The sequence below is a fragment of the Gossypium hirsutum genome, chromosome D03 (genome assembly GCF_007990345.1).
Source record: "Gossypium hirsutum isolate 1008001.06 chromosome D03, Gossypium_hirsutum_v2.1, whole genome shotgun sequence".
Taxonomy (NCBI): Eukaryota; Viridiplantae; Streptophyta; class Magnoliopsida; order Malvales; family Malvaceae; genus Gossypium; species Gossypium hirsutum.
The window spans coordinates 54,001,031-54,072,604 of record NC_053439.1 but is presented as its reverse complement, the minus strand read 5'-3'; the positions used below and the strand labels follow the sequence as shown (position 1 = coordinate 54,072,604).

Sequence of the window (71,574 nt, the reverse complement as noted above, 5' to 3'; positions counted from 1 at the left end):
AGCAGTGGACGTGGAGGCGTGTAAAGGCATCGCGCGCGTGTGAGGAGTGGCTCGAAGGTGTGGTGGTGCACGCACGAAAGGGGAGCGTGCTGGCTGCGGCGCTGGTGCTAGGGCTGAATGCCTAGGGTTTCTGCTTGTGGTTAAGGCTAGTGGGCTTAGGGTTAGGTGATTGGGCTGATTGGGTTGGGGATATTTTTGGTTATTTTGTGTTTGGGCCATTGGGCCCGTTGTTTGTAATGGACATTTAAAAAGAATGGACTGCTATCATATATTTTTATATTGTTTTTAATTTGGTTTTATTTTTTTTTGGCTTAGGCCGGGCAAAATTCGTGTATTACAGTAGTTTTTTTATGTAAATACTTTTTAATCTATTTTAGTGCGTTAGAAAACTTTTATTCTAGTTCTTTTTAGTGTATTATATTTTTTAAAATTTTTATTTTTAAATAAAAACTAATTTAAAAAATTAAATATAGACAGCCTGGATTTACCTTTCTTAAATTAGTTTGGGGTTGGATAAAAAAGTAAACTAATTTTACAGGTTGAGTGGAACTTAGACTTAAAAAGTTAATCTAAATACTTTATTTAGCTTGATTCATGAGGTCTGTTTACTTTACGTGGACTTTTGTATCAAGTTTTGTAAACCATAGGCCTGGGTCTCTGTGCTTGTATTGTCATACTAGAGTTATAATACTATTAGATATTAACCTATGCATGACATTGATTCCTTTACATATATTTATATTTGATGCTTTCTTTAATGGTCTAACATTGGTCTAAGGATAGAGTTGTTTTAACGAAATTGTTACGTCATATACATGAATATATATAAAATAATTCCGGGTGACCGCCGAGGTAGATTGTATATTTAGACGAAGAATTTAATCTCAAATTTTAGAAATAATATTATTAAAGAGGATAATCGAACTGATTCTTTTTTTTAGTATGGATGCATTCTTTTATTAACTACATGCAGTCAAGTTCAAAACTCCGCAAGGGCTATCATTCTCCTTCAATATTTGCCACTGTTCAAACTTGAAGCTCAAGGACCTGAGGAGGAGGAGGAGGAGCTTGTGCTGGGATTTCATGGTTATGCTGCGCAATGGCTTGAATTGTTATAGCAAACAATCGAAGAAAGCGTATAAATTGATGGAACAATTTACCGTGCCAAGGAACTGTGACTACGATGAATAAATAGGTAACCAAGAAGAGTGAAGAGGAAAGAAAGATGGAGGCAAGGAGAGAAATTAATGAAAAAGGCAATGGAAAACCCTCGAGCTCTCAAGCTGATAGGATGGGGAGTGAGAGGGATTTCAACAGAGAAGTAGAGGAAGATTCCCATTAACATAATGGCAACAAACAAGGCAAAGAAGACAAGTATAGAGGTGGAAACTGGCGGGGAATCAGAAAGTAAATCAAATGCAGAGTCGTTTTGGGATGCTACCGATAGAAACCGGATTACATACATTCACCAATGGAGGGACTGCATACCTCAAATCAATCAGGATCTGCATTTGTTTTTTTCTTTTTCTTTGTGGCTTTTAAGTAATTCTGGGAATTGAGCAGGGGGCTAGGGGCACTTTATACAAACAGTGAAAGTCAAAAGGAGGAAGAACTGGTTAGGACCTTGGGCAGCAGAAACTGCGATTACGCTGAGTCTAGCTAAAGTTAAAGAAATAGAAAATAATACTCATAAACCGAACAACGCTGCATTGTTCCAATCGTGCATATTGTTTCAATCGTGCATGTATCCGATTCTTGTTTTATATATTGAAAAGTTTGTATTAATTAAATTAGGAATTTATGCAACAAAATATAAATTCAAGAGGTATAAATTATTCTCCATACGTAAATGAAAAAATTTTGGGACTAATTATATAATTTAACCTAAATTTTTTGTTTGAAATGGTGATTTAACGTGCCACGTCATCTTACCATTACATCGTTAACGAAAATTAACGGCTCAATGACTAAAATGTTAAAATATGTAATGTAAGTAACTAAAACGTAGCATTTCAAACATAAATGACTAAAATATAACCTGAGAGAAACAAAAGTAACTATTTTAATAGTTTACCCTATATATAATAGTAACCTTTATAATATAATTTCTTATCATTCTTAAATAGTTTTCTATAATAATTCATTATATTAGCGACTTGCATTCGAAGTTATTTACACGATAGAGTATTAAGAAATTTAAACTTTCGATAATCTTATCCTTATAAAGTTATCCTGATAAAAAAACAACTTACTAGAGTATTTATATTTTCACCAAACTTCAGATAGAGGAGCTTTGAAAACTCTAAATACTAAGCAAGATGGGTCAAACTGACCCCAAATCATAAGAGTGACTTAGTCCATTAGTGCACGCCTTGGTCCCAAGTTTTTGTGCTCGGCCTATGACATTTTTCCCCAACTGTTCTAGAAACATTTCCATTGCTTTTTTGAAATAACATCGATCCATCTCATCTCAGAACTGCCACAATGCCTCGGCTAATTCCCAACTAATCTTTCTATTGGGTAGTTCTCTCAGCTTATAATTTTTCTTTGAATAATTTGATTTGTCTCGCCACGCTATACATCTCAATATCTCATTACGACTTGTCCCGATTGAAATCCCTTGATTCTCACAAAAAGACTTGAGCAAACTTGGACTTTAAGTATTGTTTACAACTCTAGTTTGCAGACCACCTTACCTATTACTTAGTTGTGTGTAACCTACAACAAACAAATGTGATAAGTCACACTGTAACACTAGAATAGTACTTGAGATGTACCTTCCGTTTAACAAATCTACTCTATTCGATTGTCCATTTGCATATAACGCTTCTTTGCCCACCAAGGTTAATGCACAATTCAAAAAGTTCATTGCTAGGCATTGGCAGAAACCTTTGGACTTGGAAATGATTAATTTAATTAGTCAAATCTATTTTAACAACAGAACATACAAAGTCAAACACGACCATAACAATTTCAATACGTGTAGCTGAGTTTGGGAGTCAATGAGGGAGAATCGTGGGACATGTCTAACTTTGTATTAATTTGTCGGTCATCATTTTGATAGGATAATATATTAAAAACGTAAATTGTATTGAAGTACTTTAATATTTTTATTTGTTCCAGTTTTATGTTATAACTAAAAATAAAAATGTTTTTAGAGATTAAATTGTCAACAGAAGTTCAGTTTCATTTTCTTTCTTAAATTTAGAAGAGTTTTAATTACACAATTATTTTATAACTTAAATTTTTTTTTATTTTTTTTTAGATTTATATTTAATACACAAATGATATATTCATGATACTACACTAAATGAAAACAATTCATCAATCTAGTGTTTCCAAAATCGGATTTGTGATTGAATAAAAAAAAAACCTAATTCAATCCATCCGTACATGTTCGTTGTTACTATTCTTCTCCGATGGAGTTCAGACATTATTAAAAACCATACAATAAAGACAAATATAAGTATGTAATTGAACAAGCATATACTAGTTTAAGGGGTTTTTTTTTTCTTTAATATATTTGCTATTTAGTCCTTTCTTAGAATTACAAGCAGTATTAGCTAGTATTCTAGCAATCCACCCCAAATAAACACAACATCTAATTCTGAAACTGATACTGCATTACCACAGATCAATATGACTAAAAATGGAGAAAACCTTAAATAAAAAAAAAGGTTAAATGAGAATGGCCTATACAATCAACTATTTTTTAAGCTGCTACCCTTTACAAACATTATAAGCTTTAAGCCTTGTACCAAAAACTAGGCAATATCTTCATATGATGACAGCTCAATTTCAACAAATCATGCCACCAAAAAAAAAAAAAGTGTGTTTCAAATTCAACCAAATGCATGTACCACCACATACAAATCAAGTGGCAACTTCATCTACTTCAGAATTGAAAACAAAGCTTGGGAATGTTGTTGTTATGTCCCTGCATAGTTGATGTTACACCATGGGTGAGTAAGGTTCTTTTTTTTTTTTTTCAAGTAAAGGTGATTACGAGATTGGTAACGCATACCTGAGGTATGGGAGGGTCATGATTTTCAACAAGGATGGATTACGAGAGACGAAGTTTTGCCATTCTGATATGTCTATCTTCCCATCCTGATTAATGTCGGCTTCCAAGAATGTCTGTTCACAATTCCCACAAAAGAGTTAAGAAACAATGCCTCAAATCAACAGTCACATGAAACCAGGTAATTTACAATCCTGGTGGCATTAACTGTCATAAACTCTTAATTTCATCAAACTACATCACTGAACTGAAGTCACTTACGAGCACGTCGTTAAGTAATTCTAATGGAAAAGTTTACTCCCCATTACACATGACACTATGAAATCCCAAAATCGATTCTATTTAGAAAATAAGTCACGCATGCATGCCTTACGTAGTGAGCACAAGTAAACTAATTAGCTAATAGTAAAAGTTCAACAATATAATTTGATGAAATGGAATATTTATGGTTTACATGAAAGTGGTGTTAAGTTCAGTAACACAAAATGTAAATAATCCCATGAAACCATCTAACTGATGGTGTTCATATAAAGATATTGTCGATCGTGTAATAATTCCGGGCAATCGATAGGTTAGCCAACTACTAATTCAATAAGATTTGCCGGCACGATCAATTTTCTTCTCAATAGTTTCATAAACACTTATTTTACACAACAAGCTCTCACCTTATCAAGTATTGCCTCGATGGTTTCATCTGCTAACTTCATTTCAGATTCACATAAAAGAGCAATCAGCATTTGCTTGACCTGTGCCAAAATCACACAAACTATGTTTGTACGAAAAATATAACTGAATGAGAAAGTAAATCCATGTAATAGCATGATATTTAAATAATAAACATATAGATCCCAACATACCTCATGACGCTCGATAAAACCGGTTCCATCCATGTCATAAAGTTTAAATGCAACTGCAATTTAAAACCATTAAGTTTAAAAAGAGAAGGAAGATTAAACAACTTGTGTAATTCGAGATAATTATATCAACTGTTTACATACAATCTATTTTATCCTCTTGTGAGGCATTTGGATGGAAGACATTGAGTGCTCGAACAAAGTCACCAAAATCAATGATTCCCTTCTTCTTGGCGTCAAATAAATCGAAAATCTACATTGTATTAGAAGGTTGGATGAATATAAAAGGAACATTCCCATCAAAGAAATTTTAGACAAAACAAGTGAAACTTCAACCTTTAAGTGATATTGAATTTCTTACATAACAATAAAAAGAAGAAACTACTTTACCCGATTTGCAAAAATGTTTTCCTTCTTCCTATTCTTAAACAGCGCTAATTGAAATTCTTCCTGTATATACAACAATAGATGAGCGTTAAATTGGACACACAAATGTTCAATTTTGACAGAGAAGGAACAATGAGAAAAAAACAAACATATCCCCTCGTAGTTAGAAAGTGGGAGGGACGAGGACAAATAACGGAAATATAAACGAGATGCAACTCCAATTCCTTTCAAAATGAAGAGATCTTTAAATAGCAAAATCAATGAGAAAATGCAAAACAACTCAAAATCACACAGGCTGCCATGATCCACACCACCTTGCAAGGCATTACCGATTAGGCCTCATAGTTTAATCCACAAAAGGCATTTCATAAGTTAAAGTTATAGGTATTGTGAGCACTTATATCTCAAAACCAACTCTAGTACACGATAAATATGAGATTCACGGTCCCTCTCTAGGACTATGAATCCTCCCCCACTCTAACAAGGACCCAACATCCTCAATGGCACATTTCTAAGAGCCAACTTTAATACCAAATAACAGGTTCGACAATAGGCTACAAAGTTTGTTTGCTTCGGCTCATTGGACCTAATGGTTTTATCCAAGACCAATTCAAGTACACAGCTCATATGAAAGTTGATAGGCACATGGCATAAGATGTAATGATCCTTATAACCACATTAAAGAAAAAGTAAAAGATCCATGGTATTACAAAGGAATCATAGAACTGTACCTTGCTAATCAAACCATCATCAACCACAGAACTGCTGATGCTCTTGAATAGCTCAAAAAGTGCTTCAACCTCACTAACACTAACTGCATATACACAAGAACAAACCAACCAAGTAATCAATTTTGCAGCATAAAAACAACACAAGGTAAGCAAATTTCCCTTCATAATTGGAAGCAAAAGCAATGAAACATCATTGTTTCAACCCCCATAAGAACAATCAAACAATTGGGTGCATACAATGAATAAAAAAAAAGTTCAAAAAGTCAACAAACTTACAAGCAGTTTGTGAAGCAAGAGTAACAGGATCTTCATACCCAGGATGTTGCCTTGTTACTTTAGAATGAAAGCAACCCATTTACTGGGAGACCTTTTTCTTTTTTTTTCTTTTTTAAGGAAAGAAAGAAAACTTAAACAAAAAAAAAAAAGAAGTTCCTAGACTTAAAGCGCCTAGGCTTCACTATGTTCTTCCGCCTGAAAAAACCATTTTAAACCTGCAAATTTCATTCACAACATTTATTAGAAATCAAAATAATTAGCTTTCAAAAAAAAAATACAGATCTCAGTCAAAAAATTCATCGCAAAGAATTAAAAAAGAAAAAAAAGAAATATACAATTGAATCATAAATCTTATTCTTACATTGAAATCCAATTCGATAACTAATAAATTAATTTTCTTTTTAACCTAAGAACCAATCCAATCGATCAAAAGAGAAAACCTTACCCACTTTTTTTAAATAAATTTAAATAAATTTCTGCAAAGTGTCCACCACACACATACATCATTTAAAACAATTCACCTTTTATTATTATTAAATCTCTGCAAAGTGTCCACCACACACATACATCATTTCAATCTTTGTAAATCTTCTTTAAAAAATTAACGAAAGCAAATCAAAAAAAATTATTTTTTTTAAAAAAGCAAGAATTGAGAAACTTACCGACCGGAAATTTGGCCGGAAAATTAAAATCCGTCGCTTAAAATGAACGACAGAAAAAAAAGGGGGAAAAAAAATAGGCGGAGCTTTACAATCTCTAACACTTAACAAGAGAAATGAACTAATGTGAAAAGGAATGTGGGAGGGGGGATTATATAGGAAAAGAAACAAATTATTGACGGCTTAATCCGACGGTTGAGATTTGATCACAAGTGCAAAAAAGCCTATTTTTATGCTTCTTTGTTTCTTTTTTGTTCTTTGTTCTTTTATATAATCAATGAATTTCAGTTTTTCTTTTTGGTTGGTCGAAAATAAAAGGATTAATTTGCTAGACATCCTTAAGTTATTACTTAAATTTTATATTAGTTTAAATATTTAAAATTGTTTTAATTTAGTCCAAAAAATCAATCAGGTTCTTTTGTTAACGTAGACGGTGGATAAATGCCAAATCAAATATCGAATTATAAATAAATGTATACTTGCTACATTGTAATGGTTTTTTTTTAATATGTTAGATTTATGTTGTTTATTTGATAACGTTGAGAAGAGGTTGACTCCTTTTGGATAAATCTTCGAAGTATCATTTGCTTGAAATCGAAAAACCCTTAAATGATTAACATTGTCCTCGAATTTGAGATGAAAGTTTGTCTCCTAACCGTGTTGAGAGTGTGAGTTGAAGTTGGGGTTTATAGAGTGGGAGCACGTTGTTGGATCAAGCCATGCGTGATGCATGACCACTTACCATGGGGATTTGCACATCGTGAACTTGACTAGCTTTGAACCTTTGCCTAGGGATCTCCCAAGTGCACAACACACACATCCCTCAGTAAGTGATTGTGTGTCCGCACAGTCCAATCTAGCAAGGCAATCATGTTCTGTAAGCCCTACCTCCAGCTCAAAATTGGCCTATTTAAGGGTCTGTCGGCTTCGGATGGAAGACTTCTCCAAAAGGAGTTGACCTCCCATCTGCAAATAGGCGTATACATGTTTATAATTTGATTCACATGTTTTAAATAAAAGGATTAGTTCACGATTTGGCCCCTAAATTTATTCATTTTGGTATCTAAATTTTTTTTGTCCCAATTTGGTACTTAAATCCTAATTTGGTACCTAAAGTATGCCTAAATCATGAAAATAAATTGAGACAAAAAAAGTTCAAGTACCAAAGTGAGAAAATGGATATAATTCAGGGACTAAACCATGAATTAAGCCTAAATAAAATTAGTATGAGCTAATGAAACAACCTTACAATATTGATAATTTGAGGACTAAATTAAAATATTTTAAACTTTATAGTCTAATTCAAAATCTGAATGATAATTTAGGGACGTTAGGTGAAATTAACCCAAAGTAAAAATGCAAACCGGTGAAGTGGGAAACTAACGAAAGGATCGTAGAATAGCTTTAGGTGTGTTTGGGACTTTGTGTAGTTGGTGAAGCCAACAAATCGGATTGAGACGCGTTTAAATGCACGTGCATTTGAACGCGCGTGGTTGAATTCATTCTTTGGAATATTCCTTATTCCCTTCGACTAAAACTAAGAAAGTAATCAATTACTTAATTTTCAGTTTATTACACATTTCTGTTAATTAGGTTTTAATTTTTTTCCAAGTATGTGTCAATTTCTTCAAAAACTTAATAATTATAATTAAAAAGGTTAATTTACTAGTTGGTACTTAAATTTAGCCTTAATGTTTAATTTAGTACTTCAGTTTGACTTCAATATTCAAATTGATACTTAAATCAAATGACATCTTGTGGCCTAATGAATATTTAACACGTGCTCAAGTACACAAAATAGGTGCTTAGTTGGAACAAAAAACTCAAGTACCAAATTAAACATTGAAACCAAACATAAGTACTTAATTCAGATAAAAAACAGTGTATTAATGCTAATTAAAATAAAGTTAAATTATACCAAACATACTCAAACTATGACTTGGATCTTATGTTGGTCTCGGAATTTTAAAAAAAAATTAATCAAGTCCTTAAAGTATTATCGTCAAATTAATCAGATATTTCTGTCAGCCTAGCAATTAGCTTAGGTATTAAATGTCAACCCCAATATGATGCGGATCAAATCATGAATAATTGTGTACCTATTACATGGATAATTTTAATTAAACATGCTAAAAAATAGTCAATTTTGATTGCCTCATATTATGTTTTAGCCATTTACGTTATCGTTTTGTTACGAAGTGGTCACTCTGCCTTTAAGCTTTGTTACCTCCCTAACGGCAGTCCTACGTGGCAATCAAAATGGGTTTTAAATTTTGACTTGGATGTCTAACTGGGACAAAAAAATTAATTAAATAAATTTAATTAATTGAAAATTTTAAATTAATTACACCTTGAACTGGAGAAAAAAAAGTCATTCGTCTCCTTTTTCTTTTAGTTTTCTTTTCCATTTTGACTGAAAGAATTGTTCTTATCCCAGTTGGACATCCAAGTTGGCATTTAAAACCCATTTGGACTGCCACAAAGGATTGTTGTTAGGGGGTAACAGAACTTAACGACATAATGACTACTTCGTAACAAAATAATATTTCAAACATAAGTGGCTAAAATGTAATTTAAGGTAAACAAAAGTGACTATTTTTGTAGTTTACTCTTTTTTTTTCAATACGTTAGATACAAAATCTCCATTTAATTAATATGTTTTAAATATGTTAATGCCAAATTCAAATCGACATTTAGTACTTCTAATTGATACAATACTAATATTTTAATTGAACTATAATATTTTGAAGTTTAAGGACCAATTTAAATTTAGACAATGGTTTGAGAGTGTTTGTGAATTAACCCTGTAAAAATTGTTAAAGCTAATAACCCAATAAAAAATGGTTAGTTAACTTATTGAGGATAAACCCAACTTTTGCTTTTATTTATTTGTTCAACTTTTATGAAATGTAATAAAGAAGGAATGAAAGTGGCATAGGAAAAATAAAAGTTTTATTCCAAATTTAAACTTTTCTATGAAAAAGAAACCGACAATAATAGTAAAAACATATTATTTTGACATTTAATGTTTGTTCACTTTATTGATTAGTACAAGCATTTATGACCACTTATCAATTTTGTCCCCTCATGTTTATAATTATTGCACCAAAGTTCGGCAATTAGTTTGATTGGTTAAGATAAAAGAGATTTTCATCCCAACCACTAATTACGTGATAATTTATAACTAAGGTTACTAAACTGTCAATAAGTTTATGTTTTGGTCACTCAATTTCGAAAAGTTACAAAATAGTCATTGAACTATTCGAAAGTTTCCACGTAAGTCATTGGTTGTTAAAACTGCTGTTGTATGGCCTTCTTTGTTCACACTCTTGCACCAATCGAAAGCTCTCATTCCCCTTCTCTTCTACTGTTCAGTTTTTTTCATGAAACAACTTTAACGTCACGAAACTACGAATCAAAATCTAAACAACTTTCTTCTCCAATCTCCAACGTCGTTAGATCAACTTGGATCTAAGGTATGTTATTCTACTCGTTAATGGTTACTAACCCATCGTACCAATCATCGAATTGTCACTTGGAGCTAGTTAGTTGGACTTTTTTAAAAAGAAAAAGAAAAACTTAACCACCTAGTGACTTAAATGAAAACTTTCGAATGGTTTGATGACCATTTTGTAACTTTTTAAAATTGAGTAACCAAAACATAAACTTACTAATGGTTTAGTGACATTGGGTGTAGTATACCTTTATTATTAATAGTTTGATTGAGTTAGTATCATTTATCGTCCCAATTTAATTGTAAATTTATCTTTTACAAAGCAACAATTATTATTTTGAGGATATTTATATTTTGATGAATATAAAAAAAAGTCATACACAAAATGAGATTAAATTTTTTTTGAAATGATGTATTTTTAAAATACTTATATTTTAAAATTTTCTAAATTTTTGAATTTTCTCGTCTAAACGGTAAAAGTACCATGAAGGCCCCTGTACAAGGAGTAGGGTTGCATTTTGCCCCTTCTACTAAAAAAATAGACAAATTGGTCCATTTACATTAAATCAAAGAGCAAACTAGTTCTTCTGTCTCTATTGTTAAAAGCTGATCCCAAAATGCCAACATGAGGTATACACGACATGTCATGTGTAATTGTCTGATTATCTTGTCATCTATGCCAGTTTTTAACAATAAAAATGAAGGAAATTTTTAACAGAAATGATTTGTTTGCTCTTTGATCTAATGTATAAGAACTAATTTACATTTTAAAAAAAAATAAAAACAACAAATATACAACTTAACTTTTAATATAGATACCAAATACCTCCATAGTCGATATACTACTTTTGCCTATCTAAACTCATACTTTTTAGTGAATTGATGAATGGCGATAGAAACTAGGACCAATAATTTTGTATTACTTCAAAACAAGATTCTAATTCTAATATTTATATAATATTATTGTTTTTTTCCAAAATGATTTTATTGTAAAGTTAGAAGAGCATATTATTTATTGCGTAGATATCAAACTTGGAGATATATGCCAATTATATGACTCTTTTAATCTAAAATTTAGAAATTTGATAGACTAGTTATACTTAAGAAATAATAGTATTACAAACAGGGACGAAGTCAGAACAATCTTTTAAGGGGATCGAATAAAATTTTAATTTTTTATAATTTATATTTTTATAATTTTTAAAAAATTAAATTAATTTTTTATAATTTTAAAGAGGCTAAATTATAATTTTTCATTTATTAATTTAAAATTTTAAAAAAAATTAAAAACTTAAATAAAAATTTTACATTTTAAAAGCGGGACCCACACCAACACCCCTAGATTCCCCACTGCATTTACAAATAAAATTTGTATTAGAACAATGACAATGACAATGTCACTTTCATTGTTTCAACACTAATTGTAACATCACTAATGACAGTGCGATTGTCAGTTTATGAATACGGATGCATATAATATTTTTAGATTAGTTCAAAAAAATTACTTGTATAATAAATATAATTATATTGATAAATTTAATAGTTGGATTATTAAAATACCAGTCATACAAAAATATATGAGATGGTGTAAAACTATTTAAATTTCACATCAGTATTCAGTATTGGACGGGATTAGTCGGTTGGACTGATTTGATTGAAATCGGCAAAAATATTGGTCTAAAGAAAGCCATTAAACCACTTGACTTTGGAACTGGATAGTTGAAATGAGTTTTTTTTTTTATATATTTTTAAGTCTTTAGTTAATTGAATTGGACGGATCAAAAATTGACAAATCAATGGCCTAATCAGTTTGACCACCAGTCTGATTCTGAAAATATTGGTTTAAATATTTCATTACGATATATACTAATAGTTGGATAATGAATTTTTGGTTTGATAAAAATATTTAAAAAAATAAAAAATCGATTCAACCACCCGATTCCTAGGTCAAGCGGTTTAATGATTTTTCTCATATCGATAACTTTGCCAATTTCAAAATTTTATGATTTTTTTATAAATTTTAAGTTTATATCAATTTTAATATTTTTATAATTTTTTACAACTTTTATTTTTAAAAGAATTTTAATGCATTTTAAAATTTTAACTATTTTAAATAAGTTTATTAATTTTACAATTTTTAATAATTTTACAATTTTATAATATTTTTATAATTTTAATAAATTTATATCGATTTCAATATTTAATGTTTTTTGTTGTTCTATAATTTTTTTAATCACTGTTATGAGAAAAATATTAGAATATTAAACTAAAAGTTGTCACGTGTTACCATCTAATTGGTCTATCAATTTATTTTAATGGTCAACCTACTCAATGATAGGTACTATTAACCAAGGGGCTTAATTGATTTTTTAGTTAACAACGGAATACGAATTTAATACATGAGCTTAATTGATTATTTTGTATTTCCTTAATAAATTTTTTGACATATAAGCTTATTTGTTAAAAGGTAATTGCTTGTTCAAACTCAAAATCCCATGCTAAATTTTGGATGAGCCTAACAAAAATATTAGGTCTAAAAAATAAATTTAGGCAAAAAAAATGCTCATTTAAAATATGAGACCTAAAAAATAAATTTAGGCAAAAAAAAATACTCATTTAAAATATGAAACGTGTATGGGCTTCAATATTTAAAGACAGAGCTTGAATCATATCAGCGCATATTTTAGTCATATAATATATTATTTTATTTATATATATCATGTAATTTGTATTACATAAAAATTAATTTATAATAATATACTAAAATTTTAAAATTAAAAAATATTAATAATATGTATATTTAAAATTTTAATAAAAAATTTAAAATACCATAAACTTTTGTAAAATACAAATTTAAAAATAATATTGTTGGTCTTATGATGAGTTCGAGCTAACTTGGTTCAAGCTTGAGCAAGCATGAAGTATTCTAAAACCATATATAAACCCGTTCGAAACCTAACTCGGGTTGACTGATGAATGCCTCTAATATAATTAAAATTAAGGGAAAAACCCTGCATAAAGAATAAAATATAATAGGTTAAAATATGCCATAGGTTTTTATACTCTTCACAAATTTAGAATTTGGTTCATGTACTTTATTTCTAGGAATTTAGTCCCTCTATTTTTTAAATTTCAAAACTTAGGTCCAACTATTAATATTGTTAAAAATATTGTTATATTTAGGTTCATTACAACATTATTTTTTTAGTTACATGGCTACCAAGTGATTATTTTTTAATTTCAAAATATCACACCATAAAATATAACAAAAAAAAGTTAACAGTATTAACAATTGAACTTGAATTTTGTAATATGAAAAATAATGGGACTAAATTTAAAAAAAAATAAAAGTAAATGGATTAACTTCCAAATTTGTGAAAAGTACACCATATTTTAACCAATATAATACATGCTAATATCTAAAAAAACAATCAAGAAATTTCACAAATTCCACCTTCAAAGTAGAAATCTAAAAAAGAGAAATTAAGAAAATTAAAAAGTTGTCAAACGAACCTTAATATTTTAAACAAATTCTAATTTGGTATGCATGTTTTCATTAACTAAAAAATGTTATCCATTGACTTCATCATGAAAAAGAAATACTGAAATAATTAAGATGTTGAATTACCAAAAGACATCCCACGCTGATGTTGACACATTGATGGTTAATTTACAGACAAAGCATTCATTATATTTTGTTATATAACACATTTATCCTTTTACTTTTATTACCCTTCCATGTCATGTTATCTAATAAAGATGTGGTTCTTCTCGTATATATTTTATAGCAATTTTGAAAATAAATAAATTGGTTTTTTAAGAAAATTAGAGTTTTTATTAGTTAAGAAAGTGATTATGATGTTAAAGTTTTTATCAATTGGACATGATTTTGATTGGTATAATAATAAATTTAGCTTAAACTTTACACATTCTGTCAATTTAGTCTTAATTTAACAAATTTACCTTGCAATGTTTGTGTAAATATGTAAAAGTTGAGGCTGAATTTATTTAACTTTTTAGAATTAAGGTCAAAATAAAAAAAAATGTCAATATCGAAAGTTGAATTTGTTATTCTTTCAATCAAAATTATATACACTTGACAGAAGAAATTAACGCTGTAATTAATTGTCTTTAATTACTTACTTTTAAAATTAACAAAAAATTAATTTACTCTAATTTTTTTTTGAAAAAAAAATTAAATTTCTCAATCCTCTTTCAACCATATTTTTTTATAGGTTCTTTTTTCTTTTCTTTAAACTTACTTTTATAGTTATTAAAGTCAACTTGATGTACAGATTTGAGATTTGCCATACTTTTGAGTTTGAAAAAGTTATGGGTAGCTTGATTCAAAATATTGTTGTTGGCAATGGGTTGATTTGTTAAATTTACCTTTTTTTTTCAAAATAAATAAATTAAAGATCCATATTTTTCTAACTTGCAGCCTCACATAATGCTTATTATTTGATTGATAAATATAGATTAAAATATGTGAAAAATATTTGTATTATTTGTAAATTTGAAATTTAATTTTTATATTTTTATTTTTAGGAATTTAATTTCACTATTTTTTAAGTGTTAAAATTTAGGTCCAACTATTAATATTATTAAAATTATTTTATTAAATTCAGGTTCATTATAATGCTATTTTTTTATTACTACAATGTGAGTATTTTTTATTTCAAAATGTCATTCCAACAAATTTAATAAAAAATTTAACAATGTTAACAATTGGATTTTAATTTTGAAATATCAAAAATAGAGTGACTAAATTATTAGAAATGAAAGTATAGGGACTAAATTCTAAATTTGTGAAGAGTATAGAGACCTTTAACATATTTTAACCATTAACATATTATAGTTAAACCCAATTTCTTTAAGAGAATCAAATATAGCATATAGGAGAGGAATCATTAACACCAATGTAAAACTATTTAGTACATGTACTTTTCGAATTAATCAATTTTAGTCTCTGTATTTTTTAAAATTTGAAAATTTAATCCTGACTCAAATAGTAGAAGTTAAATCTATTAGGTTAAATTCAATTAGTAGTCATATATTACACATACAGTTGCAAATTTAGTCCATATTTTCCAATTGAATTATTTTAAGTCCTTATACTATTCGAAGTTTGAAATTTCAATCTTGACACAAATGATAGTCGTTAATCCATTAATTGGGTTTTTAGTGAGTAATATATGAAAATAACAAGTTGACATGGTATTACATATATGATAATATGTTTATCGCATTGATTTTAGAACTAATAGAACTTAACTTAATGAATTTAACAATTATGGCTTGTTGAGGACTGAAATTTTAAAATTTGAAAAGTATAAAGACTAAAAACGATCAAATTAAAGTAATTTTCAAAAAATAGAGAGACTAGTAGCACAATTTAACCAAATAAAATTAATTATAGGTGAAAGGAAATAAAGTTAAATAAACATATAGGTAATTAAAAAAACCATAAATGTTTTTGTTAGAAATTGTGTGACTCGAATCCCGACATTTGTTGAAGAAATAAATACAATGATAAAATAAAGGGATCTGTGGGGCAAAAGGCTGAGAGCCGTATTGCACAAGTTGAGTCCATATAGAACTATATTTCTTTTATTTGACTTTGATTAGAACAAGGTTTCTCAACCCTTAAATAGATGTAGTCGAAATTTCTATTGTATCATTTGTTTTTCAACATTAGTGAATTTCTCCTCTTCTACCCGTGATTTTTTTCCCGAAACGATTTTCACATAAAATCTATTTATTTTTATTTTTATTTTCTTATTATTTTGTGATCGTTTTACCGTCATTATTAACGTTTATTAATATACATTTTATTTTAATGTTTTCACCAACTGATTTGGTGTTTGAGTGATTCATAATATCAAGTTAGATAACAGTCTAATCACAGGTTTAGGTATTGAAAATTTTGTAGGAGATAGAGAAGTGATGAATGCAAGTCAAAAGATATATATACAATTTGGAGAAGGAAAGAAAACTACTTGGGCAAATCAATGGCAAAGGGGCAGCCATGTTTTGAGAATTAATTGGGTTAATTGCATGCAGCTCTTGAATAACTCACATCACTGATTGAGATATGGACCCAAAGTTTGAATAGAGATTCAAAGGTTAATTGGGTTTCTAATGGTCCCCTTTAACCATATTTCACAATTACAAAATATCTAACCAAAAGTTATATAAAGATTCCATATAATATTCATCAACATTTTAGGGTTTGTGTTTATGGCTCTTCTTACTAATAATAATATTTTTAAGTTTTAAATTTACGTTTTTTTTCATAAAAGTGTAATATATTTTACTATTTTATTCAACACTTATTGATTAAAGATTTCTCTCTTTAAATTTACTAACATTCCTATCTTAAAAAAATTATTTTGTAAGGCTGAAAACATTCATGTAACAAATTTATAAAAAAATATGAAAGGATAGAAATACCTTCGTAGTAATGCTTATTATTTAATAAAAGTAATAGATTTTTTATAATTTCACAATTGAGTTGAAACCCAGTTTTCATCGGTTTAAGTAATATCATATGTATTTTTTTTAGATCTTACATAAAATATAAAATAACAAAAATACCTTTATAGTAATACTTGTTATTTAATAAAAAAAAGAAATTTTCAGTAATTTCACTCTAGATATTTTTTAAATAAAAAATAAATTTTGAATATGAAATTATTGTTATATATTTAATTATTAATGATTTAAATTATAATTTAATTATATTTATTATAATTCTAAAACATATTTTTTATTACATGCATTTATCACACGCATATATGCTTATTGCCCGACTTGTAATTAGAAAAAAAGGAAAATAATTGTTATCATTATATAAAAAAATATTCATCCATATTTGCTCATATTTTTGGTCATGGTTGTCAATTTATGAAGTCAAAAGTAGTTAGCTAAGAATGAGTTCATATGAATATAAAAGTTCAAAAAAGAAAATGATTTTTTAGGTAAATATTCTGTTCTTTATGAATTTGGATTTGCATGCATCAACTTCACTTTCATGGAAGGCATTTTTCTTTTCATTTCAATGTGTGGTCCAATATATCTTCCTCCATTAACTTAACCTTTTCTTATTGGTCCTCCATTGTCATTTTCTTCCCCAATTCTCTTCAACTTTTAGGTACATGATTTCTAGATGCAGTTTAGACATGGGGTTTCAAAGTGAATGTCCACATGCATGATCAAAAAGTAGTTTGGAAATGAAAAATACATGTCTTGTAATAATCTATCTTTTCCTTATAGACATAGTCAAGGGATATTTCTTCATTGTGTCTCAAAACAAATGTACAATTTCTGCATAAACACTACATTAATGGCATTGTTCTCTACATTTCTTATATGCTTTAGTACTGTTATTAACCTTGTATTTGCAGAAGCTAAGGTCTACATGGTTTTAATGGAGGATAAGCCTACTTTCTCTCTCACAACCAAACAAAAATACATGTATGTATGCATGCATGTATGTATATGAAAGTTCATGATTCAATTCTAGCATTGCACTAGGAGAAGTAAAAATATATGGGTGCAAAGGATTGGTTTTGTGTTGAGTTTCAGGTTTTGATTGGGAAGGAAGCAATGGGTCTGTCTGTATGTATGCATGTATGTATGTGACAGCTCATGATTCAATGCTATGGTTCTGTGATGAACTAGAAGTAAAAAAATATGGGTGCAAAGGATTGGTTTTGTGTTGAATGTCAGGTTTTGATTGGGAAGGAAGCAATGGATATGTATGTATGTATTAACCTCCCTATCTTTCACTGTGTAGGAGTGACAAAGATTATACTGTTCACAAAGAGCAAATCAGTAGCAGCCACACTATTTTCTTGGAATCTCATTTACAAAAAGGATCCTATACAAAACTTTATAGCTATACACATTTGCTTAATGGCTTTGCAATCCATGTTACTTCAAAAGAGGTACACAATTATATAAGATCTTTTGATTGTCTTGAAATGTATACGAGGTGCTTGAACTTTTTTGCAGGTTCTTAGTATCCTTCGAAACATGAGCGGGGTACGGTCGGTCCATGAGGACGTCAAAATCGAGAAACTTACTACGCATACACCCGATTTTCTCGGATTACCAGCACATATATGGCCAAGATTAGGTGGTGTAGAGGGAGCTGGTGAAGGGGTTGTGATAGGTTTCATTGATACTGGGATAAATCCTAACCATCCTAGTTTTATGACAAGTTCTTCTTCAGGGTTTTTAAATAGTACAAAGTTTAAAGGGAAATGCGACACTGGTGAGCTATTCCCTTCAACAGCATGTAATGGAAAGATAATAGGTGCTCAATATTTCGCGCATGGAGCAATAGCTAACGGTGAGTTTAACGCTACTCGTGATGTGTCGTCTCCTTACGATGCAGATGGACATGGAAGGCAGGTTATGCCCATACAATGATAAATTTATATCTGTAACTGTTATTTTAATTCTAGCTGACAAACACAATATATACATGTTCTAGCCATACAGCATCTATAGCTGCAGGGAACCATGATATTCGAGTGATCGTCGATGGTTTCGATTATGGTGCTGCGAGTGGAATGGCTCCAGGAGCTAGGATTGCTGTGTATAAAGCTCTTTATACTTTCGGAGGGTATATGTCAGATGTTGTGGCCGCAGTTGATCAGGTTCGAGAATATTGCTTTATAAGATGATTTCCATACAATCTCTATAAGGTGATTAACATCTTTTCTTATTAGTTTAGGCAGTTGAAGATGGTGTTGATATACTTAGTCTCTCGGCCGGTCCATCGAGTGTTCCTTCCGGGGATTCTGCTTTCCTCGATGTGCTCGAACTGCAGCTCTTGTTTGCTACCAAAGCTGGTGTTTTAGTTGTTCAAGCTGCTGGAAATGGTGGACCTTCTTCTAGTTCAGTCATTTCATTTAGTCCTTGGATCACTAGTGTTGCTGCATCTATTACCGATCGTAAATATAACACTACCATCGTGCTCGGAAATGGACAAAGCTTCACCGGAACTGGCCTTTCACGTAATTTATAGTTGAAATTCCGTATTTCTAATTCTTCTCAACGGTTCTGAATCTTCTGATGTTAACATACAAGTTGATCTTCAACTTTGCAGCTCCCACAGATGGTGAAATAGATTACAATATAGCTGCAGCAGCTGATGTATGTGTGAGGAATGCTACAATCATCACAGTTGATAGTTGTCAAAATCCTGAACCGTTCATCCGACCCTTGGTCTATAGAAGGCTTATTATTTGCACGTATACATTCGAATATGAGTACGAAGCTGCGAGCATTGCAACCGTTGCAGACACTATGATGGAAATAGGGGCAGCTGGTTTTATAATCACATTGGATCCTAATATTGGTCCTGAGGTAGTGAAAGGAACTATGCTGACCCTGCAGATCCCTGCCATTGTCCTTAACGACATGCAAGCTTCATCGGTACGTTACTTTCTCTACCGTAGACCTTCTTCGGGTTTAACTGTTAATACGTATTTATGTTCCTGTTCACATCCTACTAGGCTTTATGGGAGTATTACAATGCCAATACTATTAGGGACAAAAGAGGACAAGCAGTGGCATTTGCTGCAAAAGCAAGGATATTAGATGGAAGGCAAGCACTTTATACGGGGCAGGCTCCGGTTGTGGCATCATACTCTTCTCGGGGTCCTGATGTGAAAAACGCGCTTATGCAAACTGTTGATGTACTTAAACCAAATGTCATGGCCCCTGGAACCTCTATTTGGGCTGCATGGAGTCCTGATAGTGAAGGAGATAAATACGTCAAAGGTATGAACTATGAACGGCTCTCGATTTATACGTTGGGGGTGATTCCATCGAACTTAACCCGAAGATTAGTCTATTTTTTGATGCAGGGCAAAGTTTTGCACTTATATCCGGTACAAGCATGGCTACCCCACACATTGCTGGCATTGCTGCTTTGATCAAGCAAAGACATCCTAAATGGGGTCCTGATGCTATCACATCCGCAATGATGACAACTGCCGATAGAACTGGTCATTCAGGTGCCCCTATTCTAGCTGAATCATCAAACGAACTTATTCAAGCTACTCCATTCGATTTTGGGGCAGGTTCCATCAATGTCTCTCAAGCCATGAAACCAGGACTCATATTCAATGTCACTTTCAAACACTATGTTCAATTCCTTTGTGCTGTTCCAGGTATCGATGTCAAGTCCGTGAAAAAAGCAGTAGGAGTTGCTTGTCCTACTAAAAATAAGTTCAAGTGCTCGGATTTGAATCTAGCAAGTGTAACGATCTCGAATTTAGTTGGAAAAAGAAAGGTGATCCGATATGTAAAAAATGTGAGTCATAAGGAAAAATATACCGTACATATAAAGGAGCCATTAGGCGTAAATGTTACCGTAGTTCCGGAGTCGTTTAGGATCAAAAGAAGAGGTTCGAGGCGCCTAAGGCTCGTATTTGAAGCAATTGAGGCAACAAATGCTTACACATTTGGGGAAATGGTGTTAAAGGGTAAGAAACACATTGTAAGAGTTCCTTTAGCTGTTTATGTAGGTTCTGCTTCAAGTTCTTGACATTTATCTATCTTCTTAAACAAGCAAATGGAGAAATGTATTACTTGCTCTTCAAGAAACCGACCTCTTTATCTGTAAGAGCTTGTTCATTAAATAATCATCACTTTCTTGTTCAACTAAGGGAAATCGCCATTCCTACAAGCTACAAATGAATGTATGTATATATATTTGACAGCATCAAAAATATTATTGCAAAAGTAACACGACTGTTACTGTTACGTTAAGAATCATGAGTCCACTAGGAAATGGAGAGCTGGCAGCATCCATGGGCTGGGCTTAGGGGTTACTGTTGCATCCAGGCCCAAACCTGACCCAGCCTGGTAAGTGATTGCTTCAATTAGCATAGCCACCACAAGAACCATGGCACGAATATTACTAGGATTATTATAAGAACCAATTCCCAAATATTTGTCACGTTGAGCAATCAAAGTTAACTTCCTGGTCAAGTAATATATTCGAATGTAAGTATGTAAGTACGTAAATTTTAGTTCTTTGAAGATATTTCATCGTTGTTTTCCAATGGTATATTCGAATATTACTTAGATATCTTTCTAACAGTCCCACTGTAATTATGTATAGTTTGACGAACCAATTAGCCATAGTTAATTATTGAGCCAGCCCGTTCTTGATATTTTTAGGGCCCTAGGCAAAATGATAAAATGAGATTTAAAGTTCCTTAAAAATTGATAAAAAATTAATTAGCCTCAATGTTTACCTATTAAATTAATAAAAAAACTCATGTCAGGTTAATAACAAATTTAGTCCTCTAATGTTTACATATTCTATTACTTTTATTCTAAATATAAAAAAATTCAACAAATTTAGCTTTCAATGTTTACAAAATTTGTCATTTTAGTTCAAATTTTAAAAAATTCAATAAATTTAACCTCAATATTTATAAAATGATAAATTTTAATTTTTTTTAAAAAAAATTATAAATATTAAGGGCTAAATTTGTCAAGTTAATCTAGTTTGTTCATTTCTTGTGGACTCTTAACCTATTTTTTTAATCCTCAGTAAACATCCTTTTCAGTTTCACTCAAGGGTTTTAAAAATAATATTCCTTGGAAAAATTTTAGTCAAATATAAGGATAATACTAACAAATTAAGACTGTTATGTCAATGTGTGCTCACTTCTTTTGCACATAAATATATATATACTTGTTGCGCGGAAGCGTGTGAAAGAGTAAAAATATTGTACTGAAAAATCACACTAAGTTCAATTCCCAGGAAAGAGAGGTGGATCACGAGGATCACTTAAGTACCAAGTCTTTCCTAGCCAGAATATCCCTCTATCGTAATTTAATAGCACAATAAATCACTACAATCACATTCACAAAATATGAACAATAAATAGTAAAGAACACCAGAATTTTAACGAGGTTCGGCAAATCTTGCCTACTTCCTCGGGCACTACCAAATATATTTCACTCCAAAATACAAGTGAAACTTTTACAAATAGGGAGAGAGAACAATGCCTTAAGTAGAGAATGGCAAATGTGGGATGAAGAAAGTAAGAAATGGTTAGGCCTATTTATAGTTGAGGTTTAAGGATCAACTTGCAATGTCCCTATACACTTAGGGACCAAAATTGCAATTATCCCATGCCAACTTTTAACCCAACTTGCCAACCAATCTTACTTTCTACTTTCGGTGCCCACCCTTTTTGACTTTTCAAACAATGTGGGTGGGTTCCAATAATCTCCACCTTGAAGATTTGATTAGGATAATCTTATCTTCACACAATTTTTTCTGCCTTTGACAACAATACTTGATAGTGCCTTCTTCAACTGTTAAACTTGCAGGATATTAATCAAGTTCAAACAATGTTCGAACTTGGTTGTTGTTACCACCTTGGTCATCATATCTGCGGGATTATCTGCAGTCTTGATCTTCTGAAGACAAATTTTACCCTCTTCAATAATTTCCCGCACAAAATGGAATCGTACGCCGATATGTTTTGTACGTGCATGATAGACTTGATTCTTTGCTAAATGAATAGCACTTTGACTATCACAATACACGTTAATATGCTCCTGAACCAACCCCAAGGTTTTAGCCATACCTTGTAACCAAATAGCCTCCTTTACAGCCTCTGTTACAGCCATGTACTCGGCTTCTGTGGTTGACAATGCAACTGTAGACTGTAGTGTAGACTTCTAACTTATTGGTCCTCCAGCAAGTGTAAACACATAACCGGTGGTTGATCTTCGCTTGTCCAAATCACCGGCATAGTCAGAATCAACGTACCCAATAACACCTTTACCAAGTGTATTATCCTGCTTGAACAGTAATCCAACATCCACGGTCTTCTGAATATACCGTAGAATCCATTTCACAGCTTGCCAATGTCCTTTTCCAGGATTATGCATATACCTGCTCACTATACTAACTGCCTGTGAAATGTCGGGTCTTGTACACACCATTGCATACATCAAGCTACCTACTGCATTAGAATACGGAACTTGCAACATGTATTCTCGTTCCGTATTCGTCGAAGGAGATAGTTGTGCAGAAAGCTTGAAATGAGAAGCCAACGGGGTACTTACAGGTTTTGTCTGCTCGTTCATGCCAAACTGCTGTAGTACCTTTTTCAAATACTGCTTCTGAGATAAGCTAACTCTATCATGAGCTCTATCTCTCCATATTTCCATGCCGAGAATCTTTTTAGCTTCTCCTAGATCTTTCATCTCAAACTCGAGATTGAGTTGAGTCTTCAATCTTTCAATCTCAACTTTGCTTTTAGATGCTATTAGCATATCATCAACATATAAGAGCAAGTATATGAAAGTTCCTTCTTGTAGCTTCTGAAAATACACGCAATGATCAAATTTACTTCTTGTGTACCTTTGCCCTTTCATGAACTGATCAAATCGCTTGTACCACTGCCTCGGAGATTGCTTCAATCCATAAAGCGACTTTGTCAGTTTGCAAACCCAATTTTCTTTTCCAGCAACCTTGAATCCATCTGGCTGAGTCATATAGATTTCCTCTTCCAAATCACCGTGTAAAAACGCGGTCTTCACATTAAGCTGAACTAGTTCAAGATCATATTGCGCAACCAAGGCTAGCAAAATCCGAATAGACGAATGCTTCACAACTGGAGAAAACACTTCATTGTAGTCTATTCCTTCTTTCTGAGCGTAACCCTTTGCTACTAATCTAGCCTTGTATCGAATTTCATTTTTATCAGGAAATCCTTCCTTCTTTGCATATACCCATTTGCATCCAATTGCCTTCTTTCCCTTGGGTAGTGTCACCAACTCCCAGGTCTTATTTTTATGAAGTGACTGCATTTCTTCATTCATTGCTTGCTTCCACTTTACACCATCAAGGTTACTTATTACTTCTGTGTAAGTAGAAGGAACATCATCATCTGTAATTGGAAGTGCATAGGCCACTATATCATCAAAGCGAGCAGGCTTACGAATCTCTCTTCTTGGCCTTCTATATGCAATTGAATCTTGTTGCTGTAGAGATTCTTGGGTAGGAACCTCTTCATCATTTGTCCCTTCAATATTAGCTGGATCATCGTTAACCTTTTCAAGCTCCACCTGCTGCAAAGTACTACCGGTTTTGTCATCCTTTTGTGAATCCTTGTACTTCAACATGGTTGATTAATCAAAAGTCACATCTCTACTGAAAACAATCTTCCTTGTATCAGGACACCAGAGACGATATCCTTTTACTCCATCAGTTATACCCAAGAATAATGCTTTCTTTGCTCTTGGGTCTAACTTAGATTCTTTTACATGATAATATGCAGTGGAACCAAATACATGCAAAGAATCATAATCAGTAGCAGATTTACCAGTCCACATCTCCATAGGAGTTTTTCCATTTATTGCAGCTGATGGCAAACGGTTAATTAGATGGCACGCATATGTAACTGCCTCAGCCCAAAATTCTTTGCCCAATCCAGCATTGGACAACATACATCGAACTTTCTCCAGTATAGTTCGATTCATTCGTTCTGCCACCCCATTTTGCTGTGGTGTATCCCGAACAGTGAAGTGTCGCACAATGCCCTCATCTTGGCATACTTGTAGAAATAGATCATTTTTGTACTCAGTACCATTATCTGATCGAAGTCGTTTGACCTTTCGACCAGTCTGAGTCTCCACCATCTTCTTCCATTTCAGAAATGCATCCAAAACTTCACTTTTTCTTTTCATTAGATACACCCATACTTTTCTTGAATAATCATCAACAAAAGTAACAAAATAGTGCATACCTCCCAAAGAAGCTACTTTGGTAGGTCCCCACACATCACTGTGAACGTAGTCTAGAATTCCTTTCGTATTGTGAATTGCTGGACCAAATTTTACCCTCTTCTGCTTGCCCAGAACACAATGTTCACAGAATTCCATTTTGCAAGAATTTGCACCTTTCAATAAGCCTTGCTTCACCAATGTCTGCAAAGCTTTTTCACCAGCATGTCCCAATTGCATATGCCATAATCTGGTAGCCTCTGAATCTACATCTTTTGTAGAAACTGTTGATGTTAATCCAATAACTGTACTTCCATTTAAAAAATACAAGTTATTTCTTCTTGTGCCTTTCATCACCGTCAGTTGCCCAGCTACTACTTTTAGTAATCCATCTCTCAAAGTGATTGTGAACCCTTTAGATTCTAGGGCACCTAATGAGATGAGATTTTTCTTCAGGCTAGGTACGTAGCGAACATCTGTCAAGACTTGGATTGAGCCGTCGTGATTCTTCAATTGGACTGTACCCACTCCCATTGTCTTACAAGCACTATCATTGCCCATAAGAACAATTCCACCTTCTAGCTCTTTAAGACTAGAAAACCAGTCCTTATTAGGACACATATGGTAAGTACATCCTGAATCCAAAATCCACTCATCCGTTTGACATGCCATTGCCATGCCAACCAAGCTAAAGTCTGACTCCTCATCATGCTCCGCTACACATGCATTAGAAATAGCCTTGCCCTTTTGTAGCTTAGGACAATTCTTTTTCCAATGCCCTTTTTCACGGCAAAAGGCACAATCATCTTTGGCGGGTCTCCCTTTGGACTTTCCCCTTCTACCAGATTTGCTGCTGTGTGAACGACCTCTTACTGTTAAGACTTCTGTGGTTGTATCTCTGTGATCTCTTTTATCTTTCTTTCGAGTCCCAGATCTATACAATGCACTACAGACTGCATCAAATGTGATCGTGTTCTTCCCATGAAGCAATGTGGTGGTAAGATGATCATATTCATCAGGAAGGGAATTCAACAACAATAATGCCTTGTCTTCATCTTCAAATTTCTCATCCAAATTTAGCAAGTCTGCTAAAATTTTATTGAATGAGTTCACATGGTCATTCATCGACATACCAGGTGCATACGTGAATCGATAAAGTTTCTTTTTCATATAAAGCCTATTTTCAAGACTTTTCGTTAGAAACTTTTCTTCCAGTGTATCCCATAACTTCTTCGCTGATGTCTCCCTCATGACAGAGTACTTTTGCTCTTTGGCCAAACATAGGCGGATTGTACCACACGCCTGTCTATTGATCTTGGCCCACTCCTTGTCATCCATCTTGTCAGGTTTTTCTTCAAGGGCTATATCTAGCTCTTGCTGACATAAGACATCCAGGATCTCACATTGCCACATACCAAAATTATTGGTACCGTCAAATTTCTCTACTTCAAATTTTGCATTTGTCACAGTAGTCCTTGCTGATGACGATGCTGCTGCCATTTTTCTCCTCAATCCCAACTACTGTATACGTGAACAGTACCGTATACGTGAATAGTACCGTATACATGAATAGTACTATATACGTGAATAGTATCGTAAACGGTCGTATTCCCCAAGTACGAATCTGGCTCTGGTACCAATTGTTGCGCGGAAGCGTGTGAAAGAGTAAAAATATTGTACTGAAAAATCACACTAAGTTCAATTCCTAGGAAAGAGAGGTGGATCACGAGGATCACTTAAGTACCAAGTCTTTCCTAGCCAGAATATCCCTCTATCGTAATTTAATAGCACAATAAATCACTACAATCACATTCACAAAATATGAACAATAAATAGTAAAGAACACCAGAATTTTAACGAGGTTCGGCAAATCTTGCCTACTTCCTCGGGCACTACCAAATATATTTCACTCCAAAATACAAGTGAAACTTTTACAAATAGGGAGAGAGAACAATGCCTTAAGTAGAGAATGGCAAATGTGGGATGAAGAAAGTAAGAAATGGTTAGGCCTATTTATAGTTGAGGTTTAAGGATCAACTTGCAATGTCCCTATACACTTAGGGACCAAAATTGCAATTATCCCATGCCAACTTTTAACCCAACTTGCCAACCAATCTTACTTTCTACTTTCGGTGCCCACCTTTTTTGACTTTTCAAACAATGTGGGTGGGTTCCAATAATACTTTTGTTCAAATTCTGTTGACATTGCATGCATTAGCCTACAAGCAACCTCCTCTTTATAAGACAACACTGCAAATAATCTCAGCAAATTCATTGTTGTCAAAGTTCACCCCCCCAAAAAACACAGCATTATGGATGATCAGTTGCGAACTGTGGCACAAAATGGAGACATTGATGCATTGTATAGAAGGTTTGCCGAGGATCCATATGTCCTGGATCGTGTTGATCAGCTACCGATTACCGATACACCCTTGCATCAGGCTGCCAGGTCAGGTAAACCCCATTTTGAAATGGAAGTTGCAAATTTGAAACCATCACTTTCTTCGAAGCTAAACCTTATGGGACTTAGTCCTCTCCATCTTGCTCTGCAGCATAACTGCAGTCATATGGTTAGAGGACTAATCACGATCAATAGTAATCTGATTCGTGTCAAAGCAAAGGGGATGATGACACCGTTACACTATTTAGCTGAGATCGATGATGCTGAACTTTTAGCTGAGTTTTTATTTGCTTGTCCATCATCTATTGAAGACACCACAGTTAAGTTTGAGACCGCAGTGCACATAGCCGTGAAAAATGGTTCAATTAGTGCTCTCAAAGTCCTTCTGGGATGGTTAAATCGAGTTAACAAAGAAGATATTCTAACCTGGAAAGATGAAGACGGTAACACAGCCTTGCATATTGCTGTATCTACTATTCAGCCTCAGGCAAGCTTTAAATATGCTCATTCACATTATTTGCTACACAATTATAGTTAATTAACTTAAACTTTGTCTATGATGATGTAGGTTGTGAAGTTGTTGGTTAAGCATGTCAATGTGAATGTCAAGAACTCCAATGGTATGACAGCTATGGACACATTTCACCTTCAAGGAACAATGCAGAGCTTAGAGATCGGTAAGATTCTAAGTCGTGCTAGAGCAAAAAGGGCATCCAATCTTACCTCAAACATAACTCTCAGAGATTACTTGAGCAGGAAGTTAACTCTGATTGATATACGAGACAAATATTTGGGAATTTATTCTCGTAATAATCGCAGTGATATTCGTGCTATGGTTCTTGTGGTGGCTATCCTGATTGTGACAGCCACCTATCAGGCCGGCCTCAACCCTCCAGGGGGTTACTGGCAAGATAACTACAAACCAGCAACAACAAATAATGGTAGTAGCAGTGCCAACAACACCAATACCAGCTTGGGCCAAGATCCAAGGCCACATTATGCAGGATAGATAATCATGAAACCTTTTAATCTATTCTATTTCTTCACTCTCAATAGTTTGGCTTTCTATTTATCAGTTTGGACGATTCTGGTTGTTATAATAGGCCTTCCATATTCCGTGATCCTTTACGTATGTACATGTTTTCTCCTTCTTTCATATTATACTTCGCTAGTTAGTATCTTTCCATCACAGCCAAACTCTTCGATTTTCACAGCTGCCAGTACTTCATACAAGAACTTGCTTTATGTGTCCGCAGCAGCGACGTATGTAATTCCTATGATAGCGCTTGTTAAACATGAAAGGGTTAAAAACCGGGTGGTCTCAATGAGAGGAAACAGGGTAGCCACCTATCCAGAAATATGAAGAGATGAGGAAACTATGTACTTGTTTTTATTTTATAGATTTTAGAGTGTATTTGAATCTGGTGTTGGTTTAGGGTTTATCCAAAATAAGAGGAAACGGGGTAGTTGCCTTTTGGCGTAAATGTTACCGTAGTTCTAAAGTCATTCAGAATCAAAAGAAGAGGTTGAAGGCACCTAAGGCTTGTATTTGAAGCAATTGAGACACCAAATGCTTACTCATTTGGGGAAATGGGTAAAAAGCACACTGTAAGAGTTCCTTTAGCTATTAATGTAGGTTCAACATCAAGTTCTTGCTATTTATCTCCCTTTTCAGCCAAACAAATGAAGAAAATGTGTTACTTGCACTTCAAGCAATCAACCCTTTATTTCTATCAGTTTGTTCATTAAATCATCACCGTCATCATTCACTTTCTTGTTCATCAAAGAGAAATCACTATTCGTACAAGGTACAAATGAATACATGAATTATATGCACAGGTTTAAGGTGATACATTGTTACTAATCAAAGGCAACGAAAATATTGAGGAATTTCTCTCAATTCATTCATCTTTCTAAGAAAATATACATATGTTTATGTAGACACCTAAATTTGTCCGGACAGTCAATTTTGAGCTTATTTGGCCTTGATATTATGGAATTAGTGGGTTATGTGAACTTTTCTTTTTAAAATTGACTTTTAAACTAATTCTAGAATGAGTTAAAAGTTTAATTTGGTTCTAGAATTAGGTTTAAAAGTAAAACTTTAAAATAAGAGAAAAAAATTGAATTTTTCTCAAATTGAGAAAGTAAACCAAACTTTTAAATCTTTTTAATTTGAATTTAAAATGAGATTCAGCTTTTTTTTTTCCAAAATTTGAAAATCTGATTATGCTGAACCTATTTTTTAAAGGCAGCCTAATTTATATTTTGAGCCCAAATTTGATTCTGGCCCTTAGGCCCATTTTTTGTTAACAAGTTAGCAGCCAGGGTTTTGGAACCCTAGCCCTCTGCTGCAGCATAGTGTGAAGTTGATGAGATAAGGTGCCAATAAAAATAATGACAGATTGTAAAGTTGATCAATTTTCATAATAATCCTAGTGATATTCGTTCTGTGTTTCTTGTGGTGGCTACCGTGATTGAGACAACCATCTACCAGGCTTGCCTCAATCCTCCAGGCGAGTACAGGCAAGCTGACCATATATTAGCAGCAGCAAACAATGGTGGCAGTGCCAACAACACCAATACCATATAGGATAGTTGCCTGTCCTAAAACATCAAAATAAGAGGAAACTATGTACATATAACATGTTCTTATGTTTTTGGTTTTAGAGTTTAACTGAATCTGATATCAGTTTAGGATTTATCTAAAATATACTATGGTTTGGACATTGCAGTTGTGTACTTAAAAAATGTTTAGATGTCAAATGTTGCCTTCTTCACCTCTCATTGCTAGTTGCACCCACTGGTTTATCCATGGCATGAAAAACATCTAGACCTGTCAATTCTAACTCGAGCTTAGCACGAACAAAATGTCGAGCATCGATCGGACAGTCCTGACTAGTACATTTATCCTACAAGTGTGTTCTGGAACATAAAAATCATTCACTTGTTTGTTTCATTGTTTCACCACCTTTTGCTATAATCAGCTATGCCATTATTGCTCTTCCTCTCCATTGTCCACCCCCAAAATCTGCAGCAAAAGACACTTGGAAAATCCCATCATCCATCCATTGTTGCTTCTTTTGACTTATATGTTCATCTACTTTACACCTTGCATTAGCCTTTTTAGTTTCTCGCTCTTTTAAGCTTTTCGCATTGAGAATGACTAAAGATGAAATTTTGGGTAGTGCTATGCTTCATTTCAGAAATAAATTATAAGTCCCTATACTTTTCATAAAATTGGAATCTAGTCCCTATATTTTTATTTTTAGGAATTTAATCCTCTACTTTTCAGATTCAAAATACAAGTCATTACAATGTCATTTTTTTACATAGCTACTAAGTGAGTATTGTTTTTTTATTTCAAAATGTCACGCCAAACAATTGGATCTGGATTTTGAAATCTAAAAACTATATAGACTAAATTCTAAATTTGTGAAGAATATAGGGAAAATGTATATATTGCTAGTGTGGCTCCCTCGTAACACTACCTTTTGTAGTTATGTTCCTCTCTTTCACCCTAAACATCACCAAGCGTCGAGAGATGGCCAGGGGATGGTGTTTATATAGACACATGGACGTATCATTGGTCCCAGTTCTCAACCATGTCCACTCCATTATTTCATCATAGTGGCAAGAACTTGTTAATGGAGAGAGTGATTTTATTATTTAAGCAAATAAAATTGGTGCTGGTCACTATCTCAAAAAGAATCCTCTTCTCAATCTTTCTAACCAGCTGTTAACCAAGTACAACTAGAGCGACAATACCTATTTTTTTTTTCTCGTTTTCACTAGTTATTAACGACCTTGCGATAGCCAAATGGAATACCAGTAAGAAAAGCCACCAACCCACTTCACAAATAAAATAGTACTCGTAGGGACCTATATGCATATACCTAAATCGTATACAAAATTCAAACTTGTAATGTATTCTTGGTTCCTATACATGCCGACATAAATTTAAACGTGTCAATACTTAGAAAAAAATATAGGTTTTAAGAAAACATAAAACAAAAGGGTGCTTTCCACCATGAATAAGAGTAGTTTATGAGAGATATTTAGCTGCTTGGTTATTGGTTTAACAGTCGTGGTAGTGCGTTAAAGCTCACCAAAGTGATAGGTTTTTGGTGGGTTTTATTGTACTTGGCTCTTCTCATTTGATATCTACTGAAGTAGTCAACCATAATTATCAGCTTATTAGAGGTGATATACATCAATAGAGCAGACTTGGTTAGATCTTTCTGATCAGTTTTCCACTTATGTCACGATACTTAAATTATTTTCGTTCTCTTATTTTGGCATCTATTTTTTTTTCTCGTATTAATACTTAAAGTATTCATCCCTTGTAGTTTTTGGTCCAAAAACTTAACAACGCGAACGCATCACTTCTCTACCTATGTTTCCTTGTCACCGATGAGTGGGCAATGATGTGCCTGTTGACCATAGGCGAATCCAGAAATTATTTTAGAAGATCAAAATTAAATTATAAATCTTTTATATGTCAAATGCAGATTTTATCGTGTATTAATTTATAATTTTATGATTTTTAGCTAAAACATAATTTTTCCTTACATTAATTTATAATTGATTAGTTATAAGGGGGGCTATAATTGTAACTTTTCAATTTTGGGGGCTAGCGCCCCTACTTGTCCCATTGTATCAACCCCTACTGTTGACCATAGATAGATCAAGAAATTTTTTCTAGGGGGTCAAAATTAAATTATAAATTTTTGATATGTCAAATATAGATTTTATCATGTATTAATTTATGATTTTATGATTTTTAAAAAGATTAAATAATTTTATTTTTATTTTTTTGAGGGCTAAAGTATAATTTTTTTCTTATATTAATTTATAATTTAATCAATTATAAGGGATTATAATTATAATTTTTTTAAATTTGAGGGCCAAAACTTTTGCTTACCTCTTGTATTCGCCCCTATCTTGATCACTTACCAAAATCTGTAGATTGTTGTCCGGCATTGACCAATCGTTGATTGACACTAATGTTTGACTTTTGACCATTCTAATATAGATTTTAAAATTTTAAATTTTTTTTTCCTTTTCTCAAATTACTTATATTTTATATAATTGGTATATTATAAAAATTTAAATTTAAATTTAATAAAATTTGAATTTATATATATATTTCCCACTTGTTTTATATTTTATATAATGTTTGTATATAAAAAATTATATATTATAATTTTTTGAATTTTTAAATTTAATAAATTTAGTAAAAATTTGAATTTATACATATAATTTGGAATTTTTTATATGATGTTTTTATAATTTTTATTTTATATAGTTTATATATTGTAAAAAATGATTTTTTTTTAAATTTAATAAAATTTATATATTTTAGATATTATATATACATATATTTGTATTTTGAATATTTTTTAATGAATGTCATGTCATTAATTGTCATGTGTAAGAACTTTCATGTGGTATCTTCTTATTTGTAGGTTTGCCAATTAATCCTTCTAGCTCTTTTTACTTTTTCGACTCAAATCTATAATGGAGTAATGGCTTAGATTCCAAGGGACAAAAAATTTAATACTAAAATGGAAAACATGTAGGAGGGACTAAACTGATATTTCATAGCTTAAGCTCCTGCCTTTGGTGTCGTCCCTGTTTTTGGGTGCCACTAAAGAATCAACACACCCTACAGGATTTTTGTTCTATATGAGCATTGCTGTTAATACGCATGTATTCATTATTAAGTGATTTAAGAGATATTCTAGACTCTCTTTAAAGTCGAAAGACAATTTTGAAAATATATTAAATCTTCAAAGTTATAAAAAACAATATTATACTCTAACAAACACAAATTCTAAATCCGAAAATGTGAGATTCTCTAATTTCATCTATCCATTGATAGAGACAGAGAAGAAATGGAGAAAACATAGAGTCTCCACTATTATACTTTAATCCTTGGAAACCAATTGTAGGATAAACTTAATAATTTAATCCCAAGAGCATAGTAATAATTGACACATAACCTGTTCAAATTCAACCTGCAGATACTGCATACACATAACTCTTCATTTCTGCTATAAATATGGGAACTCTGGTCTCTTAGCTTCTCATCTCATTAACTACATTTCTCTTTTTAATTTTGTTCCATTATTACTATAAATTTTTTGTTGCAGAAAACATGGGGTTTTCATTGAAGTTTCATTGTTGCCTTATGTCTGTCATGGTGTTACTGCCTACACTGTGTTATGCTCAGGACTATGTAAAGTCCAGAGCAACTTACTATGGCAGCCCTGATTGTTTAGGGACTCCAAGTATGAACATTGCTCCTTATTTAGTTATCATTATCGTATTGCTTGAACTCTTCGTTCTTTGACACATATTCGAACAAGAATACGTGAAGAAATTATGCATGGTTATTCAATGTTTATCATGTTTTAGCTAACAATTATGTGATGAATTTTAGGGGGAGCTTGTGGATATGGAGAATTTGGAAGGACTGTGAATGATGCGAATGTGGCTGGGGCTTCTTACAGGCTCTACAAAAATGGAAGTGGCTGTGGTACTTGCTATCAGGTATAAGCTTCAAAATCGATTCTTTTTTGATAATCATGGAGTTGAGTTTGAGCACTTTGAATTATTAAGAAGGTCAAATTTGAGTATCTTGATACACAATTCCAACACGAGCTTAATCTAGTTTTTCATTTTTAAGATATATTATGTATTTTATATTATTAAATTATTTTTTATCCTTGATATATATTTAAATATATTAAATATTTAACTCGCCTTCATTTTTTTATCAATAAAGTTTTCAGAATTAGATCGATAGCTGAATCGATCGACCACCAATTCCCAGTCTGATCAATTTGATTAATTCAATTGATTTGTCGGTCTAATCGAATAAATTATTAAAAAATATATATTAAAAAATAGTAAAAAGAACTTGTTCAACCGATTTGCAACACTTTTTTCGGATTAGTACCCTAATCGATTCCTGGTCCAACTAGTACACTCACCCAACAATGATCATTAGAAAATTTAGATTTGATTGTTGCGTAAAGCTTTTTAATTTTTTATTATATATTCACTATTTACTAAGTTTAATTAATATCAAAATTGCATAAGCAAAAGCATAATTCCAGCTCGAGCTCAAGTATAAAACTTGAGTGATCAAATGAGTTAAATTATATCTTGAGCTTAAAAATGATACTCGATCGAATTCAAAATTTAAATTCATTTCAACCTGAAATTTGTCATTATTCAAACTCGACTCAATGTTTTTGCTAACTAATGACACTTGAATTTGTTTTGATTTTAACTCTCAGGTTAGGTGCACAAACCCCCAACTCTGTACTGATAATGGGGTGAACATAGTGGTGACCGACTACGGCGAAGGTGACAACACTGATTTCATCCTCAGCCCCCGCGCTTACTCTAGCATGGCACAATCGGACAAAGCGGGCGAGCTGTTCGCTTACGGAGTAGTTGAAGTAGAATACCAGCGAATCCCCTGCCGCTACGGTGGTTACAAGATGCAATTCAAGGTTCATGAACATAGCAAGTACCCGAATTACTTGGCCATTGTAATCTTATACCAAGCTGGCCAAACTGAAATTCTAGCCGCAGATGTTTGGCAGGTAAATTGAAGTGTTACATTGTTGGTGAGCTCAAGGAGTTTTAAAGGTTTACATATTTTTTTAGATTTGGACTTAGTAATTATTCTTATATTGGGGCTTGAAAATTTTTTTTATCTAAGTTAATTTCAGAACTTGATAATTTTTCCTACATTGAGACAAAAAAAGATAATTACTTTCACATTGGGGCCTAATTTTATTTTGAAAATCCTAAAATTAAGGGTTTAATATAAAAACAATTGCGAATGTTTAGGACTAACCTAGACTAAAAAAGGTTCATGTCCCATTATGAGAATAATTGTCTAGTTCAAGCTTTTAATGTGGGATTAATTACCAAGTTCAAGAACTAAGAATAAAAAAAATTTACATTCTATATTTTGGATCCGAATATAAATGTAATTGCCAAATTTAGGCCTCAAATAGTAATTTAACCTAATTTTAAAAGCATAGTAATCAAAATTTTGTTGGTGATATGAATTATGCAGGCGGATTGTAAGGAATGGATAGGGATGAGGAGGGCATACGGGGCTGTTTTCGACACAACGTATCCACCATCGGGAGCAGTCACTTTGAGATTCCAAGTTCAAGGTAGAGCGGGTGTATATTGGGTGCAGGCATCAAATGTTATTCCTAGTGATTGGAAAGCTGGAGTTGCTTATGAATCAGATATTGAGCTTGAATGAAATGCATCGCAATTGTACTTCTTGAGAAAAAGAAAGTAGGAACCTTTTAAAAGATAATTAATTTCGTCAATTATAGTTGCTTCATTATTATTATGTTATTAAGTAGATGTTTATAAGCCAGCAAAGTGCTCAAAACTTTGCCTTGTGCTTAATAAACAAAAAACTTGGGCATGTGTACTTTTGCTTGATGTATGTGTATCAATCAATAAAGTTGCACTATTGAGAGATATTTGCCTTACAGTTCTTTAAAAGTACTAATAATAGTAGCACACATTATCTGCCATATTTTTATGTGTCAAAGAGTTAGAAGCAAATGTGTTTGCAAATTTCATAATTTGGTCCCTATCCATTTATTAACTAATAATAGAGCCACCTAGAGTTGGTATTAAGTTTAGATATGCATTTAAAAAGTGACATAAGGGTAAATTAATTTGATTAGTTAAATAAAATCATTGAACGAATTTGATTTTCTCAGTAATTTCTTCAGTAATGAAGATGTTACACAAACATTACTGTAAAATGTATTGTTGATTAATAAATCAGTTGTGAAAGCCATGACTCATCACTTCAAAAGTTCATTTTTTTCACTCTCTTTTCACTATATTTTCTTTGTAAGGATGTTTAGCTTTGATTAATACTTTGTTGAAAAAACTCTAAAGATGGTAAAGTGAAAATACACTCATGATGGAATATGAAATTTTAGTTTACTTTTTTTTTTTAGCTTACATTGGCTTCATCACTTACAATCTTTACTTTTAAATTCTATACTTTCTTCTAGTCTAGCCAAGCAGTTAATCTGTAACTCATTGATGTAGTACATTCATGCATCCTAATTAAATGGCTACTAAATTTCTTAAATTCATTCATTCCCATCTCACTGATTGAATACAAACTTTAATTACAACACATTATTCAACAATTAGCAATAGAGTTTCAACGTTATGTCATAGACAGAGTAACACAACACAAACAAGTGATGAGGAGGTTCCATGCAACAAACTCCAAATCCGCAAGTAAATCATCCTATCTGCAACGGGACCATAATTTCTTGATGTAGGACAACAAGGAATGATTGGATATAACCACAAGGCCTGAACTTAGTAACACCACACAACATATGAAAAAGCTGAAATTAACAATGGCACAAATGAGGCTTGGTGATATGATTGTTGAGCAGAACAAGTAGGTAACCGAGAAGAGAATTAAGGGTAGAGTCGATAGCTGACCATAAAACCCGTTTGGGAGTAAAAGATAAATGGTTATGATTGTCACCCAAAATGAAGTACTATTAAGAATCAAGAAAGTTATGTATAACCATTCTTTCATCACCACCTTCCCCACCTTGCTGAACGGAAGTGAATCACTGTCGCTACTGTCAGCCTGTCGAAGCCCTCCCGGTGGGCTGAGAACCGCTTGGAAAGTGGCTGTTGCAACCAGTGCAGCCACCACTAGCAAAGCATCACGTGTTTCGGTCGAGATATTTGTTTTCTGGCCTTTTAGGAACCGTATGACATTATCAAGAAGTGTAGGCTTTGGTTCAAAACTTACTTGCTTCATGGAAGGAATAGCATTAATGTCGTAGGTCTTCATTACATCACTATGTTTAGCTCCTGCTTGGATTAAAACATCTTTCATGTCTGGATTATTGTTAGCACGATCAACAATGTCCAGAACTGTAAAGCCTTCTAGGCTTTTTGCATTCACGTTGATTTTAGAGTTTAGTAACGATTTCACAACCTGCATGGTAGGATTTTGCAATGATCACCTTATTACCATTGAAGAAAGGATTATCATGGTTAAATTATCCTAATAGTTCATGTACTATGTGGTTCTAGTGGATTTGGTCCTGCATTCCAACTTTATCAATTTTAATTTCATTCGACATTTTTAATATTAAAATTTTAAACTTCACTCAAAAGAAAATAGTTGGATAGTTCAGAAAAATGACTTCAAATTTGTGATTTTTGTACTTAGACAATAGTAAAAAAAAAAAAAAAAAGAGTAAGAATTTGAGTTTAGCTTCAATTTTTAATTTGATACTTGAGCTTCTTTTTTTTCCAATTAAACACACTTTTTATTTAAAGTGCATAAAAAATTGAAGTTAAACTTAAGTATTAAATTAAAAAAAAATTTAATTATCAAATTTAACATTAAAACTAAATTTAAATACCAAATAATATATTGCCCCGAAAAATTCAAAATCAAATCGTTAACCCGACAGGCATGGCAAATTTTCTTGCCCCATCGGCACAAAATTTTTATTTTAAAAAGTGAAAAATTAATTAAACCTAAAATTAAAACCCAAAATCATCATCACAAACCGAAAACAACCCGGTCTAAACAAAAACTAGAATTGATCAAATCTAGTAAATTTACTAAAGCTACAAAGAAGAATGTAAAGTATAGGGACTTCCTATAAAATTTGGCCGGTTATATAATCTAATTGTAATGCAATGCAATATAATCTTGTCATGCATAGCTGAAATGAGTTCATCAAAAATCACCTGGATATCGTTCATCGTCACTGCTACATGCAGTACAGTGAAACCATTTTCATCCTTCCAGTTAACTACTTTCTCTTCCCAATATAATGCCTCCCTATACCATGACCTTCCAAGAAACGACAACAAAGCCTCTAAAGCTCTGGTATTTCCCTTCTCCGCAGCGATATGCAAAGCCGTTTTGCCTTTATTCGTGGTATCAATGACGGAATGAGGGCTTACCGCTAGAAACTCACGCAAGAGATTAACTCCGTCGTTTTGAACAACGTAGTGCAGTGGAGTGAAACCCTCCCTTCCTTTGACACCAACAAGGGTTGGGTCCGTCTCTATGAGCCGGTGCACCATCGAGGTCTGGTTATGTTGCAACGCAACGTGCATGGGACTCCATCCTTGTTCATCTAGCTTCTTGGAAAGAGATGGTTTAAGCCTCATTATCTCTAAAGCAAAATTGATATGCCCTCGACTTGTAGCTATATGTAATGGAGTTTCAGCGAAAGATGTTTTATCATAATGCTCCAAAACATTAGAATCTTTAGCTATCGCTTGATATAACTTGTTAACATCTCCATTTTGAGCAGCATTCTTCAATAGAATAAGAGGATTCATTTTGAAATAAAAATAGCTAGATTAACCACAAGATCACACATGATGATTTAGTATCCTTTATATACAATAAAAACCAATGAGAGAAAAGGTTGAAGAAAACTCCCAATAGATAAACAAATTTAAGTGAAATTGAAAGATGGAAGTGGCTCTCGAAATAAAGACGAAGTTAGGGGTTGGAGTTATGTCATTTTACCTAATTATTTTTCTAATTTATTAAATAATATATTTTTATTTAATGTAAATAATAAAAAGTAATATTTTTGAAATGGTTATGAAAAAGGGGCCAGAAATTTTAAGAGTTAAAATTTAACAAATTTTATGATTACATTATTTTGAAAGTGATTTAACATAATTTTTTCATTTGAGGAGCCAAAACATAATTTACCCAAGGCACCACCTACCCCTTTAAATTCCACTTGATACTATAATAAAGATAGGTAGATAGTTTGTTTATAAATAAAAACATCATTATCAATCGATAATAAAAAAAAAATAGCAATGTTGTCAAATTGAGCAAATAAAACTACAAACAAGGACTTGATCATATCAACAATAAACTATTAAGGATAAAAATGGCAATCAACCCATAAAGTAAAATAAAATTGAGTGCCCCAATCCTTGTTTCAAACCCAATTTTATTAATAACATCTCCATGGCATCTTCATAATTCAAAGGTAAACATTATCATCATTCGTAAGTTTATCCAAACGGTAAGCAATTAACTTATTCCATCCGTACATTATTGATAATTACACTCTTTTTTAGCTTAATCTAATAAAAATTTAATGTATTTATTAATTACAACTAAAAATAGCTTAATGGATGTAAGTGAACACAAGAGACATGTCCAAATGTTTTAGTGAAAGACACTTAAACTCAACCATTTTAGAAGCTCAAACATAACCTATAACTCCACCACTAATCAACCAATCAATCCAACACATGAATTAACTAAGTCATATAGCAAGATGCAGTAGCAATAATAAAAACACTACTACTAAAACTAATTCTGATCATTTTTAGAAATAAACTTAATAATGTTAAGTATAGAAATAAATAAAATAGAAAATTTTGAATGTTAGTATAGAAATTGTAACATCCCAAAAATCGGATTAGTAGTTGAGGGTTTGAGTCCGATACCAAAATTAGGATCGCAGCTAATAATTAAATAAAATATTAAAATAATAACCAGAATTAAAATTTTAAGTGTGAAAATTGATATTAGGTGCTTGGTAATTAATTAAATTAAAACGGATTTTAAAAACGAAACCGGGTTTCAAAATAATTAAGAAAATAAACTCTAATTTAAACTAAAGACCTATTTGAAAAAGAGGAAAGAGCTGAAATGGGCAAAAAGGGCAATAACCCAATTTTTAAAAATCCGTTACCTATTTAAACACCCAACCGTCCATTTGATCTGTCGTTCAAAATTTTCCCACAAACCTCAAAACTAATATTTCTATTATATTTATTTTATTATATTGACGTTATATTTAATGGTTAAACTTAACAGTTTTAATACTGGAAGGCTTTATTAATATAATGGAATGTAATTAATATGTTTTTAATTATTGAAAAGAGAAAGCATAAAATCAAAAGAACACTTTATTTAGGGAAGTAGACTTACAACTCAAACTATTAATGCAACACAAACAATTAGGTAAAATTAGCTAAGGCTCTTCAATAACCAGTGTGGGATATTAAAAGAGCCTTAAACATTATTAGAAAACCTAGCAAACACGTCGACTCTAGATATGATAATCATATCATAATACCAAACCTACCTCCCCAAAACCATCTTTTTCCCTTTCTTTACTTCACTAAATACAGCAGCGATACAAGAAATACATCTCCATCGCACGACCACACTCAGCACATTGCACCCTCTTCGGATAATGCTACCACCGTTACCCGGAAGGAGAAGGCGAGTGCAATGATGGTCCTCCATAATCCCTTCCAAATTGTTGAATTTTTAGCAAGCAAAGATGAAAAAAAACAAACGAAGCAAAAGAAAAGAAACTTGAAAGAACAAAAACTCAGCAAAGAATTGTAACTGAAAAAAAGTCATTGTAATTTCATTCAAATTTTGAATATATGAAGGTTACAAAAGTATTTGATAGCTACCTACTAATTTAACTGCTCTTACTTAACACTTACTAAAAATAGAGCAATCTTGCATACAAAAGAAAGCTGGCATACCAGCTATTACATCAGTCAATCTTTCCTACTAACTTAGCTAACTCATTACAAAGATTTAGGCTAAGTTCCATAGGAACAAAATATTCAAAAGTAATTCTATAACTGAACCAACTCCATTTCTTTGCTACAAAACAGTATAGCAGCTAAACTTGTACAATTTGCTGCTGCTGGTCTTTTGACCAATTTGTTGCTGTTGGTTCTTTGTTGCAATGTAGGCCACGGCTTCAACACTCCTCCTTGGACTGTATGCAACAAACACCAATCCTTTCCTTCAAAGCATTAAATCGGTTGGCTCCCAATAGTTTAGTTAAAATGTCAGCTAACTGAATTTCTGAGCTGCAATGAACTAAGCTAACCTCCCTCGATTGCTCAGCTTCTCTAACAAAATGGAATTTGATTTTGAAGTGTTTAGTCTTACCATGGAAGATTGGATTCTTGGCTATGGCCACAGCTGATTGATTATCCACACTAATCTCAGTAGGCTGAGTTTGATTTTCATTCAAATCATCCAAAATCTTCCTAAGCCAAATGGCTTGATTCACTGCTGCTGCAGCTGAGATATATTCAGCCTCTGCTGTAGATTGTGCAACAGTTTGTTGCTTCTTCGAACTCCAGCTGAAAACACTCGAGCCTAAAGTAAAGAAGTAACCTGAAGTGCTCCTCATGTCATCAACTGACCCTGCCAAATCGCTATCAGAATAGCCTACAAGTTTCAGCTCCTTTGCCCTCAAAAACTTCACACCAGCATCGATGGTTCCTTTGACATACCTTAACACTCTTTTTGCTGCCTTCAGATGTGCCACATTACTGCAGTGCATAAACCTTGAAAGTAGACTAACAGCATAGACAGTGTCTGGTCTAGTTACTGTTAAATAAAGCAAACAACCAATTAAGCTTCTATATGTTTTCTCATCTACTCGATCATGTTCACTGGCACTTGACAATTTTCCCCCCAATGCAACAGGTGTAGTGACTGATTTGCATTTCGACATGCAAAATTTTTCAAGCACCTTTGAAGCAAATGTCTGTTGACTTATGAAAATACCATCACTTCCTTGTCTGATTTCCATACCAAGAAAATAGGTCATTAGACCAAGGTCAGTCATCTCAAAGACATGTTGCATCTGCTTCTTGAAGTCTTCAATAAGTTCATCTTTGCAGCCAATGACCAGCAGATCATCAACATACGAGGAAACAATTAACAAGGTTTCCTTATGATCTTTCTTAACATAGAGTGTAGGCTCGCTAACACTCTTTGTGAACCCGAGCCTTGCCAAATAGCTATCAATCCTCTCATACCAGGCTCTTGGAGCCTGCTTTAGGCCATATAAGGCCTTTTTCAATTTGTAAACCTTCTGTTCTTCACCAGTGACCTTAAAACCCTCAGGTTGCTCAATAAATATTTCTTCATTAAGAAAGCCATTTAGAAAGGCTGACTTAACATCTAAATGATGCACCTTATTATTTTAGTTTTATGTTTTAGTTTTAGTTTTACATTATTTTAGTTTTATGTTATTTTGTGTAGTGTTTTATTTTTTAGGGACTTTTTTGTTCGTTTGGAGCACACGTTGACCTCGATGCCAATGTGATACCGAGGTTTCGGCCTTTTTAGAGGATTTTTCTTGTTTCCACTTATTATAACGCCTTAATTTATTTAACTTTGTTTTTATGAATTTTGTCATAAATAAGTATTTGTTTTAGTGGTTAAGTGTTTTGATTGTATGTTTGAGGTCTTGGGTTCAAGTCTCATTTTTGGAAAATTATGCTATTTTTTATCCTAGCCTTATTTCTAGTGGTTTGACTTATGTAATACTTTCGGTCAACTCATATTAGAATGAGCATGCTGGTTCAAGTGGTAAAGTGTTAGCTGGTCTTAGGGTCTTGTGTTTGAACTCTCATGTGAACGAAGCATGTTAATTTTTGCTTTTGTGAGTATGTGCCGGTTGTGTTTTAGAAGTTTGGTGAGGTTGAAAATCTGTGGTAGTTGGATGAGGTTAGTGGGTAGGATTCTGTGAGATTGTGTTGTTAGTGGGGGAGTTGTTTGGGAGTTTTAGTTCTTTTTTTAATTTTAATTAATTGATTTTGTTTAATTTTAATTTTGTTTTCCAAAAAAAGTACCCTCTTGATTTTACGTCACTTTTCTATTCTTTTTTCTCTTCTATGTACAATTTTTTTCTTTTTCCCCTCTATTTTAGTTTCAAACCAAAATTGTGTGTTACCTTTGTGGATCAGCGTCGCTATTTCAATTCATCATCTTTTCTTGTGCAACTTCCGATTGCGTTTGTTTCAGTAAGTTTTGTATAAGTGTGGTTTTATTGTTTCTTGGCTAGTGATTAATGGGGTTTTTTTTGTTTAATTCTTGGTTAGGGGAAAGGCAAGAAGCAATTGGTGCTCTTCCAACAAATTGAGCATTAGGTGTTTTCTGTTCGTTGTTGGTAAGTGTGTGAATGCATTGAATGTTGTTGTGTGGCTTTGTTTTTGGATAATTTGTATTTGAGTTTCATAAATGTTTACTAAAATTGGGTGTTGGGATACTGTTTTTAGTGTTGGTGGTATTGGGGTTGATTTTGCATCAGAATAGAACCAGGTGTGTAATAAAAATACGAGAAAATGACGACTGGTGAAAGCCAAAAATCTGGCCTGTCAACGACACACGGGCGTGTGCCTGCCATGTGGTAGGCCATGTGCTACACACGGTCGTGTGGCGGGTGTGTATGTGGCCGTGTGACCAGCTAAATTGGGCGTGTGGGCCATACAGGTGTATGGGCCCATATGGGCATATAGTCCCAAAATTTAGAATTTTTCCCTAAGGTTGGACACGTCATTTCGGTTGACTATAGACCTTCTGTTGAGTCAGTATAAGCAAAAAAAAAACCCTAAAGCATGATATTTTCTACTCTATTAGATTGGTATGAGTACTATGAAATACAATATGTATGATCTGATTATTATGTACAACCATGTGTAGTGCTTGTAAACGAGTATGTGTGACATAGTAATTCTGATATATGTGTTACTGTCTGTATATGGTATTGGGGCGAGATATGCTTAAGTGGAGGAAGTATTTTGTATGAGGTGACATCTCGTCAATATTCTGGTAGCATGGCTGCAATTATTCTGATAAGTTTCGTACGGACACTATGTGGTGTGTAGGGTTGGGTGGGTATTTTATACCCTATGTGGTGTATTGGGATGGTCAGAGTTGGTGTGTAGAGGATGGGGGTAGGACTATGCATATTTGTTTCTGTATGATTCTGTTGATAATCTGATTATGTAAAGGATATATGCCTGCATCTGTCTTGTTCTATTGTATGATAGAATCTGAATTTATGTTTCCATTGAGTTACACACTGAGTTTTTAAAACTCACTTTCTGTTTGTCTGTTCTGTTCAGGTAATCCTCAGGCTTAGGTGGGTCAGTGCGACGGAGGCTCATTTGTGACTACAGGTCTGTAAATTTCATATACTTTAAAAGTTTACTTAAATTTCTGGTTTTCAAAAGTTTTGTAATTTTGGGACTCTCTGGACTTTTGGGTTTTACTTTTGGATTTGGTTTAGATTTGAGATTGCTTGCGTCTTTCAACAAAACAATTTACAAAACAAGTGTTTTATGTGATCTACGCTTTTGAGAAAATAGACTTGGTTTTCAAAATATAATGACTTATAAAACTTCAGCTTCAAATTATTGTTTTGTTTGAAAGAATAAACAATTGATGGTTTTATTAATGAATTTAACAACAGATTCTTTAAAATAAAAAGGTATGATGTTTTTAAAGGAAAAGATAGATTTCTAATTTTTCTTTGTAACATCTTCAAATTCGGCCATAACGTCTAGGCCGGGTTTGGGGGTGTTACACTTATGCTTCATTTGTTTTACATTGAGGACAATGTATGTTTTAAGTATATCAAGGGGAGTACATAGATTTATAATTTTCTTGTTTTCTTTGTTTTGCTCGTTATCTTTTGTTATATATATATATATATATCAAATAATAATAATTTGTTTGTGCTTGAATTGAATGTTGCTTAGACTATGTTAATACTGAGATTATTGGTTGTGAATATTAAATTATGTATTGTTGTCTTTCAAGCATGTAACTTTTGTTTGATATTAGGTAATTTGGTTCTTTTTAAGATAGATATTAATTAGTTCATTTTGTTAAATTGCATAATAGACTAGAGGTAATTACTTTAGTAAATATGTTTGATTTTGTGTCAAATGATAGATAGGTTATATTCATGTTTGTAGATAGACATTGCTTGAATTGATTATCATTCCTTTGTGTAATTATAAGTATGAAAGAAATTGTATTTTGTGGAATGCTTTGAGATGATCTAAGGCATTGTTTGAATAGCTAGTGCTTAAATGAACTCACCTTTATGCTATGCATCCTAGGTTTCTCATGTTCAATTGATCCACCACTAGCTTAGCACAACCATATATGGATAGCATTTAGAATTGATACCATGAATAAATGAAAACAATGAAAGAGAAATAGATTTCGTGTATTACTATCCACAGTAAATACATTTTCTCAAATGGAATAATAGATGATTTGGAAATTAAATTAAATTAATTTCTTTAATTATTATGTAATTAATTGTAATTAGATAATTGAGTGAGAAGTGAAAAGTAAATTAATTAGTTATTACAATTTCACCAAACGAAATGATTAAATTTATTTATACATATGTTTAGACTTTTGTTTAGTCTTTTTTGAAGATGATGAAATCTTAAAATAATAATCATAATAAAAAATTCAAGCCATAAACTTGGGAAACACTTTAGTTAGCAAAGTAGCCTTAAAATTAAAACACAAAATCACATAAAATTTGCTAACTAAGGCTCTTCAATAGACGATGTGGGATAATAAAAGAGCCCTAAACATTATAATTAGAAATCTCACAAACATCACTATATCGTAGACTCTAGATACGATAACCATATATAACTCTAAACAAACATCAAACTATGATGATTGCTATTTTTATTTTCTACTCTTTTATTTGATCCCTCAATAGCAATTTTTTGGCTTTGTTTAGCTCACTCAACACAGCAGCGATACATGAAATACATCTCCATTGGACGTCCACACTCAGCACACTGCACCCTCTCCGGAATCCCGCCACTGTTTTCCGGTAGAATAAGGCGAGTGCAATGATGGTCATCGGTAATCCCTTCCAATTGTTTACGAAGTGCTGGGATAAACCCCATTTGCTTCGCAAGTTTTTCCCATTTATCAAAGCTCTCCATGCTGCTAAGCACTTTATCTCCATTGGCTCTCACCATTTCATCTGAACCAGTGAAGAACACTGCCCATCCATTTTCACTACCGTCATATGCAAGCATCGTCATCACTTCTTGCTTTATAGCATCGTTTTCAATGGTCTTCCCATGTTGGATTTTCGAGTACAACATGCTCTCTAATCGGTTCCAAAAGAACCACACATTGTCATCTTCCCAAGCGTGGCTAAGTTGCTTCTCTTTGATTAGACCAGTAATCTTTTTCACTCGTTCCTTTGAATTGTTTTTGCCAATATAAACCATTTCTAAGCCAATGTCGAGAGCCTTTGCAACCCCTTTTGTTGCGGTAGTGAAACTTTCGATCCATTCCATTTGCACACCACCATAAAAACATACCACTTTCTGTTGGCTCACCTGATTATATAAGAAACCATACAAAACCATGAATAAATTAAGCATATTAATTTATATACATATGTATATTAAAGTTATGTGGAGATGTTCATGTACCCAAGTAGGTAAGTTTGGCTCAAGGCGATCAACGAGAAGCTCAAGGGTCCAAGCTTCAGCTTTCCAAAAATTTTCTTCTTTTTCACTGCTAAATGGGAAAGCTGAATTTCCCCATATCCACATCATGTTGAGTGCATTTGGGCATAAAACCTTTCCTTTTGGATCCAATGTCACCGCAATTGGTTTCTTAACGAAACCCCATACTTCCATTATGTATTTAATCACTGCTGGTTCAATAGCAAAAGGATGATTCACTGTATACCATGGCATAATTGATTGTAAGCTCAAAAACTTTTGTTCATAACCATCATTCCAAGTTGATCTGTCCACAATTGGGAGCCATAGGATCTCATAGTTAAGCTCAGATGATACCCTTTCACCTTTGTAAAGAGCCTCAAGAACTCGAATCTCCTCTTGGGAGATGTCAAGATCTGAAATAAGCAATAAAACATGCTTTCTTCTCAAGACATCATTAAGAACCTGCTAAATTTATAGGAAGTTAATATGCGGTCCAATCAATTTAAAAACATGCTTGAAACTTGGAACATAAAATTAAATCAACCTTGGTCTTGTCTGGATTCAAGAGATAATAAGTCTCTTCCTTGCGAAAGATTTTTAGGAGAATCTTCAAGTTGTCCGTTTGAGGTATTTCAATAGTACGCTTGAAGTCTTCAAAAGCTTCCATTAGCTTCTCCTCATCTGCATCTCATTATCATTATAAGTCATCTCTTTCTATGAATAAAAAGGTAAAAGTATCATTGAGGCCTCTTATAGTAAGAGTTAGATTGAATTTTGTCTATTTTATTTATAAAATTGATAAATTAGTCCTTATATGTTAAATTAAAGAGCAACATGATTCTTTCTATTAAAAATTTCATCATTTTTTATTTTTAAAATCTGGTGTCGCCTTCATGTTAATATATAAGGACTAATTTTTAACAATAGAAATAAATGAAATTGGTAATATAATAACTAATTTACTCTTTGATTTAATGTATAAGAATTAATTTACTCACTTTTTTAATATCTAATATTGGAGGTAAAATACATTCAAACTCTCCATGACACTTTTAGCATGTATACATATGATTTATATTTCTGAGTTCTCTAGGATGGACTCACCAATGCGCTGATAACAAAGACGTAATAGACTTTGAAGGTATTCATGTATGCCACTAACTTTATGTGCTAAGCTTGATAGTTCCCATGCCTCAGAAGTCGATGTAATGAATCTGAACGAAACAAAAGATTTGATTATTGATAGATTTTGTCATCATATTGTGTCATTGAGAGCATGTAAGAAATTCATTACTCACTCGTGTCTCATCCCGACGAGACCCGTAATCTGTGCAGCACAAGCGACGACACTCCAAATGATCCAGTAGGTAGCAGTGGGGATATGAGACATGGCGATCGACAATGGTGGCACATCGATTGAAATAAACTCAGAAGGTAGCTCAGTGAACTCAACAATGCACTTGGTTACATCAATCATTGCATTGATGAGCTTGTTAAGTGCATCAAAGCGGGGTTTCAATGTTTGGGAATGCTCTAAAATGTCGGGTAACTGCTTGAGGAGAGCCACGGATTTGGCCAATGAGTTGGAAGTGCAAAGCTGAACGATCAGCCAAAATTCCCCAAAATTCACTGCGAAAGCAGCTAATGTTAGCACCACTTTTGCATCCCACGAATAGCTTGAAAGCATGTTGAGAATCCCCATTGTTGCTGCATGAGCATCCGCTCCTCCTGAACACTTGCATGATACCTACAAAACATCAAATGTTAGTATCGTCATTTTGCGGTTTCGGAAAAGATCGAGATTCCGAAAGAAAAAAGAAGAACCGAATAACCTCGCAGCAGATTTTGTGTACGATATAAGCCAATGCATCAAGTGCACCATCAATGGCAGACGAGTTGGTCCGATCATCGAGAGCATCGATGTGTCCCGTTCCACCCTACAAGACAAAAAACAAATTACCAATGTCTTGAAATCTTTCTATTTTCATGAATATAAACATCATGAAATCATAAGGTTGTCAAAATTTACATTCACAGCATGATCAATGTTGGGAATGGTATGATGCAACACACTGACAATGACTTGGAGAATTGGTTTAACATCAACAAAACGACCGTCGGGGGCATGAGTCGACTGAATCAGCTTCATCATCGCACCGTCGTCGGATGCGGCGAGCATCTGACGCTCATTCCTCACCAGTTGCTGGGATTTAGAAGCCAGTGATGAGAGTAAGAGTGAGATAGGGGTAGCCATCGTTGAATATACGAAAGTAATACTGTTTTTGATGTTTGACGTGTGATGTGTTTGGTAAGCATTGTAGAGTTTATATAATGATGGGAACATGCACTGGGGAGGGTACTGTGTCTTGTTTTATTACCTGTCCTCTTTCCACATTGTAACTACTTTTAACTTTTATATATGACTAGAAATACTTCTCGTCTTTTTAATTATATTTATTAATAATTACAATTTAAAAATATTTATAATTGCTTAAATACTTTATTATCTTACATACACGAGTTTTAATTATTTAAAAAATATTTTACAATTTCTAAATGTCCCAATTTGAATATCTAAAATAAATAATAATTACAATTTATAGCAAATGGTACAAGAAAAGGTGCTAATTTTTTAACTTTTGCATTTACTTTAGATCATAGTAAATGATCAATAATTATTTTAATTGAACTCAAGGATTCATGTGCCACATTTAACCTTTGAATTTACTTTATTAACTTTACTTAGTAAAAAGATAAAAGGCCCAAAAATCAATATTGTCAATCTTTGGGAAACATAGGATCCCAAACAATGATCTGTTTTCTTTTTACCTCTTATTAAAAGTCAAGTTTTTAAATTGAAAACCATTTAAGATAACCAAAAAATATTGTGAGCACAAAGTTGTATAATATCAAATTTAATTTTTAATATTTATATTATTTTACCAATTTTACTTTTATTTTATTTTTAAGTTAATTTTGGTCTTTTTTTTAAAAAATCGAATTGTTGTTATTTTTTAATAGAAATATTGACTAAAATGTTAAGAGTGCCTTTGGATTTACTGCGCTTGTAGTACAATGAAATCTGTTGCATCACCGCTACAGTAATTAATCTTATCGCCACTGCTTTTTTAACCTAATAAGAGATAAATGAACCGCCCATCTAAATTAAGTTTAAAGCCTTGCATGGGAATTCACATGTACTTTATGTTATTTTTTTATTTTGTACGAAGTCTTTAAAATTTGTTCTTGTTTTTTAATATTTTTAATATTTTTAAATTATTTGTTGGCGTGACATTTGAGACAAATAGCTTCATGTCAGTATGAAATATATATGGACGACCACGTGAATTGTCACGTCAACACCGTTAAAATTTTAATATTTTAACCAATATTTTCATTAAAAAAATTTAACTCATTTTAAGATATTAATAATTAAAAATAGTAACACTTATAAGGTGCCCGCTGCCCATCACTAAGATTTTTCTTTTAACAATTTGCATTAAAAAATATTTAAAATTTTAAGGTATTTTTTTATACAATACAAATGTGAATTCACAGGCCCACAAATGCAAGGTGAAATGAGAGGCCTGCTCCCTCTTAAATGAAAAATTTATTTCTATGTGGTTTAAAATGAGAAAATCTCTATTTAATCCTTTTAAAATGGATGATATTATAAGTTAACCTCATAAAAAAATAGAATTCAATTCTGACTCCATAAACTAATTTTCATACTTCATATATCCCGTTAATTTGGGATTTAATATTTTATACACATAAATTTAAATTTATATACATGGAAAATGGTAATATTTAAGTTTTGATCCCTCTACTATATATAAAGATGTTTCATCTTTATAATTTAATTTATATATTTTATAATATTATTAAGTAGTCCAAATATTTAATATTATTGACTACTTGGATCCAATTTTTGGCGTGAATTTATTTTTAAAAATATTTCGTTTATTATATTAAACAAGGTCAAGCATGGACTGCTTTTTGTAGGTACATCTCAGTATCATATTCGTAAAAGGTCATCAATAAATAATTGTGTAACACGTTTCAATACCAACAATTAATGAGGATAAAATCTTTGAACAATAAGTGGTTGGAAAAATAGCAAGTATCTTTTTTTTTTTTTAGAAATTTTTTACTTGAATCCACTCTTCACCCTACAAGATTGATTTTAAACCCTAAAATGTAAAATGAATGAGAGCATTTGATAATACCAAAAGAAAATTTGGGAGTTTTTGCCATAACGTTGGCACCTCATATAAAATAATGCATAAATTCACTTTAAAAAAACATAAAATTAATTTTTTTTAAAACTATATAACTACTAAAATATATACCTTATTTAAGAAATTTAAGTTTGAATATGATATTGTTGAAGAGATAATCATCAGTTAATTAGTTAGGAGTTGATAGTATATAAATGCATATAAGTTGTAATTTTATATACATGTTTCATTAATAAAAAATTGATATCAAATTTCTTCTTTTTTCACCTTTTTCATATCAATTCTTCACTACTGTCGGAATTCTCTATTGATTGCGGTTTGTTTGTCACTATTTTGTTTTTTGTTCGCGATTTGTTGCAATGGCGAATTCCTCTAATCTTTCAGTTGATTTCAATTACCCCTTGTATTTGAATCCATCTGATACTCCAGGTGCGTTACTCGTTTCTCATCAACTTTTTGGGATTGCAAACTATAATATCTGGAGCGGATCTATGCGAATTGTGTTATTGGGAAAAAAAAAACAATTTAGGTTTTCTAGATGGGACTTACTCTAAAGAATCGGTAACAGAGGATTTGCATTCTCAATGGGAGCATTGTAATGTCATAGTTTTTTCATGGATCTTGAACACAATTAGCAAAGAACTTTCAGCAATGATAGTTTTTGCTTCCAATGCAGCAGTTGTTTGGAAAGATCTTAATAAGTGTTTTAATAAAGTTGATGGATCTCGAGTCTATTTTCTGCATCGTGTGACCATTTCTCACCTTCAAGGAACCACTTCAATGTCTATGTATTTCACTAAATTACGCTTGCTTTGGGATGAGTATGATGCTCTTGTGCCTTTCTCTTCTTCTAGTTGTGAACAATCAAAACAAAATGCTAAACATGTCTATCATAATGGTCATGGAGCGTAAGGGAATGCGGACAATCGTGCTGATAAGGTATCTGGCCAAGATGCGAACGTAAGAGGAATATGTGAAAGTGTCTGGTGCGTGGATATGCATGGAAACAATGGTATTTTCTTCAGAGTATTTGCAAATAAGTGTCCGCCATTAAGAGTCTACCAGATGTAATGAATAAGTCAACACTAGTTATGAGAAAGCGGGACAGTTCTTTAGATTTTAATTCTAAGTATTTATTGACAAAGAGGTCGCCAAAAAAGGGAAGTCTGCTAAGGACTATCTTAAGTGGAATGAATGCCAAGGACTATCTTAGGTGGAATGAACGCCAATGACTATCTTAGGTGGAATGTCCACCAGGGATTAACAAAGGAAGATGATGTTTGTTGGGTCTATCTAGCGCTGAGAAGTCTGCTAATGACTATCTTATAAATGGGAAATCTACCTTACATGATCTAGCAAAGAGATAGTCTATTGGGGACTATCGGTGGATGGGAAGTGCATTAGGACCATGATGTGTTTTTTCGTACTAACTAAAATTTACGACAAAGGTAAGCGCACCTATTGAGCAATAGTATAGCTACGGTGAGTAGAGATATCGTATCCACGAGGACTAAAAGTAGTGGTAATTATCATTTTCCTATTATTTAACCGAAAAATTAGAGTGATGTGTTTTAAACTAAATTGAATAAACTAATTTAACTAAGAACTCAACAGAGAATGAATAAGGAAAATAATCGAAAGATAACCAATGAGAGAGACAATACTCAGAAAAGAATCCACCTAGTGAATTAAACAATTTATTCATTTGGTGTCTGAATCCGTAAAAATCCCTAAGTTATGTTAATATCTCTTTCAAGAGTAAGAACAATTGACTCTAGGTTGATTAATTGAAATCTCTTTCTAATTAAAACCCCTATTGTTTCATTAGCTCGATCTATGAATTCCCTTATTATATTAAACTCTAATCCAGTAGATTTATGTCGTTCTATTTCTAGGATTGCATGCAACTCCACTCAATTATGCTAAATTTACTCTTAATCAGAGACTTTTGCTCCACTGGTTAAGCACACTAAACATGAATTGATATCTCGAAAATATTAAAACAAGAAATAAGCACACATAATTGATAACAAGAATCAAGTATTTATCATGTAAAATAGAAATTAAATAATAAAATTCATCATAGGTTCTATCTTCCCTAGGTATCTAAGGAATTTGTTTATAATTGTGTATAAAAACATCTCAAAGTTAGAAAAACGACAAGAAATAAAGAAACTCATAAAAACTTTAATAGAAATTAAAAGGAGATCTTCAATCTTGATGGAGATCTACTTCAGAGTTGGCTCCTAATGGTGTTCTTCGAGTGTTTTCTTCGATATTCTCTGATGACTCTTTTTTCCCTTTCTCTAATTGGTATTTATAGACTTTAGAATGCTTAGAAAGTCTAAAAATTGCATTTTTTTCACGCATTTCAATTCAAGTTGTGAAAACGACACGGCCTAGCACATGGCCGTGTGTCCAGCCCGTGTGGCTCCTAAAAATAGCTCTATTTGTCCGATTTTGACTTAGTTTTCGCTCATTTTGCTCTCAAATGTTCTCTTAAGTATATAAACATGAATTTAAGGATTATGAGCATTAAATTCACTAATTTGCATAAAAAATCATCCAAAAACGCATTAAGAATGAGGAAAGCCCAGTGGGACCATCTTACAATTAGTACAATTTCGCAAGAAAAGCGTAGTGTATGATGTTTTCCAAGTCTTATATTTGAATGTTATATACGAGGATGTAGGTAAACGATCTTTCCTTTAGAAGGGTATATGCATAAGCTAAGTTATAAAAAGGTAAATGTCGAGATAATACAGTAAGTCGATATTGAGTTCAATGTGGAATGAAGGGATTAAAGTAAGAATCTGCCATGGTGGTGAGATATCTATAAGTCTGCTAAAGGTAGTCGATAATTAGTATATCAGCTTGCGTGGTAATCTCTTGATAAGTCAATCCAGGAAGGTAAAATGAAAGTCCGAGATGAAGCTAGACAAAGTCAAGTACCAAAAAGGGGTGTCAAGATTTTGGCCAAGGGATTTGGTTGGCTGCATCAAATAAACAACAGCTTGTTGCCTATTGCAATTCAGATTGGGCCACGTGCCCCATGTCTAGAAGGTTCATCAGTGGTTTCTTCATCAAACTTGTAGATTCTCTCATCTCCTGAAAGTCAAAGCAGAATATAGTCTCACATTCATCAGCTGAAGTTGAGTATAGAAGCATGGCATTGATAATTGCGGACATAGTATGGTTGGATGGCTTATTAAAAGAAATATGCCTTGATAAACGTGATCCAGCGTTGTTACTTTCTGACAGTCAAGCAGCACTCCCGATTGTAGCAAATCTTATATTCCATGAGCGAACCAAACATATAGAAATTGATTGTCACTTTGTAAGAGAAAAAATATGAGATGAGTTGGTTTGAACACAGTATATGTGCACTAATAAACAACTTGCAAATGTGATGACTAAGGCACTTGGAGTCCAGTAACATGAATATTTGATATCCAAGTTGGGGGTCAATGATCTCTGTCACCCTCCAACTTCAGGGGAAGTGTTGAAAAGATAATCATTACTTAGTTGTTGAAGAGATAATCATCAGTTAGTTAGTTGGTTAGTTAGGAGCTGATAGTTAGTATATCAATACATATCTTGTAATTTTATATAGAGTAACTGATATCAAATTTCTTCTTTCTTTCACCTTTTCACATCAATTCATCACTACTGCTGCAATTCTCAACAAATATTTATATTAATGTATCACATATATAAAAATGTAAGAAAATAAAAAAATATACATAAAATGAATTATTAATTTATCACAATTTATATAAATTTATAGAACTTTTAGCATAAAAATAAAACAAAAATAAGATAGCATTTTTTTCTCTAAATTAAATTATTATAATAAATTATGAAAAATAGGTTGAAGAATAATATTACGATGTTGACGCAAAAAATTAAATTGAATCATTATCTATAAGTTTCTAATTGAGTTGGTGTCACAAGTCAATCGAGTACCAACTCAATTAGAAAATTACCAAGGTACTTATTTATGTACAAAGCAAGTTATAGGCTGTTTTACCCAAATAACCCAAAAAAATATTATATTTACAAAAATAACTCAGGTTTAAAAACAATCACCAAAATAACCTAAAATGGCCATTGACAGGCCAGCACCCAAAATTTTTTTTTTGTTTTTTTCTTTTTCGTATATCCGTATTTCAGTATTACACAATTTTTAAAAAAAATACATGGGTTCCGGCCATTGACAGGCCAGAACCCAAAAAAATAATTTTTTTAAGTCTGACACAATGATTAGCCAATCATTGGTGCAAAAAAAGAGTGAGTACTGTTCATTTTAGGTTATTTTGGTGATTGTTTTTAAACCTGGGTTATTTTTGTAAATATAATATTTTTTTGGGTTATTTGGGTAAAACAACCTTTACAATACTATTATGAAAGTGTTTTTGTCTTTTTACATTTGTAAATAAATAAAAATTTAGACATAATAAGATTTGAACTCGTGACACAATAAACTTTAAACAATTAAGTTTACCATTTATATCAAAGCATCATTTTATTTTTGTATGAACTTTTAATAAATATATTTGTTTCATAATTTTTTCACATAACGTAAATATTACATAATCTAGTAATTATAAACAAGAGATAAACACGACATACATATATGAAGGCGTCTATAAAAATATAGGGAAACTAAATTACCAATAATTAATTTAATGTCAAACATACGTTAATATCATAAAAATTGTTCTATAAGAAGGGAAAAGAATATTGGCTTACACGTGTCAAGCTGAGGAAAATTATTAAAATGAATAAGATGAACATGACATCTATAAAAAATATATACTTTTTATATATAAATTATGAAAAATTCCAAATAATTGATTTAACGTCAAACATACATATGTCAAGCCAAGACAAATTATTAAAATGAATGAGGAATGTGACATACATATACAAAAGTGTCTATAAAAATATATACCTTATAAACATAAATTGTGAAAAGCATAGAAAAATTAAACTCCAAATAATTGATTTAACATCAAACATAGGTTAATATCATAGAAGTTGTTTTATAAGAAGGGAAAAAAATATTAGTTTACATGTGTCAAGTCAAGGAAAATTATTAAAATGAATGAGTTGAATGTGACATATGTCATGGGTTGTGCATGGGAGCCCGCAACTATGGTACATTTGTTCGATCCATCAAGTGGGAAGGAGGTCATTTGGCCCGATCGGATTGGTCCGTTGCTTGAAGAGATTGAAGGTCCATCTACAAGCTTAACATATATGGAAACATAATCTTTGAGGATAAGCAATCTTAGATATATGTAATCTTAGAGATTTGATTTGTAGATACCTTTTAATCTTAGTCGTTGATGTACTTAACCTGTACCGTCGGATTTGGGGAGGCTCAACTATAAATAGAGGTCTCTCCCCTCATTGTAAATCACTTGAGTTTTGAGCAATAAGAATTCTCGAAAGCATTCACTCAAATTCTTAGTTTTATGTGGCTTTGTTCGTATTTTGTTCTTTGTTCATCTTCGTTTGGCTTTGAGTTACTTTCGCTTGTGTTGGTTTTTGTGGAGGAATTCTGTTGAATCCTCAGTTGTGGGAGTTAGACTGACTTAGGCGTTTTTAGGAACAAAGAAACTGCATAAGGCCACACAGATTATGAGGCGAAAATTCTAAATAATTAATTTAACATCGAACGTATACGTTAATATCATAAATTATTTTAGAAGAAGGGAAAATATATTTGCTTACACAAGTCAAGCCAAGGCAAGTTATTAAAATGAATGAAAGTTTTTTTTTGTTCCTTTTGTCATCAATAAGGGGGCAACATTTAATAGCTAGTGTGAACGGATTTTTTTCACTCTAACAAAAATAAAGAAGTTATAAATAATATATAGTAAAATTGTATCTTGATATTGTAGAAATAAAGTAATTTATGTTTAATTTCTTCAAAAAATTATTCAAAAAATTATAAAATTATAAATTAATATATAATGAATTTATATTTTGATGTATAAAAAATTATAATTAAATTTGGCCTTAATTAAAAAAAATTGGATTTGGCTCTGATCTTTTTATTACACCATTAATGAAAATGAACGGCTTAATGATCAAACTATAATAAACTGATAATATTAGTAATCATATTGCAACTTTTTAAAGTTTAATGATAAAAGTATAATTTAAATCATACATAAATTATTAAATTTGTAATTTACCCATTAATTATTTATAAATATAAATAAATTTTAACAATATTTAAAAATCATATTTTATAGAGTTAAACAATTAATATTGTACCAGTACCATTCATGAATCTAACTTTGACACATAAGTACTTCAGCTATCAATGCATTAATAAGTAGATGAAAAAAAATTTATAGAAATTATTTTTGTTCCCATATAAATAATATATTAATTAGTGAATATTTATTGCATTCTGCCAACATTCTAAAAAATCTATCAACCAATGTGTGAAAAGTGCGAGGTAACTCTTGAAATTTGATAAATTAGTTTTAATATTACGTGAGCAATGGGTACTTGCTTTGCAAATAAAATTGTGGTTAAAATAATATTTACAACTGTCAAAATAGTTTTAACCAAAACGTGTACAAAAGTAAAAATGAATATTAAAACTGTTGATATAGTTCAACCTCATTCTATATCTGTGAGAATCAAATATTCTTAATGAGAATATTCATGGATATCCAAATTGCCACCCCTAATGAGAATCAAATATACAAGTACAGTGACTAATTATGCAATTTGACCTAAAAATTTCGTCTAAAATTATGATATAACATACCACATCAACTTACTGTTACACCCTTAACATCAATTAATGGCTTAGTGATAAAAATGTGACAAATTGATAATGTTACACCATATTGTAACTTTTAAAACTTCAATAGTATGGTGTCTCGTATAAAAATAGTACATAAATATATTTGAATCCAATTTCGACCCCAACATAATTAATCTCAAACAATAAATGAATGAAAACACATATAATTACACAAAAAAAATTGAAAGGTTTCATCCATAATGTGACACCTTGTATAAAAATAATACATACATTCACTTTTAAAAAACACATTTAATTTCAAAAAATATATAAAGAGAATTATAAATACTATAATATATTTCTTATTGAATTTACGATTGAATATGATATTTATATTAATGTATCCCAGTGAGATTGGATTTATATTCCTTGTGCGCGAGGGAAAGCATTAGTTAGTTGTTCAATAACTACAAAGTTAGTTTACATATAAAAATATATTCCACATTTGGTATCTAACTAATGTGAGACTAAGCTTTCTATTTTCCTCAACATAATTCACAAGTGGCTTACTTTGAGTATCAATTTCTCATTCATCACTCAACCATTTTGAGCATACGATATACCGTTATAGGTCTCATGGAGTAGAATATAAAACCATAATTTTATGATTTAAATCTGTACATTTACTAATTGAGAATATGCATCAAAACTTCCAAGAAATCTTTTTTTTTAACATCACATATATGAAAATGTTTAAAATGAATTATTAGGTTATCGCAAATTATATAAATTTATAGAACTTTCTAACATAAAAAATTAAAGCAAAAATAATATAGTATATTTTTCTCTAAATTAGTTTATTATAATAAATTATGCAAAATAGGTTGAAGAATAACATTAAAATGTGGATGAAAAAAAATTGAATTATTATCTATACTTATATTAGGCTCTTAATGGAGTTAGTATTACAAGTCTACCGACTAACAACTCAGTTGTGAAATTACCAAAATATCTTTTTATGTACCGAGCAAGTTATATTATTACGAGAGTGTTTTTGTCTTTTTATAAATAATAAAAACTTAAACATAATAAGATTTGAAATCATGACACAGTAAATTTTAAAATTTTGTATGAACTTTTAATAAATACAATATTATGGCACACCCACTATGCGGGTGAAGACAATTATGTAAATAAATTTATTAAAAATTGATTTAAAAATTAAATATAAGCTTCGATTGAAATGATAAAATTAAGAGAGACGATAATAAAATTTTTAGGGTTCAAACCCCATCATATACATATAATTTTCTAATTTTATCAAAATATAAAATCACATAAATACCCTCAAAATAATATATGTTTTGTAAAATAAATGATCCTTTTTAATAAATTTACATTTGAGTTGGAACCGGATTAATGAGTGATACCAACTCATTTAAAAGCATTATGTATAGTATAGATCTTTTATTTCATACTTTTTTTTACCACATTGTAAGCATCGCATGATCTAATAATACATTATGCAAATATACAATAAAAAATATATATGAACATACTCTTTAAACATAAAACATAAATACAATACAAATATAAAATATATTAATATCAATAAAAATATTATTATATTAAATATTATAATTTTTAAAAGAAAATAGCACGAACACGAAACAAAATTTTTTATATGAATTTATAGTATTTAAAAAATAAAATAGTTCAATAACTTTTATAATTTTTTGAAATTAAATGACCAAAATATAAATTTATTAATAGTTTAATGACTTTAGGCGTAACTTATCTAAAAATTAACTATGGTGATGTTAAAAAACACCTAGTGTGAACAGATGTTATTCACTCTAACAAAAAAGGTAAATTATTTTGTTTTTTTATTGATATGGAAAAAACCAACCATTTAAAGTAACCAAACAACAATAATTACGAGAGAAGGCCAATTTAACAATACTGTCATCTTAACTTTGGGGTCCCAAGCAATGGAAACAACCATTTTGGAGTTGGTTAATCGAATGTCACCTCATTTTATAATAAGTTTACAATGTTTAAAATTTAATGTTTCAGTCATTTCATGATTTAAGATGTTGTAATATAAGATGTAATTCCATTATGATTTATTCCTTAAGTTATTTTAGATGGCGGGCGTAGCTTTAAATTTTGAATCAATTTACTATTTGTTTTATTATTTTAATTAATTTAAATTTTTTTTTCTTAAATAAAACTTAAGAATATTAAAAACAATATATATTTGTTCTTAATAGTGAATTAGGAGATGTGATGCGTTACAATTACAATTATTATATTTTACAAATTTATTTCAACATTGTATATTTATTTATAAATATATATATGTTGCTAGTATAGGAGGATGTGAGTTCGAGTAAGTTGAGCGCATTATCCTCCTATTTAAAGGTTGAAAAGAGTTATGAGTAGTTGTAGATATTATATATAACAACATATATACTAACGAGATTAATATTAAAAAAAACAAAAAGATGAGGAGGACGGCTAATACAACGAGACAAAGAGCACCCTCCCCATTGCATATTCCCGTCATTATATAAACCCTACTATGCTTACTAAACACATCACATATCAAACATCAAAAAATAGTAATACTTTCATATATTCAACAATGGCTGCCCCTATCTCACTCTCACTCTCATCACTGGCTTCTAAATCCCAGCAACTAGTGAGGAATGAGCGCCGGATGTTCGTCGCATCCGATGACGGTGCAATGATGAAGCAAATTCAGTCGAGTCATGCTCCCGATGGTCGTGTTGTTGATGTTAAACCAATTCTCCAAGTCATTGAAAATGTGTTGCATCATATCATTCCCAACATTGATCATACTATGAATGTAAATTTTGATAACCTTATGATTTCATGATGTTTATATTCATGAAAATAGAAAGATTTTCAAGACAATAGTAATTTGGCTTTTGTTTTCTGTTATTGTCTGGTAGGGTGGAACGGGACACATCGATGCTCTCGACGATCGTACCAACTCGTCTGCCGTTGGTGGTGCACTTGATGCATTGGCTTATATCGTACACAAAATCTGCTGCGAGGTTATTCCGCTGTTCTCTTTTCTTTCAGAATCTCGATCTTTTTCGAAACCGAAAAATGCCGATGGTAACATTTGATGTTTTGTAGGTATCATGCAAGTGTTCAGGAGGAGGGGATGCTCATGCAACAACAATGGGGATTCTCAACATGCTTTCAAGCTATTCGTGGGATGCAAAAGTGGTGCTAACATTAGCTGCTTTCGCAGTGAATTTTGGGGAATTTTGGCTGATCGTTCAGCTTTGCACTTCCAACTCCTTGGCCAAATCCGTGGCTCTCCTCAAGCAATTACCCGACCTTTTAGAGCATTCCCCAACATTGAAACCCCACTTTGATGCACTTCACAAGTGTTGTTCCAATAGGGTCGGAAGCGTGTAAATTATTGTACTAAAAAAATCACACAAAGTTCAATTCCCAGGGAAGAGAGGTGGATCACATGGATCTCTTAAATACCAAGTCTTTCCTTAGACAGAATATCCCTTCTATAGTAATTTAATAGCACAATTAAATACTACTATTATACCCTCAAATATTGAAAGAAAAATAGGACAAGAAAGAACACAAGAGATTTAACGAGGTTCGGTAAATTATACCTACGTCCTCGGGCACTAACACCAGATGATAACTTTACTATCTCCAAAATATTACAAACAAATAGAATTCCTTAAGAATTCTCAAATGGGAGAAGAGAGAAAACTAAGAGAGAAAGATTGGTTGGGATGGTTGAAATGAGAAATGGTTAGGCCTATTTATAGTTGAAGTTCAGGGACTAACTTGCAAATGGCCTAAAAAATTAGGAACCAAAATTGCAATTATCCCTTTCAACTTTAAACAACTTGCCAACTATTTTTTTTCTTTCGGTGCCAATTGCACCTCCCACCATTTTTGACTTTTCAACCCCTTTTTAATTTAACTTATCAACAATCTCCACCTTGAAGATTTGATTAGGATAATCACATCTTCACACACTTCCTTCAACTCCCCAAATTCGATAAAGCTATCTTTTGTAGTGCCTCCAAATGCGCTCTCGAGCGCCATACACCTAAAGGTGCTCAAATTCTCAGGATGTTAATCAAGTTCAAACAATGATTAAACTTGATTGTTGTTACCACCTTGGTCATCATATCTGCGGGATTATCTGTTGTCGGAATCTTCTCAAGTAGAATTTTTCCTTTTTCAAAGACTTCCCGCACAAAGTGATATCTTACGTCGATATGCTTGGTTCTTGAATGATAGACTTGATTTTTCGCTAAATGAATAGCACTCTGACTGTCACAATATAGACTAATGTGACTTTGAACAACTCCCAAGTCTTTCAATAATCCATTAAGCCAGATAGCCTCCTTAACAGCTTCTGTAACTGCCATATATTCTGCCTCTGTAGTAGACACAGCTACTGTAGACTGTAAGGTAGATTTCCAACTCACTGGGGCTTTCGCAAGAGTAAACAGATACCCCGTAGTTGAACGACGTTTATCTAAATCACCAGCAAAGTCAGAATCAACATATCCAACTACAAACTGACCAAGTGCTTCATCCTGTTCAAAAATTAAACCAACATCTACGGTTTTTCGAAGATACCGTAGAATCCATTTCGTAACTTGCCAATGTCCTTTTCCAGGATCATGCATATACCTGCTCACAACTCCAACAGCTTGTGAAATGTCAGGCCTCGTACACACTATCGCATACATCAAACTCCCAACTGCATTAGCATATGGGTCTTTCGCCATATATTCTCTTTCTTCTTCAGTTTTCGGAGATAATTGAGCACTAAGTTTCAAATGAGAAGCAAGTGGGGTACTTACATGTTTTGTGTTTTCATTTACACCAAAACATTGTAATACCTTTTTCAAATATTGCTTCTGATTCAAACAAAGCTTGCCTCTCTGTCTATCTCTACTTATCTCCATGCCGAGAATCTTCTTAGCCTCACCTAGATCTTTCATCTCGAACTCTTGATTCAATTGAGCCTTCAGCTTATCTATCTCATTTTGGCTCTTCGAAGCGATTAACATATCATCAACATACAAGAGTAGATAAATGAAAGATCCGTCATGCAGCTTCTGCAAATACACACAATTGTCATATTTGCTTCTTGTGTACTTCTGCCTTCTCATAAAGCTATCAAATCGCTTGTACCACTGCCTCGGGGATTGCTTCAATCCATATAGCGATTTGTTAAGCTTACAAACCCAATTTCTACCACCAGCATCTGTGTATCCTTCGGGCTGAGTCATATAGATCTCCTCTTCTAACTCACCATGCAAGAAAGCCGTCTTAACATCAAGTTGAGCTAGCTCCAAATTCAACTGTGCTACTAAGGCCAACAAAATTCTAATGGAGGAATGCTTCACAACAGGGGAAAATACATCATTGTAGTCAATTCCCTCCTTCTGAGCGTAGCCTTTAGCTACCAATCTTGCCTTGTAGCGAATATCCTTCTTGCTAGGAGATCCATCTTTCTTTGCGAATACCCACTTGCATCCGATTGCCCTTTTACCTTTCGGTAATTGCGCCAACTCCCAAGTATTATTCTTCCGGAGAGACTGCATTTCTTCATCCATGGCGCTTTTCCATTTATCACTTTCTAAGCTTTGCATTGCTTCTTGATAAGTGATAGGAATATCATCAACAACGGGAAGGGCGTAGGCCACCATATCAGTAAATCGAGCAGGTTTACGAATTTCTCTCCGTGGCCTTGCAACTGCAACTGGTTCTGGTGTACTTAGTGGTTCTTGGGTCAGAACCTCTTCAACCTCTAATTCCTCCATTGTGGCTGGAGAATTAGACTTATTAACTGGGCAAATCCCCATCTGCTCAAACTCCACCTGTTTTGGAATACACTCCACCTGCTGTGGAGTATTGCTCGTCTGAATATCTTTATCTGCTACCTTTTTCAATGTGGCAGATTCATCAAAGATAACATCTCTGCTACAGATCATTTTCTTTGTGCTTAAGCACCAAAGACGAAATCCCTTCACTCCAGAAGTGATTCCCATAAAGAGAGCTTTCTTTGCCCTCGGATCTAACTTTGACTCCTTCACATGGTAATATGCAGTGGATCCAAACACATGTAAGGAATCATAATCTGTAGCCGGTTTTCCAGACCATACCTCCATAGGAGTTTTTCTTTCTAATGCAGATGATGGCAAACGATTAACAAGATGGCCAGCGTATGTCACAGCCTCAGCCCAAAATTGCTTGCCCAACCCAGCATTGGACAACATACATCGAACTTTCTCCAGCAATGTTCGATTCATACGCTCTGCCAATCCATTCTGCTGTGGTGTATCCCTAACTGTGAAGTGTCGAACAATACCATACTCTTGGCACACATCGAAGAACGGATCACTTTTATATTCTCCTCCATTGTCCGTCCTAAGCCGCTTGATTTTCTTGCCAGTCTGGTTTTCGATCATAGTTTTCCATTTAAGAAAAACTCCAAGCACTTCATCTTTAGTTTTCATGGTATACACCCAAACTCTTCTGGAAAAGTCATCAACAAAAGTAACAAAGTAGTGTTTTCCTCCCAACGAAGGTGTTTTGGAAGGCCCCCACACATCTGAGTGAATATATTCCAAAATACCTTTTGTATTATGGATAGCAGTGCCGAATTTCACTCTCTTTTGCTTTCCCAGAACACAGTGCTCACAAAATTTTAATTTGCAAGCCTTTGCACCTTTCAACAATCCTTGCTTTGCCAGAATTTGTAAGGATTTTTCGCTGGCATGTCCCAACTTCATATGCCACAACTGCATTGAGTCCAATTCTTTGTTACCGGAAGCTGTAGCGACTGCTCCAATAACTGTACTACCTTGGTAGTAATACAAGTTATTTTTCCTGATGCCCTTCAATATCACAAGTGCGCCAGATGTCACTTTCAAAATCCCATGTCTCATAGTAACAACTGAACCATTGGATTCCAAGGCTCCCAATGAGATGAGATTTTTCTTCAAACTGGGCACGTACCGAACATCAGTCAGAACTCTAGTTGATCCATCTTGATTCTTTAATTGGATTGAACCTATCCCAACAGTTTTACAGGCATTGTCATTGCCCATATAAACAACTCCTCCATTTAGTTCTACTAAATCAGAGAACCACTCCCGGTTAGGGGACATATGATAGGTACAACCCGAATCCAATATCCACTCATCTGAATGGAACGACGATGATGATGCAACCAGTGATAGTTCAGAGTCACTAGTATCATGCTTAGCAACACAAGCATCTACAGCAGCTTTTTCCGCATTCTTCAGCTTTGGACAATTTTTCTTCCAGTGGCCTTTCTCATGACAAAAAGCACATTCTTCTTTCCCGAGTCTGGACTTTGACTTTGATCTCCCCTTTTGAGTTTTCTTCCGAGTGTATGAACGACCTCGAACTACTAAAGCTTTTGTATCTCTGATTGAGTTTTTCTGTTTGTCCTTCTTTCTCTGTTCATAACTGTATAAGGCCGCACAGACTTCGCTCAGAGATATATCACTCCTGCCATGAAGTAGAGTAGTTTCTAGGAACTCAAACTCCTCAGGAAGTGACCCCAACAGCATCAAAGCCAAATCTTCATCTTTGAATGTCTCATCCATATTCAGCAAATCAGTGACTAACTGATTAAATTTGGTGATGTGATCATTCATTGTGGTACTTGGGACGTATGTGAAGCGAAACAGTCTTTTCTTCAAGTGGAGCTTATTTTGACTGTTTTTCTTCAAAAATTTTTCTTCAAGTGCCACCCACAACTTATTTGCAGAAGTCTCCTTTGAAAAAGCGTACCTCTGCTCTCGAGAAAGGTATGATCGAATTGTGCCACATGCCAATCGATTGATCGCCTTCCAATCTTTCTCCTGTACATCATCTGGTTTCTCTTCATCAATGGCAATGTCTAGACCCTGCTGAAAAAGGGCATCTAGAACCTCACTTTGCCACATACCAAAATGGCCCGTGCCATCAAAGATCTCCACGGCCAATCTTGCATTTGCAATTGTCGGTCTTGTCCACATGGACGATGTTGAAGCTCCTACACCGACCGTTTTCTCCATAATCTTTCAATATACCTAAGGAAATCTTTTCTGATGTGGAAGATCAGTTTAAACTGCAACCACAGAGCATACTACGATTAACCTTCGGCTCTTGATACCACTTGTTGTTCCAATAGGGTCGGAAGCGTATAAATTATTGTACTAAAAAAATCACACAAAGTTCAATTCCCAGGGAAGAGAGGTGGATCACATGGATCTCTTAAATACCAAGTCTTTCCTTAGACAGAATATCCCTTCTATAGTAATTTAATAGCACAATTAAATACTACTATTATACCCTCAAATATTGAAAGAAAAATAGGACAAGAAAGAACACAAGAGATTTAACGAGGTTCGGTAAATTATACCTACGTCCTCGGGCACTAACACCAGATGATAACTTTACTATCTCCAAAATATTACAAACAAATAGAATTCCTTAAGAATTCTCAAATGGGAGAAGAGAGAAAACTAAGAGAGAAAGATTGGTTGGGATGGTTGAAATGAGAAATGGTTAGGCCTATTTATAGTTGAAGTTCAGGGACTAACTTGCAAATGGCCTAAAAAATTAGGAACCAAAATTGCAATTATCCCTTTCAACTTTAAACAACTTGCCAACTATTTTTTTTTCTTTCGGTGCCAATTGCACCTCCCACCATTTTTGACTTTTCAACCCCTTTTTAATTTAACTTATCAACAACAAGCTCATCAATGCAATGATTGATGTAACCAAATGCATTGTTGAGTTCACTGAGCTACCTTCTGAGTTTATTTCGATCGATGTACCACCATTGTCGACTGCCATGGCTCATATCCCCACTGCTACCTACTGGATCATTTGGAGTGTCGTCGCTTGTGCTGCACAGATTACGGGTCTTGTAGGGATGAGACACGAGTGAGAGATGAATTCTTTACGTGCTCTCAATGACACAATATGATGACCAAATTTATCAATAATCAAATCATTTTTTGTTTTTGGTTTAGGTTCATTACATCGACTTCGGAGGCATGGGAACTATCAAGCTTGGCACATAAAGTTAGTAGCATACATGAACACCTTCAAAGTCTATTACGTCTTTGTTATCAGCGCATTGGTGAGTCCATCCTAGAGAACTCTAGAAATATAAATCATATACGTATATATACTAAAATTGCCATGGATCACTTATACTATGATTGCATCTTGCCTTTTATATTCAAAAAGCGAGCAAATTAATTCATATACGATAGAAATTGATAAAATTTTTAACAAGAAAAATTATATTGCCCTTCGATCTAATATATAAAGACTAATTTGTCAATTTTATAAATAATTTTATAAATAAAGAGGGCAAAATATAATCTAACTCTTAATATAAGAACCTCAATAGTACTTTTACCTTATATTTACATAAACATAATGATAATGAGATGCAGATGAGAAGAAGCTAATGGAAGCTTTTGAAGACTTCAAGCGTACTATTGAAACACCTCAAATGGACAACTTGAAGATTCTCCTAAAAATCTTCCGCAAGGAAGAGACTTGTTATCTCATGAATCCAGACAAGACCGAGGTTGATTTAATTCCATGTTCCAAGTTTCAACCCTGTTTTTAAATTGATTGGACCGTATATTAACTTCATATAAATTGAGCAGGTTCTTATCGATGTCTTGAGAAGAAAGCATGTTTTATTGCTCATTTCAGATCTTGACATCTCCCATGAGGAGATTCGAGTTCTTGAGGCTCTTTACAAAGGTGAAAGGGTATCATCTGAGCTTAACTATGAGATTCTATGGCTCCCAATTGTGGACAGATCAACTTGGAATGATGGTTTCGAACAAAAGTTTTTGAGCTTGAAATCAATTATGTCATGGTATACTGTGAAACATCCTTTTGCCATTGAACCAGCAGTGATTAAATACATAATGGAAGTATGGGGTTTCTTTAAGAAACCAATTGCGGTGACATTGGATCCACAAGGAAACGTTTTATGCCCAAATGCACTCAACATGATGTGGATATGGGGAAATTCAGCTTTCCCATTTAGCAGTGAAAAAGAAGAAAGTTTTTGGAAAGCTGAAGCTTGGACCCTTGAGCTTCTCGTTGATCGCCTTGAGCCCAACTTACCTACTTGGGTACATGAACATCTCCTCATAACTTTAATATACATATGTATATCAATTAATGTGCTTAATTTATTCATGGTTTCTTATATAATCAGGTGAGCCAACAGAAAGTGGTATGTTTTTATGGTGGTGTGCAAATGGAATGGATCGAAAGTTTCACTACCGCAACAAAAGGGGTTGCAAAGGCTCTCGATATTGGCTTAGAAATGGTTTATGTTGGAAAAAACAATGCAAAGGAACGAGTGAAAAAGATTACTGGCCTAATCAAAGAGAAGCAATTTAGCCACGCTTGGGAAGATGACAATGTGTGGTTCTTTTGGAACCGATTAGAGAGCATGTTGTACTCGAAAACCCAACATGGGAAGACCATTGAAAACGACGTTATAAAGCAAGAAGTGATGACGATGCTTGCATATGACGGTAGTGAAAATGGATGGGCAGTGTTCTTCACTGGTTCAGATGAAATGGTGAGAGCCAATGGCGAGAAAGTGCTTAGCAGCATGAAGAGCTTTGATGAATGGGAAAAGCTGGCGAAGCAAATGGGGTTTATCCCAGCACTTCGTAAACATTTGGACGGGATTACCGATGACCATCACTGCACTCGTCTTATCCTACCGGGAAACGGTGGCGGGATTCCGGAGAGGGTGCAGTGTGCTGAGTGTGGACGTCCGATGGAGATGTATTTCATGTATCGCTGCTGTGTTGAGTGAGCTAAACAAAGCCAAATAAATTACTATTGGGGGGACCAAGTAAAATACAAGAAATAAAAATAACAATCGTCATAGTTTGATGTTTGTTTAGAGTTATTAATGATTTTCATATCTAGAGTCTACAACATAGTGATGTTTGTGAGATTTCTAATAATGTTTAGGGCTCTTTTATTATCCCCATCGAGCTAAATAATGTGTTTCCCAAGTTTATCACTTGGATTTATGCTTTCACTTTTAAATGAAGTTGTAATCGTAAACCATCATCAATAGTGCCTTTCAAATACCTTAATATCCTCTTCACTGTGTCTGGGGATATGAATCACAAAGATTTCTCTTATACTAAATTTCACCCTTTAAAAAGTTAAAATATAATTTTATTAATTATTTTTTTAAAGAAAGTTGAGAAAACTCTAAGAACTAAATAATTTAATTTCACTTCTTATTCAATTATGTCATTATAAATTTATAATCCATTAAATGATAATTTAAAGAAATTAAATTAATTTCTAAACCATCTATTTTTCTATTTAATAAAATTCATTTAACGTAGATAGTAATACATACAATCTATTTCTCTTTTATCATTTTTATTTATTCATCGTATCAATTTTAAATACTATTCATATAAGGTTGTGTTAAGCTAATGGAGGATCAATCAGTCGACATATATAATTAAGACTTACATAATTTGTAATTAAATTTTAATTTTTTAATTTTCTTTTTTCTCATGAATAAATTTTTATTAATAAAACTGCAAGGCACTATATAGGAGAAGACTCAAACGCTCACATGACTCCATAATCTCCTCGAGCCTGATTCACATCTCATTAAGCAAATAAGTTGATAAAAGCATCACCAGCTTGCCACCCGAAAATTCATGATTCGCACTTGCACACACAGATACAAATGAACCTATGGATCGAACTCGTCTTAGATATAGATGAAGCTATTTCAATCAATGGAACTTTGCAGACATTTATATTGATTTAATATTTTATATACATAAATTTATATTTATTTAACTTTAGATTCAATCCGTTTATATCGATTCCCAATCTAACAAATTCAAAACCATTCTCCACACTCATACTCCGATTTATCTCCAATCCAACTAATCTAATCTAATTCAAACATCCTAATAAAAATGTAAGTCATATTCATTTGTTTTGGAGGTCTTCATTAACTTAAAAAATTGAATAATCATATTATTAAGAAGTTGAATAATTATTTGTCCATTATCGATGGAATAAAAAAAACGATGCAAACGGATTATGGTTCTTAACCTACACTTTGCATTGGGTTAGTTATTATTTTGGTTAAATTATAGAGTTAAAATTTAAAGCTTACAATATGTGTATATTTCAAATTGAGCCGTTATATGTTTCAAATTTAAAATTTTAAGTTCAGTTGTTAATACTATTAAAATTCTTCTATTAAACTTTTCACTGTAACAATTTCTATTAAAATATAAAGATTATGTTTCAAATTTAATTGTAATATAAGGACCAAAATTAAAATTTAACCATTTGTATAAGATCTAGAAGGGAATAATAATGTAAAAAAAAGTATGGACACTTGTCATAAAAGAAAGGACAGAGGGGCTTTATGATAAATAATTAATGTGAAAACGATTTAATTTACTCCAACTAAAGTTATTTTAATTGACTTCAAGAATTCATGTGCCGAAGGATTTAATTTTACTTAAAAAATTAATATTTTAACCAATATATTTATTAAAAATAATTTTACTCATTTTAAAATATTAATAATTATAGTTAACTAAAAAATAAAAAATATTAGTATTTATAAAGTGCTGGCTACCCCACCACTAAAATTTTTCTAATTTCAACGATTTGCATTAAAAGGATCTTTTTTATATAATACAATACAACTTTAAATCTGCACCCAACAAACGCAGGACGAATTTAGAGACCCCTCTCAAATAAAAAATTATGTTTTGGTCCCTTCCCAAAGAAAAAATTAGTCTAAAAAGTGATGATATTATAAATTAATGTATACTTTAACCTTATAAAAATTTATAATTTAATTTTAATCCTAATAACAACACATGGATGAATACGTGGATGATCAACTTACTGCTTGAATTTTATATTCATAAATTTAAATTTATTTATCTGGAAGGCATATGCGTTGGCATGTGTTCCGTCCTCTTTACTTTTTTCATATTATAAGAAAATGGTAATATTTCAATTTTGATCCCTCTACTCTATTTAATTTTATAATTTAATTTTTAACATAACTCGGTCAATATACTTTATAATATTATTAGTTAGTCTAAATATTTAATATTTTTTACGTGGATTTATTTTTTTAAATATTATTCTAACAAAAAAATTTATTTTGAGATGATGAGTCAGAATAAATATTCTTTTTAAAATTTATGTTAATTACTGAAATTTAATAAAGATACTAATTATTTGGACTAACATGACATTTTTGTTTCTTTTTACCTCCTATTAAAGTCAAGTTTTGAAATTGAAAACCATTAAGGTAACGTGCATAATATCAATTTTAATTTTTAATTTTTTTTTTGGATTTGACTTTTGTTCTATTTTTAAGTTAATTTTGATATTCAATCTTTTAAAAAAGAATCGAATTATTTTTTTTAACAGAAATATTGACTACAATGTTAAGTCTTTAGAAATAGTAGCCCGCATGGCAATTAACATGTACTTCATGCTTGTTTTTTT

At 32.5% G+C, this 71,574-nt stretch overlaps 7 protein-coding genes across 9 annotated transcripts; 4 read left to right on the top strand and 3 right to left on the bottom strand.

The window, feature by feature from the left end:
• Window positions 1-3,487: 3,487 nt before the first annotated feature.
• On the bottom strand, window positions 3,488-7,155 carry LOC107933678 (calcineurin B-like protein 1). Of its 2 annotated transcripts, none has more exons than XM_016865953.2 (9): window positions 6,932-7,155; window positions 6,270-6,484; window positions 5,994-6,076; window positions 5,266-5,325; window positions 5,020-5,128; window positions 4,879-4,931; window positions 4,687-4,767; window positions 4,025-4,137; window positions 3,488-3,937 (listed from the first exon to the last, which is right to left on the bottom strand). In XM_016865953.2, exons 2-9 carry the CDS (start codon window positions 6,346-6,348, stop codon window positions 3,874-3,876), a joined length of 642 nt encoding a protein of 213 aa, XP_016721442.1. In that variant the 5' UTR covers window positions 6,349-6,484; window positions 6,932-7,155; the 3' UTR covers window positions 3,488-3,873. The 2 variants fall into 2 exon arrangements, with proteins under 2 accessions (XP_016721442.1, XP_016721443.1); XM_016865954.2 differs by having other exon boundaries at window positions 6,936-7,051.
• Window positions 7,156-17,626: 10,471 nt separating this feature from the next.
• Window positions 17,627-21,062, top strand: LOC107933718 (subtilisin-like protease SBT2.5). Its single transcript, XM_041090619.1, has 8 exons — window positions 17,627-17,858; window positions 18,181-18,331; window positions 18,399-18,796; window positions 18,883-19,048; window positions 19,126-19,408; window positions 19,501-19,829; window positions 19,910-20,177; window positions 20,264-21,062. The coding sequence occupies exons 1-8, from the start codon at window positions 17,698-17,700 to the stop codon at window positions 20,944-20,946; spliced, it is 2,439 nt and encodes an 812-aa protein (XP_040946553.1). The 5' UTR covers window positions 17,627-17,697; the 3' UTR covers window positions 20,947-21,062.
• A 6,407-nt stretch (window positions 21,063-27,469) lies between these two features.
• Window positions 27,470-28,567, top strand: LOC107933708 (ankyrin repeat-containing protein BDA1). Its single transcript, XM_016865989.1, has 2 exons — window positions 27,470-28,045; window positions 28,127-28,567. The coding sequence occupies exons 1-2, from the start codon at window positions 27,470-27,472 to the stop codon at window positions 28,565-28,567; spliced, it is 1,017 nt and encodes a 338-aa protein (XP_016721478.1).
• A 4,594-nt stretch (window positions 28,568-33,161) lies between these two features.
• On the top strand, window positions 33,162-36,084 carry LOC107933698 (expansin-like B1). The gene is made up of 4 exons (XM_016865977.2): window positions 33,162-33,851; window positions 34,004-34,113; window positions 34,866-35,177; window positions 35,660-36,084. The coding sequence occupies exons 1-4, from the start codon at window positions 33,719-33,721 to the stop codon at window positions 35,855-35,857; spliced, it is 753 nt and encodes a 250-aa protein (XP_016721466.1). The 5' UTR covers window positions 33,162-33,718; the 3' UTR covers window positions 35,858-36,084.
• A 585-nt stretch (window positions 36,085-36,669) lies between these two features.
• Window positions 36,670-39,132, bottom strand: LOC107933723 (ankyrin repeat-containing protein BDA1). The gene is made up of 2 exons (XM_016866001.2): window positions 38,362-39,132; window positions 36,670-37,594 (listed from the first exon to the last, which is right to left on the bottom strand). Exons 1-2 carry the CDS (start codon window positions 38,962-38,964, stop codon window positions 36,881-36,883), a joined length of 1,317 nt encoding a protein of 438 aa, XP_016721490.2. The 5' UTR covers window positions 38,965-39,132; the 3' UTR covers window positions 36,670-36,880.
• Window positions 39,133-45,951: 6,819 nt separating this feature from the next.
• Window positions 45,952-49,227, bottom strand: LOC107933690 (protein SIEVE ELEMENT OCCLUSION B). Of its 2 annotated transcripts, none has more exons than XM_016865964.2 (7): window positions 48,965-49,227; window positions 48,768-48,872; window positions 48,234-48,682; window positions 48,040-48,149; window positions 47,480-47,616; window positions 46,918-47,400; window positions 45,952-46,821 (listed from the first exon to the last, which is right to left on the bottom strand). In XM_016865964.2, the coding sequence occupies exons 1-7, from the start codon at window positions 49,187-49,189 to the stop codon at window positions 46,207-46,209; spliced, it is 2,124 nt and encodes a 707-aa protein (XP_016721453.2). In that variant the 5' UTR covers window positions 49,190-49,227; the 3' UTR covers window positions 45,952-46,206. The 2 variants fall into 2 exon arrangements, with proteins under 2 accessions (XP_016721453.2, XP_016721454.2); XM_016865965.2 differs by having other exon boundaries at window positions 46,918-47,397.
• Window positions 49,228-60,595: 11,368 nt separating this feature from the next.
• Window positions 60,596-68,874, top strand: LOC107933700 (protein SIEVE ELEMENT OCCLUSION B). The gene is made up of 8 exons (XM_016865978.2): window positions 60,596-60,820; window positions 60,927-61,031; window positions 61,117-61,368; window positions 66,746-66,942; window positions 67,032-67,141; window positions 67,464-67,600; window positions 67,683-68,162; window positions 68,249-68,874. Exons 1-8 carry the CDS (start codon window positions 60,596-60,598, stop codon window positions 68,861-68,863), a joined length of 2,121 nt encoding a protein of 706 aa, XP_016721467.2. The 3' UTR covers window positions 68,864-68,874.
• Window positions 68,875-71,574: the final 2,700 nt, after the last annotated feature.

Excerpts from the sequence above, each read along its gene's own strand:
- LOC107933718 (XM_041090619.1), top strand. The coding sequence starts at position 17,698 with ATGTACAATTTCTGCATAAACACTACATTAATGGCATTGTTCTCTACA. Across the intron at positions 17,859-18,180 it reads ACAACCAAACAAAAATACAT|GAGTGACAAAGATTATACTG; the intron begins GTATGTATGCAT and ends TTCACTGTGTAG. Across the intron at positions 19,409-19,500 it reads CACCGGAACTGGCCTTTCAC|CTCCCACAGATGGTGAAATA; the intron begins GTAATTTATAGT and ends TCAACTTTGCAG.
- LOC107933700 (XM_016865978.2), top strand. The coding sequence starts at position 60,596 with ATGGCTGCCCCTATCTCACTCTCACTCTCATCACTGGCTTCTAAATCC. Across the intron at positions 60,821-60,926 it reads ACATTGATCATACTATGAAT|GGTGGAACGGGACACATCGA; the intron begins GTAAATTTTGAT and ends ATTGTCTGGTAG. Across the intron at positions 61,369-66,745 it reads AACCCCACTTTGATGCACTT|AACAAGCTCATCAATGCAAT; the intron begins CACAAGTGTTGT and ends TAACTTATCAAC.
- LOC107933690 (XM_016865964.2), bottom strand. The coding sequence starts at position 49,189 with ATGGCTACCCCTATCTCACTCTTACTCTCATCACTGGCTTCTAAATCC. Across the intron at positions 48,150-48,233 it reads CTCGTCGGGATGAGACACGA|ATTCATTACATCGACTTCTG; the intron begins GTGAGTAATGAA and ends TGTTTCGTTCAG. Across the intron at positions 46,822-46,917 it reads AGCCAAACTTACCTACTTGG|GTGAGCCAACAGAAAGTGGT; the intron begins GTACATGAACAT and ends TTATATAATCAG.
- LOC107933698 (XM_016865977.2), top strand. The coding sequence starts at position 33,719 with ATGGGGTTTTCATTGAAGTTTCATTGTTGCCTTATGTCTGTCATGGTG. Across the intron at positions 34,114-34,865 it reads GCTGTGGTACTTGCTATCAG|GTTAGGTGCACAAACCCCCA; the intron begins GTATAAGCTTCA and ends TTTAACTCTCAG. Across the intron at positions 35,178-35,659 it reads TAGCCGCAGATGTTTGGCAG|GCGGATTGTAAGGAATGGAT; the intron begins GTAAATTGAAGT and ends TGAATTATGCAG.
- LOC107933708 (XM_016865989.1), top strand. The coding sequence starts at position 27,470 with ATGGATGATCAGTTGCGAACTGTGGCACAAAATGGAGACATTGATGCA. Across the intron at positions 28,046-28,126 it reads TATCTACTATTCAGCCTCAG|GTTGTGAAGTTGTTGGTTAA; the intron begins GCAAGCTTTAAA and ends ATGATGATGTAG.
- LOC107933723 (XM_016866001.2), bottom strand. The coding sequence starts at position 38,964 with ATGAATCCTCTTATTCTATTGAAGAATGCTGCTCAAAATGGAGATGTT. Across the intron at positions 37,595-38,361 it reads TGACGATGAACGATATCCAG|GTTGTGAAATCGTTACTAAA; the intron begins GTGATTTTTGAT and ends CCTACCATGCAG.
- LOC107933678 (XM_016865953.2), bottom strand. The coding sequence starts at position 6,348 with ATGGGTTGCTTTCATTCTAAAGTAACAAGGCAACATCCTGGGTATGAA. Across the intron at positions 5,326-5,993 it reads ATGATGGTTTGATTAGCAAG|GAAGAATTTCAATTAGCGCT; the intron begins GTACAGTTCTAT and ends TTGTATATACAG. Across the intron at positions 4,138-4,686 it reads TCGAGGCAATACTTGATAAG|ACATTCTTGGAAGCCGACAT; the intron begins GTGAGAGCTTGT and ends AATTGTGAACAG.